The sequence below is a fragment of the Lynx rufus genome, unplaced genomic scaffold (genome assembly GCF_022079265.1).
Source record: "Lynx rufus isolate CCGP_SWC_20201006 ecotype Redwood Valley unplaced genomic scaffold, mLynRuf1.p SCAF_8, whole genome shotgun sequence".
NCBI classification, from domain to species: Eukaryota; Metazoa; Chordata; class Mammalia; order Carnivora; family Felidae; genus Lynx; species Lynx rufus.
In genome coordinates this window covers 43,327,811-43,399,180 of record NW_025814896.1, presented here as the reverse complement: position 1 = coordinate 43,399,180, position 71,370 = coordinate 43,327,811, and the positions used below count along the sequence as shown (strand labels likewise).

The following is a 71,370-nucleotide window of genomic DNA, read 5'->3' as shown; positions in this document are numbered from 1 at the left end:
GCTGATAGATGATATTTAAAGCTGAGATTTGGGGAGGAAAGAAGAAGAATGATCTGGAAGCAGCAATGAGGAGCAAGGAGAACACCTATCTTACCTCCTGCCTGGTGTGGGGAAAAAAAAAGCCACCCCTGGGAGGGACAGAGGGGATACACAGGTCCTCAGGGGAAAATCAGACTTCTGGTAGAGCAGAAGAGGGTTGCTGTTGAGAGAAGTTAAGGATACAGGGGGTTTTGTTGTGGCGCAGTAGAAGAGAGGTTTGATGAGTGGCAGTGATGGGGAAAAGGACAGAACAAAGAATGGGCAGTTTTTCTGGGACAGGTGTGTATGGGTGATGAGAGATGAGCTCGGCCTCCAGGGCTCCTTACACACGAGTGAAAGGTGTAATGATGTAAGTCCTAGATTCAAAGCAGGTTGTAAAAGCAGGGATGAGTGTTGGGTATAGATAGGAATGGGGGTCTGGGGATCTCTCCTGATCCTTATCCTTGGAGAAGAGGAGAGCTAAGGACTCTGGGTCCCCTCCTGATCCCAATGATGGGAATAAAAGGTCTGAGGAGGATTGTATCTCAAGACTTCTACCTGAAGGGTTCAGGGGAGATGCCACCAACCGCCTAACAACCCTTTCCTGCTGTTGCAACAGGAAGTTACTTGTTTTAGGGTCTTAGGACACAACACTTATTTTGGAAAAGTGTTCTAGGCTGATTATTTTCTAATCTCTGCAGTTGCAAATATCCTTTATCCATATTGTTTCTGCACTTTGGCTGCTCTGACTCCATATTTTGGCTTAAGGCTTCAGAACAGTCTAAGCTTTCCTGACAATGAGTTTGCATTTTTGTTTCTTGGTTTCCTTGTTGATTTTGAGTATTTCACATCAGAAAGAAGACATGTTGACTCCACTTCATCATTTTTGAACTGGAAGCTCCCTTTTTCATTTATAAGCAATCATTTTTTATAGTATCTCATTCTTTACTTCATTGGGGAACCCTGAATGTTTATATCTACAGGTCTTTTCTCTTAGATTGAGAATTTCTACAAAAAAGAATCTTCTAATGTCCCGACTCTGAGGTAATAGGTCTGGTAGTCAACATTCTAGGATCCTAGCAGGAGAAGGATGCCAGAAATCCCCCATTAGGAGGTAGACTTTTGTTCAATTCCACTGTTTCCACTAAAGTCTTATCTGTGCCTGGTGTCCCCAAGTGGAAAGGTTCTCTGGTTGAGGTTCTTTATTCAGGGACTGGGCAAAACAAGATGGTAGACAGCATGGGGCAGGAGAGAGGCCTACGGTTCTACTACTCCTTCCTTATATAGATATCCACGTAATATGCCCCACCTCTTATCCCTGTGGAAAATTATGTTTTCCCAAATGGGCCCACCAATCTCACTCCACAAACACTTTTTACAAACTAATGTTGACACACTTCCATTGAGAGGTGGGGGTTTATGTTCCCTCCACTTGAGTCTGGGTGGATCTTTGTAACTGCCTTGACCAACAACAGAATGCAGCAAAAGTAATATTCTATGGTTTCCAAGCTAGGTTATAGAAAGTAATATGAATTTACCCTGGACTTGCCTTCTCTCTCTCGGGATGCTTGCCACAGAACCCAGATTGAAGAAGCCCAGGCCCCATGGACAAGCCACTTGTGGGTATTCTGCCCAGCTACCCTAGCTAAGGTCCCAGCCAACAGCCAGCATTAACTACCTATGAATGAACCCTCAGGTGACTCCAGCCCTCACCTTTGAGTCTTTTGTCTAAGTCCCAGACACTGTGGAGCAGAGACAAGCTGTCCTTGTAGTGTGCTGTGTGGATTCCTGACCCAAGGGAACCATGAGAAATGATAAATTGTTCTATTTGTTTTAAGCCACTAAGCTTTTGGGGTAATTTGTTACTCAGCAGTGGATGACTAATACACCCCTATATTCAGCAATCTCTTGTGCCTCTAATTTGTGGGCTTTTCCAGTGTTCTGATGTTGCTTGCTTGTCTGTCTTTCAAAACTGTGTTGACATCTCTTGTCTGCATGTTATCACGTCTTCTGTTCTCTGTGTCCTAATAGGGTTTGCTTATTTTTATTTTGTTTTGTTTTGCTTTCATTTCATTTTAATCCTCATGTGGTTGTTTTAGTGGACTCAGGGATGAGTGGGGATAAAGACATGTGTTCAATTCACATGTATAATTTATGGTCTTTCCTCTCTGATTGGGTTAATCCTTTTCTGAATGCTTGCAACATCATATGATTTACTTTTGTGGCAAGAAATAGAAATGAACTCCAGCTAGTTTATACATATACATATATGAAGCATATGAGGTTTTCAAATTATTGAAGAGTTGAATGACCAAGACGTGAGAAGGGAAGATGGAAGAAATTTTTCACTGAATAAATAAAAAGAAAAAAGAAAAAAACTTTCACCAAATGTTCACAGATCTCTTTTTGTCTAGAGTGCTGTCTAGGAGATAGAACATAAGTCACAGATGTCATTTTACATTTTCTAGTACAAAAACAGATGAAATTAATTTTTATATATTTTATTTGACACAGTATATCCAAAATAGTATCCTTTCAGCATGCAATAATATAAAAATTTATTAATGAGATATTTTGCATTTTGCTTTGTACTAAGTCTTCAAAATCTGGTGTGTAATTTACACTTACAGTACATCTCAGTTCAGACTAACCACATTTTAAGTCCTTAATAGCCACATATGGCTAGTGGCTACCATACTGGACAGTCAGGTATGGAAAATAATTGTTATTGCCCTTGAAGAAACTCTGCTCCGGAAATCTTTTTGTCTGGTATTTTCAAGTATCTGAAATCTCTTCAGATTTCAGAAGAGAGAATCTTATTGGTCCATCTTGAGCCTACTCTAGACCAATCAGCCATGGCCGGACACCCTCGTGTCATCTTGAAGACCTGACCACTGGGGGGGCATCTTGGGTATCAGAGAAGGTGGAGCCATAAGTCAGACAGCTATCCCAGGAAGGAGCAAATACTCTCACATTCTTAATCATTTCTCCTATTATGCTTCTTGCCCACTCTGTTGATTTACCTAGTGCTTCCCTTGCACACTGTACTTCCTTTTTCTTTTTTAAAAATCCTTTTTAGTGTTTATTAATTTTTGAGAGAGAGAGAGAGAGAGAGAGAATGAGCGGGGGAGGGGCAGAGAGAGCTGGAAACACAGAATTCAAAGCAGCTCCAGGCTCTGAGCTGTCAGCCCGGCACGGGGCTCAAACTCACAAACTGTGAGATCATGACCTGAGCTGAAGTCAGATGCTTAACCGACTGAGCCACCCAGGTGCCCCTGTACTTCCTGTTTCTAGGGGACTACAAGTACAAATTTCTTCCTTTGTGAAAATCATTGCCATGTCCAGTGTCCTACCATAACTGATTAAAATAAATTCTGAGTACATTTTAAAACACATTTGTTCATTTCACAAGATTTCCAAGTATAAGATGGCCCTCAGTGAAAGCTTTTCTTCCCATTTGCTCAGTTCTCCTTCTGTCCCAAGATAACCTCCGTCTTAATTTTTTCATTAATCTTTCCAGAGTAAATATATGTAAGCAAATACAAATGTTTTCCCTCCTTTCTACCAAAAAAGGCAGGGTAATACACCTCCTGCAATCATTTTTAATCATCTTGTATCTACCAGTGTCACTTCTATTTTTGATGTTCTTGTAGGAGTCTTAAAAGATTCTTACATAGTTCTGTGTAGTTTGTCTAGTTCTTGTACTATTATTACTATTTAATTTACCACATCTATAGATGTCTTCACAGATGTCATCTTTTAAGTTCCTGGAGGCAGGGGCCCCTGGGTGGCTCAGTTGGTTGAGTGTCTGACTCTTGATTTCAGCTCAGGTCATCATCTCAGGGTTGTGGGATGGAGCCCTGTGTCAGGCTGCTTAAGATTCTCTCTCCCTCTGTCCCTTTCCTCTCTGCCTCTGCCTCTCTGCCCCTCTCCTCATCTTGCATGCCCTCTCTCTCTCTCTCTCTCTCTCTGAAAAAAAAAATTCCTGGAGGCAAAATCTGGGTCGTATTTATCTTTGACAGTGTTATCATTTATTACAGTGCAAAAGCAAAATAAATTGAAAAAGATGATGAACAGATCTTTGTGGAATAAATGAGTTAACATTTGGAAAATGCATGCAACATCTCTCCTTTTCCAATAATAACTGATCTCATAAATATTGTGCTTTTTAAATCATTTAGAAAATATAGTTGTCAAAAAATACAGTTGTCTCAGGTTATTTCTGTTTGAAATGACTTTTTGGATTTTAAGGATAGGCTGGATTTGGAAGTACTTGGGAGGTTGGGGGAAAATAAGTGTAAAAATCATATCAGAACATCGTTCAAACCTAACATATGTAAATAACCTCCTCAAATAAAGGAGTTGAGGTTTAGTATTTTTTTTACATTTTTTTATGTTATTATTTTTTTTAATTTACATCCAAGTAAGTTAGCATATAGTGCAACAATGATTTCAGGGGTAGATTCCTTAATGCCGCTTACCCATTTAGCCCATCCCCCTTCCTGCAACCCCTCAAGCCACCCTCTGTTTGTTCTCCATATTTAAGAGTCTCTAATAGGGGCGCCTGGGTGGCTCAGTGGGTTGGGTGGCCGACTTCAGCTCAGGTCATGATCTCGCGGTCTGTGAGTTCAAGCCCTGTGTCAGGCTCTGTGCTGACAGCTCAGAGCCTGGAGCCTGCTTCCGATTCTGTGTCTCCCTCTCTCGCTGACCCTTCCCTGCTTGTTCTCTCTGTCTCTCTCTCAAAAATAATAAACATTAAAAAAAGAGTCTCTTATGTATTGTCCCCCTCCCTGTTTTTATATTATTTTTGCTTCCCTTCCCTTGTGTTCATCTGTTTTGTATCTTAAAGTCCTCATATGAGTGAAGTCATATGATATTTGTCTTTCTCTGACTAATTTCACTTAACATAATACCCTCTAGTTCCATCCATGTAATTGCAAATGGCAAGATTTCATTCTTTTTGGTTGCCGAGTAATACTCCATTGTGTGTGTGTGTGTGTGTGTGTGTGTGTGTGTGTGTGTATACCACATCTTCTTTATCCATCGATGGACATTTGGGCTCTTTCCATACTTTGACTATTGTCAGTAGTGCTGCTATAAACATTGGGGTGCATGTGTCCCTTCGAAACAGCATACCTGTGTCCCTTGGATAAATACCTGGTAATGCAATTGTTGGGTCTTTTTTTTCTTTTTCACATTTTTATTTGGGAACTTTTTGTGAGGAACGTGAAGGCATAAGACAAAACAAGCATAAATCAAACTAACGTGAGGACAAAGAGAAAGAACAGTATGTTTCCAGGAAGCTCTATTAGAAGCTAAATGGCACACAAAAACCTCTCCTCCTGAGATCATTCTGGTATGAATTCTGATCTGTGCTTTATTACAGTCCATGGCAAGTTTTTCCTTTAGAAGTGGTCTGTAGTAAGCACAGTCTAATCCCCTCCCACCCCCAGGGTGCTATTATAGGTAGGTAAAAAACCTTTTTCGTCTTGTGGAAGATGGTCATTTGTTCTCATGCAGCTGTGTTTTCACCAAGCAGGGACAAAATGTAATCCTGAATTTGGGGGATTCCAAATATCATCATTCCCCACTTTGCTATCAACGGCAAATATTTATTGAGGGCAGGGACAGTGTTTTCACTCAGCTGTGTCCCTGTCCATATTTGTTAAGTGGAGATTAGAAGCCCATTCTCAGGGGTGCCTGGCTGGCTCAGTCGGTAGAGTGTGTAACTGTTGATCTTGGGGTCGTGAGTTTGAGCCCCATGTTGGGTGTTAGAGCTTACTTTAAAAAAAAAAAAAAAAGCTGGCAACCAGCAACCAACAGTGAAGCTTAGCACTTTGTATACCACCACCTACACACGGACAAATCAGATTAAAATAATCTAAACCTCTTAAGCATTTAAAAACACATATACTGGGCACCTGGGTGGCTCAGTCAGTTGAGCCTCCAACTCCTGATTTTGGCTCAGCTCGTGGTTGTGGGATTGGGCTCCGCACTGGGCATAGAGCCTGCTTAAGATTCTCTCTCTCTCCTTTTCCCTCTCCCCTTCCCCTACTCCCGTGAGCTCGCAAACACACGAACTCTCAATAAATAAATACATACATACATACATACATACATATATACAAGTAAAAGTACAAGTCTTAAGTATATAGCTTAATGACCTTTTACAAATGAGTAAGTTCGTGGAGTCACCCCCAGGTCAAGACGGAACACATTGCTAGCACCCCAGATCCCTCCCACATATCCCCTTCCAGTCACCATCCTGACTGGCATCAACTTAGGTTCATTTTGCTTGTTGGTGAGCATTATATAAATGGGATCATACGTTGTGTTCTCTTTTGTGTCTGTCCACTTTCACTTAATACTATGTGAGATTCATCCATGAGATTGCACGTACCACTAGTTTGTTCTTTTTCTGCCCTGGGTAGTATTTTGTCGTTGGAACATATCGCAATTTACATATCCATTGGGAGGCTCTCAGTTTAGCTGTCATAAATAAAGTGCTATGAACACTCTCATCCATGTGCTTTTTTTGGGAAAATTCAATCTATTTATTGAATTTAGGGGGTGTCATTTTATGGGTTTTAACATGTATATAGATATATACAGTCACCAATCAGGATACAGTCCCATCATCCCAAAGAACTCCCTATCCCCCTCACCCCTAATCTCTGACAACCACTAATCTACTCTCCATGACTATAGTTTTATCTTTTTGAGGATGTCATATAGATGGAATTATGTAGTATGTAACCATTGGAGGCTGGCTTCTTTCACTAGGATAATTCCTTTGATAGCCATCAACATTCCTTTTTATTGTTGACATGATTACATGCCTTTTGATGGGCATAAGCGCTCACTTCTATTGGATTTGTTTGTAGGAGAGCTGCTTGATTACAGTTTCCTCCTGTGTTTAAGGACGGCCACATATTGTCCCCAAAGTGATCGAGCCAGCAACATAAGAGAGTTCAAACGTTCCCTGTCTTCGCCAGCATTTGGGAAACATTCTGGTCAGTGCGCATGTCAGCTTTTAGCCCTTCTTATAGGTGTGTATGTAATTATATTTTAAAGTTTGTCATAAATCATGGGAAGAATTAGTCATCTTCTGGAGCAGATGCTGTTGGTACCTTGCTTGGATCCTCTGGGATCCCCTTTACTGTCCCATAGTTGCTGCAGGTGCTATTGCTAATGGCTCACACCTGCAACTTTATTTAACACTTGCCCTTGGGCCATTAGAGCTGCCTCATGGTTTTTACCCCCAGCCCCAAACACACACACACACACACACACACACACACACACACACACTGGGGTGGTCCCAGCCAATGGTTGGCTATTATGGGGTGCAAGAACCCAGTTCCCTTGCCTCAAGGGCAGACAGATTCACAGTGTTGCGATTTATACTTCAGAGCTCCCCATGGGATCAAGCTGAGGCTGGCTTCACCTGAAACTACATCCGTGTTTGGCTTTTCCTCCCGCCAGGTCCTGTACTCCTTACTTCCTTACAAGGTTTTCCTGTGAGCACCCCCTCCGCCCCCCCAGTAAAGCACCTTCACAGCTCTACTTTTTCAGCTCTACTTCTAGGGAACCTGCCCCAAGACAGCTTTGCAGCATCTATTTCTCTATCCTCTGCCCCCAAAGGCTCCACTTTCTGTGTTTCTGTTGAGTTTTGTTTTTTTTTTTAATTTTTTTTTTCAACGTTTATTTATTTTTGGGACAGAGAGAGACAGAGCATGAACGGGGGAGGGGCAGAGAGAGAGGGAGACACAGAATCGGAAACAGGCTGCAGGCTCCGAGCCATCAGCCCAGAGCCCGACGCGGGGCTCGAACTCATGGACCGCGAGATCGTGACCTGGCTGAAGTCAGACGCTTAACCGACTGCGCCACCCAGGCGCCCCTCTGTTGAGTTTAAAAAAAAAAAAAAAAAACTCGGGGCGCCTGGGTGGCGCAGTCGGTTGAGCGTCCGACTTCAGCCAGGTCACGATCTCGCCGTCCGTGGGTTTGAGCCCCGCGTCGGGCTCTGGGCTGATGGCTCGGAGCCTGCAGCCTGTTTCCGATTCTGTGTCTCCCTCTCTCTCTGCCCCTCCCCCGTTCATGCTCTGTCTCTCTCTGTCCCAAAAATAAATAAATGTTGAAAAAAAAAATGTGTCAACCAATGCTTTCAAAGAACATCATCTTATAAAAAAAAAAAAAAAAAAAAAAAAAAAAACAACTCAACACTTGACATTTGACCGAGAGGGACAAAACACCCGATAAGTGGTAGCTTAAACAAACAAGTGTTTGTTTCTTTGTTTTCTCAAGCAACGTTAGCCTCAATGTGACAAGTGCCAATTAAGTTACAGGTCTGCAGGCAGAACTAGGAGTTAAATGAAATTACCCTTGACTGTCTCACTTGCCCTTCTACCTGTGTAGGTCCCTCCTTCTACGTGCTTCCCCGACAGTGTGTCCCAGTGATCTTGGAATGCTCACTCCAGTCATTTCCAAACAGTACCTCCTGAGAATTTTCAGGTTCCTGGGGTGCTTCAACAATTCTGCAAACATAAATTAGTATTTTATGTGAAACAATGGGAAATTTTAAATCCTGAGATTTTTATCACTTGGCAAATTAATAATTGGACAGTTAATTTCATTAAACTTTTCAAGACATCCCTCTAGTTATTTCTCTTCATAGGAAGTGGTCAGATAAACTCATTTGTTGCTCAGGTGTTAATAACATTCATTAATTCTTTGGTTCAATTAGTGTTGAGGGAGGTTCTGATCCAGGCTCCTTAATTAGATGTGTCTCAAATATGAATAATATATTGGCTTCTCTTTTATTTATTTATTTTTTAAATCTTTGCTCCTTTTTTAAAAGTTTATTTATTTACTTATTTAAAATTTTTTTTAAATTTTTTAACGTTTATTTATTTTTGAGACAGAGAGAGAGAGACAGAGCATGAACGGGGGAGGGTCAGAGAGAGAGGGAGACACAGAATCCGAAGCAGGCTCCAGGCTCTGAGCTGTCAGCACAGAAGTCGGACGCTCAACCGACTGAGACACCCAGGCACCCCTATTTATTTATTTTTGAGAGACAGAGAAAGTGAATACAAGCTGGAGAGGGGCAGAGAGAGGGGGGAAGGAGAGAGAATCCCAAGCAGGCTCCACACTGTCAGTGTGGAGCCCAATGCAGTACTTGAACTCATGCACTGTGAGATTGTGACCTGAGCCAAAATCAAGAGTCGGACGCTTAACCAACTGGGCTACCCAGGCACCCCTAGCCTTTCTTTTAAAGACCATATACATACACATATCATTGTATTTTTCACTCTGTTAACATTATCGGTTTGTGGTTTATCTTGCTCATTAGACTGTAAGCTTCTTGAGGTCAGGGACTATGTGTTATCTCTGTGCTCCTATACCTGGCATTGTGACTGGAAGATCCCATATTTGTGTGTGTGTGTGTGTGTGTGTGTGTGTGGAAAGCAGCGTGGCAGAGAGGGATGAGGGAGGACGGAGAAGCAGAAGCAGGTAAGGGAAGTGGGGTACGTTAAAGGTGGCCACCGATTCTTTGTGATTTTCCCAACTGAGGGACAGAGTCTATTTCTGCTCCCCTTGAATCAGGACTGATCTTGGAACTTGCTTTGACCAACAGAACATGGCAGACATGACGTAATTCCAGGCCTAAGCTTGAAAAAGATCCAACAACTTCTACGTTTGCTCCCTAAGGGAAACCAGACCGTGATAAGAAGTCCAACTCTCTTGACACTACCATGCTGTAAGAAAAGCCAAGATAACCTCACAGAGAGGACACACAGTAGAGGATGGAGGGACCCAGTCAACAGCAAGACCTGAAGCCCCTAGACATACAACCCCAGTTGGATTGTGTCAACAAGAACTCAGCTATGAGCTAATCCAGCTGAGGCCCCAGATATCACAGAACAGAGATGGGCTCTTCCCACCGTGCTCTGATCAAGTACCGGCCCATGAAATCACGTTCACGTGAAATGTTGTTTTGAGCCACTAAGTTTTGGGGATGGTTTGTTACACAGCAAAAAAATACCTGAAACAGGAAGTATTCACCATCAAAAGGGCAATTTACAGTTTCATTGTTCCTGGTAATTTTTCTTCTATTTAACATATGCCTGTGGGAAGAGAACATTCTTAATACAAGGTAAAAGCTGTAATAGCGGAGATATTTGGGGTGCAGAGAAGATATTTCTGATACATATCCTACATATCCTACAAAGGGTATAACATGCTTTGGTCGGTCATGTGGGATGCCTTGATCAGAGCTAGGAGGGAAGCTGGGGAGTTCACTACATGTGTTGAAACTCAATTAGGGGCGCCTGGGTGGCTCAGTCGGTTAAGTGTCCAACTTCGGCTCAGGTCATGATCTCGTGGTCCCTGGGTTCGAGCCCCGCGTCGGGCTCTGTGTTGACAGCTCAGAGCCTGGAGCCTATTTCAGATCCTGTGTCTCCCTCTTTCTCTGACCCTCCCCTGTTCATGCTCTCTCTCTGTCTCAAAAATAAATAAATGTTAAAAAAATTTTTTTTAATTAAAAAAACCCAAAAAACAAAAAAGAAACTCAATTAATTACTGTGGTCAGGAAGCTAAGGTAAATGAATGAAAAGGGTCCGTCATGGCAGGCATAGGGAATGGTGGGCACTTTGCGTTGGAAGCCACCAGCATTCAACTGCAGTCAATTACAGTCATGAGAGAGCACGGACCTTGTATTGCTGGATCATCCATTTTTTTTCCAGAAGCAAAAAAGCCATATTTTTATATGAAATCTCCAGATTGCCTACTAGGCTGTAACATTTGTTGGGCTGCCAATTTGAGCGTCCTAGTCCCGGGAATGAGAACACTGGATGATGTGTCATACTTGTCATCTACTGCATGTGTGTCTCTCCTAGCATCCTGTGGCCTTTGAAAGTGAATGTGGGTCTGTCTGTGTACGTTCCAGCAAAGTCTAACTGGATCAGACTCAGTGCTTGAAGTTGTAAGTGTTGGTGTGGATATAGAGCAACCAGAATTCCCACACTGACAATGGGTGTGGGAACAGGCACAACTATATGAAGAAGTCCCTGGCAATAAGTATCAAGGCTGAGCATGCACCTACTCTGTCCCTAGGACTGAGCAATGCCAACGTAAACATTCAAGAGAAAGGCAATATATATTTGTCAAGAGACATGCATTAGAGTGTGCAGAGAAGCACAATTAGTAATAGTCAAATACTGGAACATAGTGTCCGTCAATGGTAGAATGGATAAAGCATTCATCAATGGAATATTACCCAGCAGTGCAAATAAATAAACAAGTAAATAAATAAACAAACCAACAACCACACAATAAACCTGTGTTGCTTGTTTGCTGTATGCGGTCACTGGATAAATCTCACAAACAAAATGTTAGCTGTCAGAATTGGACATGGAAGGGTCTCTACAATATGATATACAGTGTATGAGGGTCTTGGCTGTTCCACATCTCCAGCAACACTTGGTATATAAAGTTCAAACACAGGCAAAGGTAATCTAAGGCTTAGACATGATGGCAGTTACTCTTGACAGGGAGGCGGTAACTTGATGGAGCATGGCGGGGGAGGGGCTTCCAGTGCACTTTTTTGGACTTGCGCACTCTTCTTTATGCATGCTGTGTTTCAAAAATATTATTTTGAGGGTCACTAGGCTGGCCCAGTCAGTGGAGCATGTGGCTCTTGATCTCAGGCTTGTGAGTTTGAGCCCCACGTTGGTTGGAGATATTGCTTAAAAATAAAAATCTTAGGGGCTCCTGGGTGGCTCAGTCGGTTAAGCATCTGACTTCAGCTCAGGTCATGATGTCGCAGTCCGTGGGTTCAAGCTCCACATCAGGCTCTGTGATGACAGCTTGGAGCTTGGAGCCTGCTTTCGATTCTGTATCTCTCTCTCTGCCCCCAATCACGCTCTGTCTCTCAAAAATGAATAAACATTAAATTTTTTTAATCTTTATAAAATTATTTTTAAAAAACTAAATTTGCAAAACGTCATGCTTCTCCTTAAACCTGGATCCTAAAGCAAGGACACCATCAACCTGGACACACCTCTAGTGCCCAGCACATACATGTAGGCGAGTACTACGCCTTTGTTTTCTTGAGTCACCGGACAATAGGGCGGTGCCCTGGGGCAGCTCCTCGTCTCGGATCCCCTCCATCTCCCCAGATAGCCCTGCCCGACAAGGGGAGCATTGTCTGGCCTCCCATACTGGGCCAGTGGCAGGTAGGCAGAAGTGAATGATGTGAGCAACCTTCTGGTCTCTGACTAAGCAGAGAAGGATAACATCCTGGGGGATGGCAGAGCCACGAAGTGGAGAGAAAGCAGGTCTCTGAATGACCACGTGACCCAGAATCACCCCGTCATCCTGGGTCCGCGGGAATGTTGACATGAGACAAGCAGACCCCTTTCTTATTTAAGCTTCTATATTTGGGGGTCTCTTTATTACCACAGCGAAGCCTCTGTCTCTTACCGAATGTTTCATAGTGCAGCTGTCATCATGCACCCACAAGCAGCAGGGAATTGGGGTTGGTGGAAGGACCCAGTGGGCTGCAATCAGAATGGCTGTGTAGCCTGGGCCTTTGTGGGCATAACTGTAGAATGAGGCAGTGAAAGAAATGGCATTATATTAAGTGTCAAGGTAGGGAGGTTAGAGCAGTGGTTCTCAAAGAGGGGCGTAGAGCAGCAGCAGCACTGGGAGCTTGTTAGAAATGCAAATTCTTGGGGCGCCCGAGTGGCTCACTCAGTTAAGCTTCGACTCTTGGTTTCAGTTCAGGTCATGATCTCATGGTTGGTGAGTTCGGGCCCCCATCGGACTCTGAGCTGGCAGTTCAGAGCCTGCTTGGGACTCTCTCCCTCTCTCTGCCCCTCCCCTGCTCGTACTCTTCTCTCTCTCTATCTCTCAAAAGAAATAAACTTAAAAAAAAAAAGCAAATTCTTGGGCCCTCCCCCAGATGGAATGACTCAGAGACTCTGGCCTGTGGCTCCTCGCTGTGGGCTTGCTAGCAAATCCTGTGGGAGATTCTAACACACACTCAAGTTTGAGAACCTCTGGCTTAGAGGAGTCAGCGAACTTTATCTATAAAAGGCCAGATAGTAAATATTTTAAGTTCTGCAGGTCATACAGTCTCCAGTCTCCATGACAGTGATTCAGCTGTGCCATTGTAGCCCAAGCAGTCACAGGCCACCTGTAAATGAATGGGCGTGGCTTGATTTGACTCAAGGTGGGTCTTAGAGAATCAGGTAAATGCTTAGAGTATTAGGTGAATGCAGGGCAAAGTTATTATTATTATTTTTTTTTTTACTTTGGAGGAAGAGAATGTTCCCTGAGTCTCTGTCTTCCCTGTGGTCTGTCTAAAGTCTACACTAGGCACCCTCTGAGTCCTTTATCCTCTGTGACTGAGCCCTTCCCTCCAGGTTCCTCATCTTACCTCCTACCTGCCCTTTTACAAAATCTGTGAAATGCTATAATAAATCCCCCTTAAGTATTAAAATCTAATAATAGCTAATAGAGCTGACTGTCCCAAAGGCATCTGGATTTTGACTTGGCACAATATTTGGTGGTGGTGGTTGGGAGGTCAGGGGATGGGGGGAAGTACTGTGTCCCCATATTGACATGGGCCAGTCAGTGGATGGATGTTTTTGGAGTAAAAAAAGGCTTCCAGTTGCCCTGAAGTCACCCTTCAGGGTACAGACCGCTTTCATGTAAATCCTGATCTGTCTGTTTGGGCTCAGATATCCCTGGAAGGAAAGTAGAAATCTGCTGCCTTTAATGCTACCCGGGTTTAGGTTGTATGTAGTATTCATCAGGAGCTGCTGGCAGCTTGTTTTCTTCTGAGTTGGGGGAGTCTGGAGAGAGGAGCTCTAGCTGAACATACTGGCCATCCTCCTTCCTCTAGGCTGCCCTCTGGGCTGGGGGTGCCTGGCCCCTCAGGGACCAGAGCAGCCTGTTCGAGTTTTTCCTCCTATGTAAGCAGAGAACAATCCCCACCCATGTCTCTGTGTATGCAGGTACTAATGCCCTAGTATAGTCTTTCTGTTCTATTTGGGCTCCCCCTCCCCCCTGAGTTGGATGATGCTGCCTTCAGTGGTGAGGGCAGATCTCTCAGTCTGCTGAATCGAATGCTAATCTCGTCCAGAAACCCCCTCACAGACACATCCAAAAATAATATTTTACCAGCCCTTTGGGCACCCCTGGCCCAGTCAAATTAACACATTACATTGAACTTCACAATCCTCCCAGGCTCAAAGTCGGTGAAAAGAAAGTCTGGTTGCATCTCATTGGCTTGGAATGGGTCACATGCTGCCCTCTGTGGCTAGTGAAAGATCAAAGCTGATTGGCTAGATCTGACCCATCTGTGCCTTGCTGGAGCTGGAGTGGGGCCACTAGGGAAACGGAGAGAGACAGAGAGAGAGAGACAGAGAGAGACAAAGACAGAGAGCGAGTGGCGCGGGGGAGTGTTTCAAGGAAATCAAACCCCAGGTGGTGTCCCCGAGACAGTGAGATTGGATGTATCTTAGTTGGAGTTCCCCCGGAATCTGACCCTGAGCTGAGTATTCAAAGGCAAGTAGTTTATTTGGGAGATGATCCCAGAGGAGTAGGGAAGCATGAGAAGAACGAGAAGAGAGCCAATAAACAAGGGACATGCTATCAAGCAAGTTTCTTCTGCGGGCAGCTGAAGCCCAGTCCCACTGGGGGACTCTGGAATACAGTATAGAGCCTGCCTCAAAGTTATCCCAACAGAGGGGCAAGGAGACTGAATAGTTACCCACCAACTCCTCCTCTAGCATGTTTATTAAGCTGCTGCTAGGACATTAATTCTCCAGAACTTTCAGCTTGCCCTGCACACCAGCCAAGCTTGCTCTTACACACTCCTCCTCCCTCCACAAAAGCCCTCAGGCAGAGAATTTGGAGGCATTTGCAGCAAGCAGCCACAAAGTGTAGAGGTGAATGCCAAGGGGATGTCTGTGACCTGCCAGCAGCGTCTGCCGCAGGATGCCAGGATAACGAATGTCCTCCAACCTTCCCTCGCCCCATGCCAGGGATCCTTTCCCACAGCAGGTGTTGGGTCCGTCTCTGTACCCCCGGGGCAACACACATTCTTCCTTCTGATGAATGAAAGAGAACATCAAGCCCATACCGTAGAAATAAGAGAGTACATTAAACAGACCCTATGTCACAGGAACTGCCCTGTGAAAGAAAGAAAAGGTTTGCAGGCAGGCACTGCATTCTTGGCCACAAGCTAAAGCTCCCAAAATGGCGTGGCTGACTCAGTTGACGGGAGCAGATGAGCCAAGTTTGAGACATCTCCACCTAAAGCACATGGACCAGGATTGAGAAGTGTGGACATCCAAACAGAACTCAGAACTGCTCCTGGAACTGGAGTGGATGAATGCCAGACCCTCAGAAATCCCCCACAGATGCCGGCCACAATTCTCACCCTTCACTTGGTTGATGTTTCAAAATAGGCAACAGCTACCAGTTCCCCAACACAAATAAGACAATTCAGCATCTTTACAGTACCTGCTTGCCCCCCCTTGTTTCATGATCCTATTTTTAAGTTCTTCCAATCGATACTTTTGTAACTGTAAAAAGGACTTATACTTCTTTATCTCGATTTCTTAACTGTGGTGGGTTTTTTTCTTATTTTTCAAAAAATACTTCACTATGATCTGCTTACTTTGTCCATGGTGTCTGGCTCTTCCAATCTTTTGGGGAATGGGGGGCATTAGAAAAATGTCTTTTCTTCCCTTTTTCTTTCTTTGCTTTTCTTCTTTTTATACAGTAATTTGTTTTTCATGGGAATTAGTTGATTCTCATAACTTGGACACTTGGAGGATATCACTGGTAAATTGTTTGGCTCTAAGTCATTTCTTTTTTCTTTTTAATGTTTTATTTATTTTTGAGAGAGAGAGAGAGACAGAGAGACAGAGTGTGAGCAGGGGAGGGGCAGAGCGGGAGGGAGACACAGAATCCGAAGAAGACTCCAGGCTCTGAGCTGTCAGCACAGAGCTTGAGCGGGGCTTGAACCTACGAACTGTCAGATCATGACCTGAGCTGAAGTCAAACACTTAACTGACTGAGCCACCCATGCACCCGGCTCTAAGTCATTTCTAAGAGGTATTTTAAACTTTGAAAAATTTTATTTTAGGTGTGTTCTTTTATAAGGAGTTTATAATTGATTTGGAAGGAAACAGTATGTATCTTTAAAATGGGGGCTTAGGGATGCCTGGGTGATTCTGTTGGTTAAGCTTCTGACTTTGACTCAGGTCATGATCTCACAGTTCACGAAATTGAGCCCTGCATCGGGCTCTCTGCTTTCAGCTTTGGATCTTCTGTCCCCGTCTTTCTCTGCCCTTCCCTGGCTCATGCCCACAGGTGCTCTCTCTGTCTCAAAAAAAAAAAATTAATTAAAAAAATAAAAATAAAGTGGGGGCTTCAATTTTAATTATTTTTAAAAAATATTTATTTATTTTTGAGAGAGAGAGAGACAGAGCGCGAGCAGGGGAGGAGCAGAGACAGAAGGAGACACAGAATCTGAAGCAGGCTCCAGGCTCTGAACAGAAGCACAGAACCTGACGCGGGTCTCAAACTCATGAACTGTGAGATCATGACCTGAGCCAAAGTCGGACGCTTAACTGACTGAGCCACCCAGGTGCCCCTGACACATTATTATTAACTATAGTACCTGATTTATTTGGATCTCCTTGGTTTTTACCTAATGCTCTTTTTTTCTGTTCCAGGATCTATCCAGGACATCACATTACATTTCGTCTTCCTGTCTCCTTAAACTTCTCTTGAGGATGACAGTTTCTCAGACTTTCTTTGGGGTGTGTGTGTGTGTGTGTGTTTAAGTAGCCTCCATGCCCAGTGTGGAGCCCAACACAGGGCTTGAACTCACAACCCTGAGATCAACACCTGAGCTGAGATCACAAGTCAGACACTTGACTGACAGAGACATCCAGGTGCCCCATGACTTTCTTTGTTTTTGATGACGTTGTCAGTTTTGAGGGGTATAAACAGGTATTTTGTAGAATGTTCCTCATTGGAATTTACCTGAGACTTTTCTCATGAGTAGACAGGAGTTACAGGGTTTGGGGAGAAAGATAACAGAAGTAAAGTGCCATTCTCACCACATCTCATCAACAGTGCACATTACCCACATGACTTATCACTGTTGACGTTGATCTTGACCACCTGGTTGAGACAGTGTTTGTCAGATTTCTCCACTATAAACTTCCTCTTTTCTATCCTGTCCCCTTTGGAATGAAGTCGCACTTGAGGAGTGAAGAGTGATGCCTCACCTCCTAGAAAATGGTGTAGGAGTCAGAATAATCCTCTCCCCAAAGAGGCCCACGTCCTCCTCCCCAGAACTTATCAGTGTGTTACACAACACAGAGCACATAAGGATGTGGAGGTTGGGCACCTGGGTGGCTCAGTTGATTAAGGATGTGGAGGGGCAGTGAAAGAAAGGAAGAATCAAGGACAACTTGGAGATTTCTGGCTGGGGATGCTAAAGGAACGCCATTTATTGAGATGGGGAAGACTGGGGTGGGGACATGGGGAAGGAGAGATTGAGGGGGAACATCAAGATGTTTTTAAGACTTACTGGGAGGGGCGCCTGGGTGGCGCAGTCGGTTGAGCGTCCGACTTCAGCCAGGTCACGATCTCGCGTTCCGTGAGTTTGAGCCCCGCGTCGGGCTCTGGGCTGATGGCTCAGAGCCTGGAGCCTGTTTTCGATTCTGTGTCTCCCTCTCTCTCTGCTCCTCCCCCGTTCATGCTCTGTCTCTCTCTGTCCCAAAAATAAATAAAAACGTGGAAAGAAAAAAAAAATTAAAAAAAAAAAAAAGACTTACTGGGATATTTTGGAGACATTCACATGGAGTTACCAAATAATTGAATCCCGGGAAATGTGGAGCTCTAGGTTGCACTCATAACATTAAGGAATGAGTAAGATTTCCTTGGGAAAGAAAAGGTGAAAGAGGCCAGGACCAAGCTCTGAGGAAGAGTTGAGAACAGAAGCCAGGTTGGAGTGGGTTCCATGGGAGGAAGAGTGAACACCAAGTGAAAAAGTGTAGTTACTTATTATTGAACACATCTTGGGTTCTTGAAATCAGGCAAACACCCGTAAGGCTTATAAGACCAACATTTCTGGGCCCAGAGTTTCCAACTCAGTAGGTCTAGGACGGTACCTGGGAATCTGCATTCTAACAAATTTCCGGGTGATGTGGATGCCACTAGCCTGAGGACCACTGTCAGAATGAACTGTTCTTGGCTATAAATGGGCATGAGAGAACTGGCAGGGAGTGGGGATAAAGGAGGACTTCTAAAGATTAAAGATAACAGCATATTTGCTTGCTAGTGGGAGTGACCCAATAGAGTTGGGAAGACAGATGGTGTGGAATGGGAAGGGACAAATGAAGACAGAGTCCTTGGCAACTCAAAAGGGGGCTGGATTTGGAGCATCATGGGGGCTTTGGCCTCTGTTAGGAGACTGAACATTTACCCCAAGGAAGCAAGTGTGCATAGATTTTGAAGATTAGTAGTGGGAGATCGAGAAAGCTTGTTTATCATCAAGAAGGATGAAGACTTTATCTGGAAACTTCTAATATTCTGTATTCTCAGAGAAGAATGAAGGGACAGTACAAGTCAATGTTAGAGGAGATTTGAGACAAAGGGAGAAGGTATGAACCAGACACACCTTGGGGGAGGGAAGCCAACTTTCCTAGACTGGCCTAATAGAACTTTCTGTAATCAGGGAATGTCCTATAATCTACACTGCACAATATAGTAGCTGCTGGTCACATGAGACAATTTATATTTAAGTTAGGTGAAATTAAATAAAAATAGAAATGTAGTTCCTCAGACTCACTAGTCACATCTTAGGGGTCAATGATGTGTTCTCAGAGAGACATGGTTGGGTTGTAGGGGGGTGTGGAGGGTGCTCAAGGTTTGTGAAACCAGCGGCCCTGGTTTGTGATTTTTTTTTTTTTTTTTTTTTGGTCAGCAACACTCAACAGTTCAGCAACAGGCTCAGAGAGGGTGGGTGATACAGGCCTTTCAGGGTGGGCTTTTTCCAGATAGGTAGGACCAAAGGGGAGAGGCCCAAAACATCAAGGGGGTTGAGGCTGGAGTGATTATAGTGCAGGACTGTGGAATGTCTCGTGCAGGACCATGGACAAGAACAGCCGTGAAGCTTAAAGGACTCTCACATGTGTCCTTAAATGTAAAAATGACCCTCACAGAGTAAAACATTTATCTTAGTTTTCTACAAATTCCATCTCAGAGATAAATTGTTGACAAGGTCAGGTTTCTCTTTATAGAACACGCCAGCTTGTAAAGAAAAGAATGATACAGTTAGAGCATCAACAATCCCAACGTCACCAATGAAATAATGCTCATATAAGCAATGCTCGTTAATGGCTGCTAAAACCACACAAAAAAGGACAAGATGGGGCGCCTGGGTGGCGCAGTCGGTTAAGCGTCCGACTTCAGCCAGGTCACGATCTTGCGGTCCGTGAGTTCGAGCCCCGCGTTGGGCTCTGGGCTGATGACTCAGAGCCTGGAGCCTGTTTCCGATCCTGTGTCTCCCTCTCTCTCTGCCCCTCGCCCGTTCATGCTCTGTCTCTGTCCCAAAAATAAATAAACGTTGAAAAAAAAATTAAAAAAAAGGACAAGATATTTTGTGTCTCTTGCGGGAAGAACTCAGTCCCACCTGATATATCCTTGCCAAAAAATGAACCCTGAGTCTGATCAGGCTTCTAGATCCAACAACCAATCTACAGGACATGTCAGCACCAAGAAGATAGAATCAGTAAAATCTAGACTGCAGAAAATTCTACCAAGTAAACAACTTGCTTTCTTGAACAAATTAGGAAAAAAGAGATGGGAAGGAAATGTAAAAGGGATGTAAAAAACACATCAATAATGATACTTTGGTTTTCTGTGTTAGGTGTTTATATTTTAGGAGTACATACTGAAATATTAACAGGTGCAATTATATATTTGGGATGTATTTAAAATAATCTCACTACCATTTGTAGTGTCGCTGGTGATGGGTACTTGGGGCTTCGTTATACTATTCTTTCTGCTTTATGTACATTTAAAATTTTCCATAATTAAAAGTTTAGATAAAAACAATCCTCCCTAAGTTTGCCTGGCTGGCTCAATTCATAGAGCATGGGACTCTTGATCTCAGGGTCATGAGTTCGAGCCCCACATTGGGTGTAGAGATTACCTCCAAAATTAATAAGAATAATAACCCTTCCTATAGTCTTTCTAGATATACACCTGCATCTCTCCTTCCTTTCATAGCCAAGTATCTTGAAGGAATCATCTCTGCTGTTTTTTCACATCCTTACTTTCTGCTCATGCCTCTAGGCATGCATTCCTCCATCTGTCTGTGTTCCTTCCCCAGACCCGCTCAGGCCAAGGTCCGCAGGACCTGCACTCCCTTGACACTGTTGGCCACATCCTCCTTTTCCAACTCTCTCTAAACCAGGATGAATGGAGTCAGAAAACAAGGGCTCACATCCAGGCTGACCACATCTTGGCTTGATTTCTTCTGGAGAACCCCTTTTATTGTCCACCTCCCCACCTCTAAAATCATGATAATAATAATTATACACTTCCTAGGTTCCAAATGCTATGTAACAATCCACCCCAAAACAGAGGAATTTGAAACACTGTTTATTATCTCCTATAGTTCTGAGGATTGGTGGTCTCAGCTGGGTGGCTGTTTCTTGGGGTCCCTCAAGTGGTCTCAGTTAGGTGGTGCCCAAGGCTTGGGTTGCCTTCCTTTACATACTTGGCCCTAAAGTGGGGGTGCTGGAGCAGCTGGGGCTGGTCAGGTATTTATCCCTCTCTCCATGTGCTAGCTTGGGTTTTTTCTCAGGAAACTTGAACTTTTTATATGGCAGCCAGCTTGCCCCAGAGTGAGCATTCAACAAGACAGGAAGCAGAAACTTCTGCTCCCTTATAGCCTTGAAACTGGCCTATCACTTCTACCATATTCTATTGGTCAAAGCTCTCACAGAGCCTGCCAGGATTCCAAAGGAAGGCCTTAGTGAAGTGCCAGGGAGAAAAATCTCAGAGTCATTCAGATGTGAAATAAACCCTATTCTCTGTTGTAAAAGCACTCTCTCTGTCTTCCCCACTCTTTCTTCCTACCCCCTATCATTTTCTTTTTTTTTTTCAAGTCTATTTCCCTATTTTTGAGAGACAGAGAGAGAGTGAGCGGGGAGGGGCAGAGATAGAGAGAGAGAGAGAGAGAGAGAGAGAGAGAGAGAGAGAATCCCAACTAGGCTCTGTGCTGTCAGCACACAGCCAGACACGGGGCCCAGTCTCACAAACCATGAGATCATGATCTGAGCCGAAACCAATGGTCAGATGCTCAACCAACTGAGCCACCCAGGTGACTCCCTCTAACATTTTCTAAATCAGAATTTCTCAAAATATTAATGTGCTAGGTATTCCTTTGGCTGCAAGAAACGATAGTGGCTTAAACAATAGATATTTTTCTCTTGTTATAAAAGATATGAAAAGGAACAGTTGTAGATATTGCTTCAGCTGTTCAAGGTTGCCTTCAAAGGCCATGCCCTTTCTTCCTGCTCTGCCAACATCGGCATCTGGGCTTTCATCATCGTGCTGGTATCCTCATGGTCACAAGATGGCTGCCACACCTCCAGACATCAAATTGAAGCAGAGCTATGTTTAGGACTCTTTGGATGAAAGTATGTCACGTGCCCATAACTAGCTGAATGGGGGCTAGGAGAGAGAATGGAGCTCAGTACATTACTGTGCTGCATAATGTTAGAGGTCCGTTATCAAGGAAAAAGTACGGAATGGATATTTAGTAGGCAACAACTGTGACATATTATGTCACTCACATTTATGTGTGTGGGTCATTGTTCAGTATGTGGTGGGTAGTAGATATGAAACGATGTTTGATGGATGGTGGCCTTCATGGATTGGGAAGTCAGGACTCCAGGTCGCCTCCTCTACGGGAGGACTCTTACTCCTTGCCCCGCGACAGAATTAATAACCACATCCTCTGCCCAACAATACTATAAAAGTACAGACTTTTATCAAAGCACCTAAAAGATGTTAGGACTCTTAAATTGACATTTCTGGGGGCTCCTGGGTAGCTCAGTCAGTTAAGCTTCCGAGTCTTGACTGTGGCTCAGGTTATGATCTCACAGTTTGTGAGTTCAAGCCCCCTGTCTGGCTCTGTGCTGATAGTATGGAGCCTGCTTGGGATTCTCTCTCTCTTCCTCCCTCTGCCCCTCCCCTGCTCACGCGCTTTCTCTCTCTCTCAAAATAAATAAATAAATAAATAAATAAATAAACAAATAAAATTTTTAAAAATTTATATTTTTGTCTTCTTTTTCTAGGTTGTGACCCTCTGAGGTCAGGAACCACGATTTGTTCACCTTTGGGCCCTCATCACCTAACACAGGTTGGGGAAACAAATGTGATCTTGAGTTACAGGTTTGGGGAAAGTTTTAATGGCAGAAGGCCTACTTAGGACAAGTGAGGGGAATCAGAAGAGAAAACAAAGCGGAAGAAACATTCAGGACCAGAGTTTTCTGAAAAACAGGAATGTAAGGGACATTACTTAGCAAGTGCAAGTACTTTTGCTGATTCAGTAAAAAGAGTAGGAAAAAAAAGAAACACAGAAGGTGGTTAAAGAGAATCAACATGAAGAGGAAGCACAGAAGGAAGAGAGAAAAGAAGGAGGGAGGGGAAGGTGGATATATCCCTTTCCTCGGGCTGCTGTAGCAAGTTACCACACATTTGGTGGCTTTAAACAACAGAAATTTATTCTTTCACTGTTGTGGAGGCCAGAAGTCTGAAATCAGTCTCCTTGGGCTGAAATCAAACTGTTGGCAGGGCCACACCCCCATCCCCCACCCAGGAGACTTTAGCCCTCTTGCAGGGTCTGGTGGCCACTGGTATCCCTCAACTGTGGCCACATAACTCCCATCCCTGCCTCTTTGGTCCCATGACCTCCACCTCTGTCTGTGTGACATCCTTGTCTCTCTCTTATAGGGACGCTTGTGATGGCATTTAGGTCCCCACCCCAGATAAAACCCAGGATAATCATCTTATCTCAATGTCCTTAACTTAATTATATCTGCAAAGTCTCTTTTTCCCAATAACATCACATTCTGGCTTCCAGGGACTAGGGCATCAATTTCTTTAGGGTTAAAGGGCATTTTCCAGCCTGATACAGTGGGAGAGATAGAGGAGGAAGAGGAGGGAACATCACTGTGGCAGCCTCCCCCACTTGAAAGGCCACCTTCCTTCAGACCAGCATTGTCCCCAAGCCATAGGAATTTAGCTCTATGGATGCCACACCCGTGCCATCATATGGTGGCCACAAGAATGTGCCACTCACATCTCCAACCGCTGGGAAGTGGTCAGCCCTGGGTCTGAGTGCTGTGCTCTGAAATCCATCACCTCCCTGGTGGCAAGGCCACGCTTCCCGTGGCTTGCTCACAGCAGGGATACGGAGGCAGGCCCGCTCCCTGGAGACATGGAACTCCTCTGACAGATGACTTTGAGGAGTCCCCGAAGGCCTTGCTGAACCTTCCTTAGATCTGCCTGGCAGTCTCTGTACAACACTTCCACCCAATCTCCACCCCCCTTCTGTCTCTCCTTCACTGGGGCCAGACGTCCACCCAGTCTGACGCTTCCCCCTCCCCAGCCAAACTCCTCCCAGGCCCCTCTCCATCTTCTCTCATAGGCGTACCCCTTAATAGGAGTCTTGTGCTTTTAATCTCTTCTTGATATCTGATTCTTGGACAATCTAGATTAATACGTATTATCTACTTAGTACTCCTCCTTAGCTAAGTCATTTAATAAATGTATTTTATTTTTTTATGATTTTTTAAATGTTTAATGTTTATTTTTTGAGAAAGAGAGAAAGAGACACACACACAGAGTGCGAGCAGGGGAGGGGCAGAGAGAGAGGGAGACACAGAATCCAAAGCAGGCTCCAGGCTCCGTGCTGTCAGCACAGAGCTCGATATGGGGCTCAAATTCATGAACCATGAGACCATGACCCGAGCCGAAGTCAGACGCTTAACTGACTGAGCCACCCAGGCACCCCTCAATAAATGCATTTTAAAAGGAAAGTTTACATTCACTACTAGAAGTGAAAGCCGACGTCACTTGCCATAAACACAAGGAAAGCTGAAAATAGAGAGATAGATCAACAAAATGATGTTATTAAATTTTAGTCAGGTACCCTTTGCTTGCCCACTAGAGGATCCAAGTCTGGAGTCGGCTTGCATTAAAAGGAATCTGGCCAGTGTTACAGATGTGTGAAAAACCTATTAGCACCAAGCTAAGACTTTCTCCTGGACTTCGTCAGAGAGATCAAAAGTGAAAATAACTTTCTCACTTGGGACTTCCAAGTTAACGCTTACCATAGACCAGGGAGCCACCTCAAATGGTCCCAGAGTCTTGCACATGGTTGATAGGCAACAATGATGAATTCATTATTGGTAACGGGAAAATTCCTAAGATATTAATTTGTGTTTTCTTCTAGCAGTAACGTTTTCTCCATTCGTGCCAGTCAGGTAAATGTTCCTTCATGCTTTCTTGTCTTTGGGGAGGTCTGTGTTGCAAAAGTGAAGTCTTTTGAAGGCACCTCTCTTGGAGTCTTTAAAGAAAGCCTAAAGTCATGAGTGAGGAACAGAGAAGTGTGGAGCATGGAGGGAGAAAAGAGGTGTCTTAGGCCAGAGAGGTGGATAGAGGCCCAGGATCCAGAGAGCCGAAGAGATCCTTCCCGTAGGGACGGCATCTAGAGGGGTGGGGTGCCTCCATAGCTCTGAGGTTAGAGCACGGTTTTATAGAGCATTTGTGGCAAATCCGCTACATTGGGATGGGCCCTTGAGTCAAAATAAAGACAATACAATCATGGGACATTGTGTCCCACCCTGGTTTGTGGGTGGGTATGGATTCAGGTATTCCTGTACGTATCTTAAGAACATTAGATCGATAACTTTTATAAAGATAGCCAACTCACTCCCAAGCCATCTATCTATTTACCTTTATATTTTTGTGGTACCCCAAATGATAGAGATTTGTTGTTTCACAAGTATGCCCTTAATTCGCATAACCATGCCCTCTGTCTCACAGGAGTAAGCTGAAAAGTAACTGTGGTCTGGTGGCTTTTGGACAACCGGCTTGCAGTTCACCAGGAAAGGACACGTTGCCTTTTCCATGAGTCACGGGACAGCAGAGAAGTGAGCCAGTGTCATTTTAATAGGTGTTTGGTTGACACTCTTGGCAGTAAGTAAGAAAGCACAATTCCAATGGGCTTAACCACAAGAGAGAGAGGGAGGGACGCCTGGGTGGCTCAGTTGGTTAAGTGACTGACTTCAGCTCAGGTCAGGATCGTACAGTTTGTGAAATCGAGCCCTGTGTGGGGCTCAGATTCTGTGTCTGCCTTTCTCTCTCTCTCTCTCTCTGCCCCTCCCCTGCTTGTGCTCTCTCTCTCTCTCTCTCTCTCTCTCTCAAAAATAAAGAAACTTTAAAAAGAGAGCTGGGGCGGGGGGGGGGGGCGTCCAGCCAGGGATAGATCCAGGACTGTCATGAGCACTCAGTATTGCTCTCCCATTCTCCTTGCTTTGCTTTCTCTGTTGGCTTCAACTTCAGGCTGCTGCTGGTGGCGAAAAGTGGCAGGCTGTCCCAGGCTCGGTCCTATTCTCTCTCAACCTCAGGGGAACGGAATCTCAGTTTAGATCTCATACGCCTGCCCTTGAGGCAATCACTGTGGCCAAGGCAAAGGCTCTAATTAGCCAGGTTAGATGCCCGCCTCCTCCAGAGGGGGTGGAGTCCACCTGCTCAAAACTACACTGTTCAGTTACTGGAGGAAGGCAGCATAGATGCCAGGGGGGGGGGGCAGGTGAAAATGCCAGGTGTCCTCCGCAGGTACACCTTAGATATGCCCAGGAGCAGAGAGAGCTCTTTAGTGTGGAAGACACACTGAGGTCTTTTTTTTTTTTTTTTTTTTTTTTTTGTGGAAAGTTCTCAGTGTGTTTACAAACTGAGTAACCTGCAGGTGAGGGGGTCCCCCACATGGCACATGGCGCTGACTGAATGCCCTCTTGGACTCACTGCTGTTTTCTGTTTAGCTCAGGATGCACATTCTTGGCACCCGGGTGCATCCCTAATGACAGTCTTAAGAACAGGGGTTCCTGACTTTTCTAAACCTTTGCTTTCTCTCTTGTGAGAGATGGGTATAAAACGAGTCTTTCTCTCTCACAAAGGATTGCTTAGTGAAACAGTATGTCTGGGGCACATTACCCAGTGTCCAGATCAGAGAAGGCATTTAACTAACATTGGCCATTGTTATTTGAACAATAGAAAAATACTTTTACAAGCACATTCACAAATATGATTCCATTTGATTCTCATAGTAACCTTGTGAGGTTGGGTAAGAGACACATTATTATCCCATTTTAGGGATGAAGACACTGAGACTCAAAGAATTTAAATGATTTGCCATATGCTTAGAGATTGTCAGTGGCAGAGCCAGGTTTCGAAGCCAAGTTGTTGTTGACTTCTTGTCATCCTCCAAATCACAATACTGACCAAGAAAACGTGGGGATGACTAAGGACCACCTTTCAGAACAACACAGACTGTTTATGCCAGTCATTACAGTGTAGACCAGCCCTGTCCAACAGAAATAAAATGCGAACCACAGACGGTATGTTAAATTTTCTAGTAGCCACATAAAAAAGTAAAAACAAAACAAAAAACCCCAAATAAACAAGAAAACACACAGAAGCTGATATTATTACTATATTTTATTTAAGCCAATACATCCAAAATATTATCGTTTCAACATGTAAATCAGTATACAAAACTATTAATGAAATATATTAGTCTTTTTGTAGTAAGTTTGCAAAACCTGGTGTGTGTTTTACACGTATAGCACATCTCAGTTCACATCAGCTACCTTTTCAAGTGCTCAGTGGCCACATGTGACCAACCAGTGGTTCTTGCTTTGGACAGGGCGGGACTAGAGGTAGATGAGGCACATATTTAGGGCTCCAGAAAAGCAGGGGGTATGAAAGACAGGGGACTAAGGAAAGAGAGATAAGGATTTTTCTTCAGTGAGTTTACCCAAAACCTTGCAAATTATTCGAAAGAAGACATTTAATATAAGCACAGGTAAAAAAAAAATAAATAAATAAAATAAAATAAAATAAAATAAGCACACGTATTTTGTGGGTTAGCGTTGTTTTTATTCTGAATTACAGTAAAATGGGGATGATGAGGCACCATAATCTTGTCCTTGATAAAGACAACAACTGAAGATCTTAATGCTGTCTGCAGGACAACGCCAATTGCAGAATAGATGAGCCAAGATGTGGCAACAGAACCCACTGTAGCTAGTTGAATCAGAAAAGCAATTCATTAAAGGATGTTAGGCGGTTCGCGGAACCTCCGGGGGAACCATAGAGTCAGTCTCATAAGGAAGAAGCCGGAAATGGTGCTCAAACTGTAGTTCCTGGCTTCTCCAGTAGCTCTGTTGCTGCCATCTCTGGCCCAGGGCACCTCGGCCTACCACCCTCCCTGAGCACAGGACACGGCTACCAGGACCTGACCAGGGCCTCCTTCCTAAATGGAGTCTGTGCGTGTATCCTAGTTGTAGAACCTGGGTCACCTTCTTGCACTGTATATAGCAAGGGAGTCTGGGAAAACTATTTTCTGGCTCCCTTGTGAGGAAGAGAGACTCATAACATAAAACTACCCCAAAATTAAGATGAATAACGGGTTTCCTCATGCATGGTGCATGTCCACTCCACAAGTTAATTGGTTTTTTCTTTTATTTTTATTTATTTATTTTTAAAGTAGGCTCCACGCCCAACGTGGGGCTTGAACTCACGACCCTGAGATTGAGAGTTGCATGCTCTACTGACTGAGCCAGACAGGCGCCCCTGGTTTTCTCTTTTAAAAATTATTGTGAAATATATCACACAGACAAAAGTGATTATAATACGGGTACATGGTTAAATAATAACAATTATTCTTATCCTCCAGGTTAAGAAATACAGCATTATTAGTACCTTGGAATCCCTGCCCCCGTTTGTCCCTCCCTACCCATTCCAGGTGATTACAACTATTCTGACTTTTGTATCATTTTCTTGCTTTGCCTAGTGTTTAAGTTGAGATATAATTGACATGTGACAGTTATTAGTTTCAGGTATATAATGTAATGACTTGATACATGTACATATTGCAAAATGACCACCACAATAAGTTCAGTTAACATTCATCCCCACACATAATTATAATTTTTTCCCTTATGATAATTTTTAAGATCTACTCTCTTCGCAAATTTTTTAAAAAGTTTATTTTTGGGGCGCCTGGATGGCTCAATTGGATAAGCATCTGACTTCAGCTCAGGTCATGATATCACGGTTTGTGGGTTCGACCCCCACATCCGACTCTGTGCTGACAGCTCAGAACCTGGATCCTGCTTCGGATTCTGTGTATCCCTCTCTCTCTCTGCCCCTCCCCACCCATGCTCACTCGCTCGCGCGTGCTCTCTCTCTCTCAAAAATAAACACTAAAAAAATTTTTTTTAAAAAGTTTATTTATTTTTGAGACAGAGAGAGACAGAGCGTGAGCAGGGGAGGGGCAGAGAGAGAAGGAGACACAGAATCGGAAACAGGCTCCAGGCTCTGAGCCATCAGCCCAGAGCCGGACGCGGGGCTCGAACTCACGCACCGCGAGATCGTGACCTGGCTGAAGTCGGACGCTTAACCGACTGCGCCACCCAGGTGCCCCTCTCTTCATAACTTTTGATTGTTTTGAAATTGAACTTTTTACATTGAGATCATGTAGATTTACATGCAATTGTGTACCTTTCATTCAGTTTCCCCCAGGCATAAATTTTATAGAACTAGGGCACAGTATCACTAGCAGGATATTGAAATTGAGACAATCCACAGGTCTTTCTCAGATCCAGTTTTACTTGTAGTCGTGTGTGTGCGCCCGCGCGCGTGTGTGTGTTTAGTTCCATACAACTTTATCACATGTGTAAGCTTGGGTATCATCTACCACAGATCCTGAACACTTCCATCACTACAAGCGTCCTTCGTGTTGCCCTTTTAGAAATCAACTCCTGACGACCACTAATCTTATCCCCATTTTCATGATTTTCTCATTTCAAGAATGTTATATGAATGGAATCAGATAATACATTACCTTGGGATTGCTTTTTTTAATTTAGCGTAACTCTCTAGAGATTCTTCCAGATGGTTGGTTGGTGCTTAATGGTTTTAACATGTGGGTTTGTATTCAAGCAAGATATTGTTTACTTTGATTAATTTTTAATAATCATTTGAATCATATTACAATTCTTCTGTAACTTGCTTTTTTTCATTCAACAATATGTTTTTGAGATTTACCTTTGTTAATATGTGTGGCTGTGGGCCATTCATTTCCACTAGATGCATTTTATCACAAAACATCAGTTATCGATGTACATTCTAGTCGTGTTCAGGTTTTTATATTTTTGAATATGATGAATGACTTTACTATGAATATTCTTGTCTGTGATTCTTGGTGCAAAAGTGCAAGACTTTTTCTACATTTAAAACCTTGGTGGTGGGGGGGAGCAGAGGGCGGGGGGCACCTGGCTGGCTCAGTGCATAGAACATGTGTCTCTTGATCTTGGGGTTGGGAATTTTGAGGCCCACGATGAGTGTAGAGATTACTTAAAAAATTTTTTTAACAATTAAAAATAAATTTAAAATGAAAAAATAAAAATTGGAATGGAATTTCTGGTTCATTGAATATGTGTATGTTTAATTTTACCAGATAAAGTCAAACTCTTTCCCAAAATGTTTGAATGAATCTATATACCTATTAGCAATGCATAAACAGTCTTATTGTTCTATATCTAAAGCAACACTTAGTAGTATTGTCAAACCTTTTAATTTTGCCAGTCTGGTAAACATGAAGTAGTATTTCATTGTCATTTTAATTTGCATTTTCCTGTTTACTAATGAGACTGAGCATCTTTTTATATGTTGATGGGCCATTCACGTTTTCTCTTCTGGGAAATGCCTGTTCATGTCTTCTGTCGTTTTTAAAACTTATGGTACTTCTGACATTTGAGTTCTTTACATAGCCTAGATTCTAATCATTTATAAGATAAATATGTTCCAAAAGTTCTCACAATGTGTGATTTAGTTTATCATTCCCCTTACCGGGTCTTTTGATAAAGTCATTCTTAATTTTTCTGCAGTCGGGTTTATCAAATATGTTCTTGTATGGTTAATTTTTTGTCCCTTAAGAAATTCTGCTCCATTGTGTGTCAACTATACTTCAATAAGATAAATAAATAGCAAACACACAAACATAAATAAATAAATAAAATTCTGCCCTATCTTATGGTCATAAAGATATTCTCCATTATCTATCAATGCATATACATACACATACACTTTTAAAGGTTTAACCCACTGGAAATTGATGATATGTGTGTGCATTACTCAGTTTTCCTTATTTTTCCCCAAATGGATTACCAGTCGTTCCCATTCCATATTTGAATAGCACATCTTTCCCCACTGAGCTGTGATGCCCTCTGTCATAAATCAAAGTCCACATGCGTGTGGGTCTGTTTCAGGGCTCTCTCCTCTGTACTAGTGGTCTCCGTGTACCAGTGTCACACAATTACTAATGATATCTGATAGAGTGAATCCACACACCTTGCCTTCACAATAATGTTTTAGTTATTCTTTCATATAAACTTTAGAATAAATTTGTCAGATCTCACAAAAGGATATTTTTTTTCAGGTACATTTAAGAACTGTATTCAGTCTACAGATGAATTTAGGGATTTTTAACCTCTTTTTCATTCGGAGTCTCCTAGTCTATTACTGTGAAAAATCTTTCCATTGATTAATGTGTTCCAATCAAAATTTTTCTAATATTACCCACAAAGATCTTCCACAATATTAAAAAAATTTTATTTCAAGGCACTTTGTGTTTCAGTTGTAGGTCATTTTTTTCATTAGATTTTTAATTTTTCTAAATGCTATTGACATTTAGAAATGCAACTGACACACAAAGATTTCCTATAAAACAACCTTCCTAAACTCTTATTAATTCCAATCATTTATCTGTAGTTTCTTCCGTTCTCCACATAGATAATCATACTGACTATAAATGGTGATTGTTTTGCTTTTTCCTTTATAATTCTATAAAGGAATTATAGATTTCCTATCTTATATTTCTTTTTTTCTGTCTTGTGCCCACAAAAAAGCTGGTCTAGTGTGAAATGGAGTGATCAGAGCAGGCAGCTTGGTCTTGTCCTGGGGTGCTGGCTCCACAGGTGAATTCAGTTTGTAAAAATGTATCAAGCTGTGTACTTATGATTTGTGCATTTTTTTCTAACACTATGTTATTCTTCAACAAAAAGTTAAAAAAATTTTTTTTTTTTTTTAGGAATATTTCCCCAACATCCTAACCTCTCCTCATGCTCTCAGGATGCCACTGAACAGGTCTGTACCTGTCTATTTTCAACCTGACTACATATTACTGTAGAAAGGAAGTCTTAAGTGAGAACACTCATGCTTGTTTTCTTGCATTTGAAGAACTACCAGGGGGAGGGGGCACAGAACTAGTCTCCGCAGCTTTAGAGGGCAGAGTGCAGAGGGGAGGTGAAAGTACAAGGAAACAGACTTTCCATTAAGCAGAAGGAAAGCTTTCCAACAGCATCGTCGTCTAACCAGAGCATAGCCTGCTTTTTGAAAAAGTGAGCTCCCAGCACTGCTAAGTATTCAAGCAGGGCTGGATACAAACCTACTAAGGACACTCACTACGCACAGCCACCCCCCTCCCCCAGCCAGTGGAGCGGTGGGGGCGGGGAGTGGGCCGGATCCCTGCTTCTGTCTCTTTCAACGCCTAGCTTTGAGATTTTTAAAGAATTGAGTTTATTTCTTATCCTATGTTGGGGGGATGCTTGCTTTATCAGCTCCGTAGAAAGCTACTTAGAAAACTAACCTTAAAATAAAGAAGAGTCAACAAAAGCAAAACAGACTGCTCCAAAATGTTAGTACTATTGATAAACCCCTAAGTCCGATCAAGAAAAAGAGAAAGAGAACACATCAGAATCCCCCCCAAACCAGCCAGCAAGTGCGCCTCCAACAATCTTTGAATGCAAGTGTACTTTATTCTTATTTTTTATTCCGAATCCCCCAAACCTTGCACTGCTTCTCGAGGTTTCTAGCCTTATTAGTCTGTCATTCTACAGCCTTTTCAGATAAAGGACAAAGTGGTTCAGGCACTCATTGATTTGAAATCCAATAAGAAAAAAAAATCTGTTAATGGGGCTGGCTGACTTTTTCACGAAATCAGGAATTTTGAACGAAGGGAAGTTCTAAAGATTTTTATTGAGATGGGAGGTGATTCTGTGATTTCACAGTTTTACTTTATTTTACTTTCATTCCACCAAGCTCCTTCTTTCCGAAAATCTTCAGTTTGTTGGTAGGTAAAATACATCCTCAGAGTCTCCCAGAAGCTGCGCCATCAGCCTTAAAGACTAAAAAGAAGCCTCGTTTCCTTGTGCCGCTATAGAAATGTCTTCCTTCTCCACACCCGGCTTAACCGGATCAAAGTCTTTTTCATTCTTCGTTGATTGTTCTCAGAAAATCTGGAGTCCAGACAGGCTTGAGCCAAGACAGGGTGACCTCTTGAGGGCAGACCCCGAGGCATGGCGCTTCTCTCCCCTTCGCAGACCCAGGAGAGCTGCGCCCCCTCTCCGTGCGCGGAAAGAGTACTCCAGCCGAGCCGAGAAATCCGTTACCAGGCTGCTGTGTCCCCAAGGGCCATTCCAGGGCGGAAGAGGACGGGGAAAACCGCTGTGTCGATTCCTCGGCCCTGTGGGCCGGGCGCGCAGCGGGTCGGGTTACAGACAGGTGAGTCTGGCGGATGGGCGAGCTGCGGGCGCCAGGGAGCTCCTGGCGAGACGCGCCCCGGCAGCCCCCGAGCCCGCACGAGTCTGCTCACCCACAGGAGGGGTGCGCCCACCGCAGCGGTGGAGGCAGTGCTGCGCGTCCCCGGGCGCACCCGAGCAGGGGCCGTGAGAGGGACAGCGCGCGCCCCAAACGCCGGCACTGCTGGTCTTAGAAACTTGGCATCTTTCTCTTACCAACTCCTCTTCCTTCTCTCCCAACTCCCCCTCCGCGAATAAAGCCCGAGAGGAAAAACCAAAACCAAAAATAAATACAAAGCTCTCCAGCCACCTCCCCAGTAGCAGCCCGTCTTCATTTACTGGGAAAGGTATTTCCCAGCCTCTGATTTCGGGGAGCGGGCAGTTAGGCGAAGACTGTAATGGGAGTGGGCAAGGATAAGAGATTTGTTTCGGAGCTGCGTTTGCATAACAGGCGCTTGGCTTTTGTTTCCATTGTGTGTTTATTTGGGTTGATGAGGCTCTTGGGGTGGTAGGTCTTGGGATGGAAGCTGCTTTAGCAGAGCAAGCCGACTTGTTTTCCCCAGATTGTGTGGCACAGATCAGTAATAACGACGTGTTCTAAAGCTGCCGAGCTTTAAGTCATATTATTACTGTGCTTATTTGGGGGGGGGGCTGTTGTAAATGATGGGGATCTTGAGTCCCAAGTCGCCCTCTTTACCAGAACAGAGCCCTGGGTAATCTCCCTGCCGCCTCCCCCTTCCGCCCGCCGGGATTTCAACTAGCCGCGGAAACCATCCACAAAGTCCGGAGGAACTGAGCCATTTTCTTGCTTGCTTGTCGGAGACAAATCCACCCGGGGGCGGGGGATGGTGGTGGTGTGTGCAACTCGCAGGAAGCTCCAGCTCTTAGGATGGACGCCCCGGGAAGCGGACCTGGGGGTTAACCTCTAAGAGTTTGCCCTGAGGTGCTCGTGATGGGGAATGGGGCGAGAGGCTGATCAAAAAACGTTCTTCCCTTTTTAAAAAGGGGAGGGGGGGAAGAATCAGACGTTAAATTCTTTTGCAAACATTCATGCCTAAGGAAGGGCTGGAACAGGCAGCCCCGGCCGCCGGAACCGGTCGGACAGGTAGCGAGCTTGTTGACACCGTTATGTTGCAGGGCGCATGCTCACTCCCAAGTTTCCTGGTGTCTCTTCTATTCCACCTTATGAAACTTTTTCCCCGGCGTGGTCTCACCCGCGATTTAAGGCATAGGTGTCGCCGAGCCCGGAGGCTGGGAGTCGCCGGGCGTGCGGGGGAGAGGCCTGGGCCGCGGCGCGGCGGGGGGCGGAGGGAGAGGGCAGGCTAGGCGGGAAGGTGGGCTCTGGCCGCCGGGAACCGGGGACCGAGTCACTGCCGCAGCCCCTATCGGGGAGCAGCCGGCAGGAAGGGGGCCGCCGGCCGGGGAGGGGGCCACACCATGCCCAAAGTCTTCCTGGTGAAGAGGAGGAGCCCGGGGGTTTCTGTCCGCAGCTGGGATGAGCTCCCGGATGAGGAAAGGGCAGACACCTACATCCCAGGTGAGCGCCGCGCGGGGGCCGGGCCTGGGCGCGGGACTCCCGTGGTGGGGGCAGGGGTGTCCGGGTCCCCTCAGCTCACCGCGGGGGCCGGACTGCCCACCCTATGCCCCCTCTTTCGGGGCGGGGGGAGGTCCTTGAGGCGCGTGAAGACGGAGAGGGAGAGGCTGGGGAACCCGCGACGCCCTGCGCCCCCTTCCTCCTAATGGGCGCCTGTAATTGCCCGGCGGCGGGACCGTTGGCTGCAGCGCGGGACGAGGTGGCCCAGGAGGGGAGACTGAAGGCCAGTAGGGGCTCCTCTCGGTCCCATGCCCTCATAGAGTCGCCCCAGGATCCGTCAGCCACTCGGGCTAGGTAGGTTGAAGTCAGACCCCTATCCCCTCATCCCAGGGAGAGGCAACTTGGCGCGTAGTGTCCCCAGCCGCCCAAGGCCCTCGGTTCCTTGTGGGCGCGGGAATGGGACCGAGGAGCCGCCCCCCCCCTCCAACCCCGTGCTCGCTCGGGAGGCCGAGCCGGGGACTCTCTCGCCCACCCCCGCGTGTTGCCCACTTGGCCTGGTGCCCAGGTCTAGGGCGGGGCGGCGGCACCGCCCGCAGGTCAAACTGCCGCGGACTCCCGGGCCTGACGCCGCGTGTCTGTGTCGGGGCGCCGCCCCTCCCTCCGCAGTGGGCCTGGGCCGTCTGCTCCACGACCCCCCCGAGGACTGCCGCAGCGACGGCGGCAGTAGCAGCAGCGGCGGCAGCAGCAGCGCGGGGGAGCCTGGAGGCGCCGAGAGCAGCTCGTCCCCGCGCGCCCCCGAGCGCGAAATCCCGGAGCCTGGCGACGCAGAGGGCCCGGGTGGACACCTGGCGGCGATGCAGCGCCCAGTCGCTAGGTCGAAAATCAAGGTATGGTGTCGACTCTGCCCCCGCCGCCACCTGCACCACGCCCTGGCGTCGGGCTCCGGGAACCCGCGCCCCTCCCTGCAGCTCCCGCCCGCGCACCCGGGCACCGGTGCACCCCGGCACCGAGCGCGCCCGCCGCGCAGTTCCTGCACCTGCCTCTGGGTCTCGGCCAGGGCGGCTCAGCGCGTCCTCCCGCCTGCTGGGTAGCCAGCGGCCCGCGCCGCTGAGCCTTGGAGCCGGCACAGTCTGCCGGGGTGGCCTCTGGAACTGCTTAAAAGACCCAGGCCCAGCTTCCTCCCTCCAGCAGCCCAGTGTGTGTGCGGGGCCTGAAGAATCACCAGGCCGTCGGGGTTCCCGGGTTCAGAAAGGAGGGACCCAGGCTCTCAGCAATTGCGTTCTCTGGGGCGCATTTCCTAGCGCTATGTGAATTCTGAGTTCCACACACTTACTTGCGTTCTGGAGACCGAGGCGGCAGTTTGGCACACAGTGGCCAATAACAGCTATTCCCAGTGACAATTATGGAGTGCCCGTTAGACTCGAGGCCTGTGCTGGGCACTTTAAATTTGTCATACCTCTCCAATCTTCTTTAATTAAACTGATGGATAAAGGAGTTCACCTGAAAATTGCCTCAGTGCCCCGCCCCCAGTGGGTTGGAGTGTTTGTTACCCTCCCTTACCATCCTTCAGCAACCCCCTCCCCCTAGTCTTCTAGAATTGTAGGCGACATCTTATCAGGACACCCATCTGGCTTTTCTGGGTAGAACTTGCATGATCGCCTGCTCAAATGTATCCGCTACCCCCAAGATTAAGGAATCCCATTCCACTGACTCAGTCAGCTGGAGCCAGGGAGTGGTGTTTTAGGAATCACATGACCCCATTTCCGAGCTTGGTGGGACTCTGCGGGCTCCAGGCCCTCTTAGTGGGCGATAATTCTGGAGCGCTCCAGGGCGGTCCTGCAGCCCAGCTGCCGGGGGGGGGGGGGGGGGGGGGGGGGGGGGAGGGGTATGGGGGTATGGGGAGGAGGAACTCCAGTGTTCGCTGTGGATTGGGTGACACTAGGTTACTTTTCCTGGGCGAGGCCATCCCTCCCTATGCATGTTCCTGGTTCCTGGGGTTTAGCTTGGGGGCGGGCTAGGGTGCATTTGGTTATCAATTGAGGCTAGAGGCTGGAGCTGGAATCCTCGGGAAAAGACCTCTTTAAAGGTTACTGCGGTGCCGCGTGCTGCTCGCTGGTAAGTGGTGCTGCTGAGGTTCAAAGTCAGCTGGCCTGAGGCTTTTCTGGGCCAGATGGGGTTAAGTGGGAGGGGACAGTTTGCCTGAGGCTGGTAGCTCTGCCCTCCAGGAAATTCTACTAAGTGTCCCACTTGCATATTTATCACCGGGCTGGAAGGACAATTGCAACGTTGTTTTGGGATTGACTGTGGTCCGTTTGCCCCTCTGTCCCCCAATTTCCCAGATTATCCTGGGAAGAAAGTGGCAGGGGAGAAAGGTCTAGTCCCTTAACCAGCATTTTAGGAGCTCTCTCTTGTCTCAGGTAAACAGTGCCATCGTAGCCCTGGATTAAAGGAATAAATAAACCACAATCTTATTTCTGTGATCTTGCCTACAAACCGCCCCAAGGGCTGCGGGGTGGTGAGTTTGCTCCTCAACCTTAGCATAGCTTCCGGAGAAGTTTTATTTGTTTACTGAGGATACTTAGATTCCTTTTCCCTTTCAGCTTCCGTCTGAAAATAGGAGATATCTTGGTGTTAAGATGCTCCAAGCCTCCAGAATTATCATCTGTGGTATTGGCCGTTTTCAAATGACTGTCCAAATAGCCCGTGACTTAGCATATTGGGTAATTCTCTAGTTCTGTGAAAAATATGCTGGACTCTTAAGAATTAGGTTCTCCAAGCGTCTGGTGGCTCAGTTGTTGAGCATCCTCTTGATTTTGGTTCAGGTCATGATCCTAGGGTCATGGGATCGAGCCCCTCCTCGGGCTCCACGCTGAGGATGGAACCTGCTTAAGATTCTCTCTCTCTCTCTCTCTCTCTCTCTCTTTCTCTGCCCCTCTCCCCTGCTGGTGGGCTCTCTCTCTCTAAAATAAATTAAAAAAAAATTAGTTTCTTAACTAGAAGAAAAGAAATACCACTCAAGAATGAGGCCCATGCATGAAGCATAATGATTGAGTTTGAATAACTTCAAGACACTCACTAAGCAGCTGGCTCAGAGGAGGAGAGGAGGGGCAGGTTTGAGCCAGTGCCCTGTGGAGAGAGGCAACATCCCATGTAATTTTTTGGAGTGCCTGCTGTGTGCTAGGCAGCCAGGAGATAAAAATGTTCCCAGCCTGGTGTTCTAGAATCATTTGACCGAAACAGTTAAGCCCCCAGGCTCTGGTTTTGTCACTTCTTAGCTGTGTGACTTTAGGCAAGTTGCTAATCTTTCTGGGCCTCTGTTTCCTTGTCTGTGAAATGGGAATAATAATGAAACCTACCTCATAGAGTGGTGAAAATAAATGAGTAAAGAGGGGAATATGGTAGGTGCCCTTTAACTGTAGCTGGGATGTCTGGGTTGGTGGGGAGACACAAATACTAATTATTAACTCTGTTACAGCAAAGGGAATGCTAAAGCATGTGCAAAGATGTAATTCTGAGCAGGGAAGTTTTCTTGGTGTGGATTTGAGGGTGAGGAAGGGGGGGAGAGTCAGGCTTTAGGGGCGTATGGCTGACCCCAAAACTTGAGTCAGTAAAGGACTCAAAGCTATGGTGCCCGAAGATAGAAAATGGACCTGCTGGGTCAGAGAGCAAGTGGGAGGTGAGAAACTGGGACAGGATGAGGTGGTGAAGGGGCCAAGCCAAGAGGTGGGGGTGCGCTTGGGCAGGCGGAGGAGGGCTCTGGAAGGGTTTTGAGAAGGAAGACCTCAGTTGGGTCCATCTTACCAGCTGTCTTAGAGATATATTATCTGTCCCGAGTCTTTTTTTTTTTTTCTTTTGTATTAGAGAGAGAGGGTGCAAGTGAGCAAGGGGGAGAGGGAGAGAGAAAGAAGCAGGGCTCCCCGAAGCAGGGCTCTAACTCATGAGCCATGAGATCATGACCTGAGCTGAAGTCAGATGCTCAACTGACTGAACCACCCAGGGTCCCCTCTGTCCTGAGTCTTACTTCCCTCATCTGTAAAATGGAAGAGCAATGGAATCAGCCTCTCAGAAGTGACGGTTAGATGAAATAAGGGCTGCAGAATGTCTAGCACTTATGTGCATGTATAAATTGCCAGTAGGAAGTTAGTTTAATAGTGATGGATGGCAGATTTCGTTAACGTCCGGTATTTTGTTGTCTCCAGTGGGGACTAGGGATTTGCCAATCTGGTTGTGCTTGTGAGTAGATCTGGAAAGGAGTCCTAGGTGCTGGTTAGGAAAATGGCTCTTCCCAGCCTGTCTGCCTTCTGTGTGCCTCAGTGCTGTTTGCAAAATCGTCTCTTTACTGCTGAGGATTCAGTAATTTTCCAAACAGATTCGGGGGTGGGGGGGTGGGGGGTAGATCATGTGCATCTGAGAAGGCGGTCGTGACAGGTCTAGGTGGCTTTAAGTCTCTTTTGTCCTGGGCCCATTTGCAGGAATCTAGCTGTGGAGCAGAGACCCCCAGACACCCTGATCACCATTGCCCTTCCTTTGAAGGTTTATCAGAAACTAAGTAACTCTGAAGTGAAATCAGTCAATTGACTGATGTTTTTCCTTCCTGTCTCAGTGGGTGGTGGGACCCAGGTGCAAGTATAGAATAGCAAATGAATCTCCTCCTTTTCCCCTTCTGTTCCCTTCCTTTGGCCTCTTCCAAGGATACTTCAAAAGGAACTGAGTGTAGAATTCCTTCTAAAGTATTTTTGGTCTTTTACCTGGCTCTGTAGTCTGAGTCTTCAAGTAGTGCCAGATATGTGAAGGTGCAGTAGTCTTTTTCCTTTTTTTTTTCTCATCATTTTTCATTTGTGGAGACTTTCAGAGGCATAGGGCCCGTTACCCCACCCCAACAACCGTTCTTCTATGGCTGGTCCTGCCCATCCAGCCCCCATCTAACACCTGACATGTGATTTTGAAGCAAATCTCAGTTATCCTATTATTTCAACCATAAATAACTCAGAATGTGCCTGTGATAGATAAAGATCAAGGTACACGATCACACCCATGTTAACAATGGTGTTCACATTGCTAATTGTCTCATAAATTCATACTTTTTTTTTTTTTTTCCAGTTTGCTGAGTCCGGTCCACACAATGTCTATACATTGTAATTGACTGACATGTCTTTCAGGTCTCTTTTAATTTACACATTCCCCCCACCCCCCATCTCTTGTCCATTTCCTTACAAGTTAATTATTGAAGAGATGAGTAATTTGCTTGGAGAGTTTCTAACGATCTGGATTTTGAGGAATGCATCACCACAAAGGCTAATGCTCCTCGGTCTCCTAGATTTTCTCTAAATAGGTAATTGGGTAGAGTGCCTGGGTGGCTCAGTTGGTTAAGCGTCTGACTTCAGCTCAGGTCATGATCCTGCTGTTAGTGGGTTTGAGCCCCACGTCTGGCTCTGTGCTGACAGTTCAGAGCCTGGAGCTGCTTCAGATTCTGTGTCTTCCTCACTCTGCCACTCTCCACTCGTGCTCTGTCTCTCCGAAATGAATAAACGTTAAAAAATTATTTTATTTTATTTTTTTAATTAAAAATTCTTTTTAATGTTTCTTTATTTTTGAGAGAGAGAGAGAGAGAGAGCAGGGGAGGGGCAGAGAGGGAAACACAGAATCTGAAGGAGGCTTCAGGCTCTGAGCTGTCAGCACAGAGCCCGACACGGAGCTTGAACTCACGGACTGTGAGATCATGACCTGAGCCGAAAGTCGACCGCTTAACCAACTAAGCCACTCAGGCACCCCCAAAATTTTTTTTAAAAAAATGGGTAGTTGGTTCTGCAGCTGCACTGCCCAGTGTAGTAGCGAAAGTCACGTGTGACAATTTAAATTTAAACTAAGTAAAATTAAATATTAAGTTCCTCAGTTGCACAAGCCACATTTCAGGTGTGAGCGGTGTGAGCGGAGGCTACTGTATCGAACAGTACAGATTAGAACATTTCTTTCATTGCAGAAAGTTCTATCAACACTGCTTTAGGTGTCTGATCAGGTATATTTGTTTTAGCCAAATAGTCTGTCACAGTGGGGGGCACCTATTAACATCCAGAAAGCACATAATATTTGGTTGTCTCTCTGTGATGTCAGCAGTTGTTGATATTCAGGGTCTAAATATTGTAGGTTATTAGGGGTTGTGATATTCCGTCCTTTGTTTATTAGTTGATATTCTTGTACAGAGATACACTTCACCTCATCTGCTGTTTAGTTCCCAGTGAGACAGTTCATTCAGGAAAGGCCAGATAAGATTTATTTACCAGTTTTCAAGATAACCAGTTGGGTCACCAGAATTCCATAGCTATGGCCAACTTGTTTATTTTTAGATATGTTGTGAATCACGGATTTCAGTAGTTTTAAAAAACCCATCCATTTGATATTTGGAAGAGAACATAGCTCTGTCCCTAACTCCTTACCTATTGTCTGTTATAAGACAGAATTGGATGCCCCTCACCCCACCCCTATTGTAACTCACTGACCATGTCCCTTACATTTGGCTGACCAGGCTCCTCTTCTTGACTCTAGACCCACCAAAGGCAAGGGACATTCCTCCTGGGCTTCTTGAATCCCCAGCACCTGGTACAGTAATGCCTGACTCATAGGAGGACATAGGTCAACATAGGACAGAAGTACAGGCAGGGAAGAAGGAATCAACAGTCCCAAGATGTAAATGACAACATTTGGAGGAAAATAGGCGAGAAGAAAATGTAAATCTGGGGAAATATCTGGACTAGATGCTCGAAAAAGGCCAGATTAATTAAAAGGGGGAAAAGGAATGGGGGAACCATGTAAGTGTTAATTGCACCAGCTTTTAATTTGAACATAGGTGAAGTGGGTTTAGCTGCAGACAACAGAATCCACTGTAGTTAGCTTCAGCTGGGAATGGTTAATGATAGGGTAGTAAATGGGCTAAAATACCAGGATTGAACTCCCAGAGCCACACTGCAGAACTGGGCCACCAAGGGAGGTCCACCTTCTGCCTCTATGGCTACCGACTGATGTAGAGTATAGAGTGATTGCCATGTGCCTGCCTCTGTCCAGTTAACTCAGGCCCAAATTCAAACCTCTTGATAGTGTGGGTCATTGGCGGAACCCCAGTCACATCTAGAACCTGTAACTGTAAAGGTGTCTGGGAAATGCAGTTGGTAGCTTTTTAGCCTCTGCAGTATGGGAAGGCGCACCAGAAAAAGTAGAAATAGTTGCTGAGAAGAGTGTCCATCCGTAGGATCCACTACAGGGAACTTTAAAGCTTGTGTGGTCCAGTCCCCTCATTTGCAAGGAAAGAAAGGTAAAGCCCTGAGGGGAGGGGGGCGGGAGGTGTGTTCATTGAATTTATCACAGTTTTTAGTAGCAAAGCTCAACCCAAGGATCCTTGTTTTTTTAGGGTTGCTGTATTGCATTTTAGGAGGTATCTTTGACACCACAGCCATTAGCATTGATGGTCTGACAGGAAGCTGTGATAGGAGACAAACAATAGGATTCATCCCCTCCCTTTCCCCCACATCATGCCCAGACCCGTGGGCCTGTCCAGGGGAAGCGTAGGCACAAGTTTTGCAGACAACAGGCCACATCCAGAATCTCAGTGTGTGCACCGATAAGTCAGGTGACCAAGAGCAGGTTAGATCTCTTGGAACCTCAGTTTGTTCTGGATTCTAAGGATACTCTTCATTATCACCGCATTTGAGAAGGTTCTCCATTCTACCAATATAGCAGAGCGGTGAAGCCTAAAGAAATGGTACAGGGACCAGGAGGGAGTCTTTTGTCCCAAAGGAATTGGGCAATATGCTTAGCATGTTTTGTTTTGTTTCTTGAGTAATCTGTATGCCCAACATGGGGCTTGAACTCACCACCCCAAAATGAGGAGTCCCGTGCTCTACCAACTGAGGCAGCCAGGCGCTCTGTGCTTAGCATGTGTTAATGCTGAAGCATAGCAAATGTGTCAGTTGGAAGTCTTGTCCAAACGGCCCCCACAAGGTGGCCTGGACGCAGTACTCTCCCACAGGAAATAGGACCATTAATACTTTAATAGACTTGTCTGGTGGAAGCATCAACAGACAATAAAGGATTTTCATTTCATTTTTTTTTGGTTTAGAAGTTTGACAGGTAAATGACCTTAGCCAGCTTTCAAGTTGGTCGGGGGCCAGCCTAAGTCCTTACCTCCCCCAACACTCCTGAAGTTTTCCACAGCCCTGATACAATGATCAGTTTGTTTTTACTGCAAAGACTTTTTTTTTTTTTTTTTAAAGAAGAACTAGAGGGGAACCTTGTGTGTTTTTTAAAATGAAAGCCAAGGTCCTGCAGAAAACAGGACAGCAAGCAAGAAAGCGCCCAGCCATGGGGTTGGAGAACCACTCAGTCTCTCTTCATCTTTCTTGCCCTGAATTAATGTCCAGATTGATGTCCTCTCCCACTGTCCACGGTAGCTTCCCCATTTCATTAGTAAGCCTTTTGCAAAGTGTTGTTTTTTGATTAAGGGTGAGACTGTCAAGCTTTTCCAGAAGGTGGCATGCTGCATATGCCACCCTGGTAGGTCTGGAGCAGTAGCCTATAATTAAACATGTTAGTGATTTCCATATCAAAACACATGAATATTGACCCCCAACGGGATCAAGTCTGCACGGCTTCATGTCTGCTCAGGTCCAGTTTTACTGCTAACACGAGATATGTGAGAATGTTGGTTTTCAGAACTTTTTGGATTTCAGAGTCGTGGCGGAAGGACTGGGAGTTGGCAGCTCACATTGAAGGTCACTTCTCTTCTTTTTCCCAATCAGAGGGAAAATTCACAAGGCCAATGGAGAATCAAGGGATTTTGACCAATTACCTTTAACTTAGGATCCCAGAACTTTGGAACTGGTCTATAAGAGTGATAAGTTATTGACCATCAGGTCCTTTTTAAGTAGCTTTTCTTATTTGATTCCTTAATAATCCTGAGAGGCAAATATAGTTATTGTCCACATTTTACGGGTGATGAAATTAAGGCTTAGAGAGGGGGAGTTACCTGCCTACGTCCCACAGACTGTAAGTGGTGGATCAGGGCTTGAACTTAAGAAAAAGGAACAGAACTGTGCTGTCAGATCCTCATACTTCTGAAGATGGCTCATCTAATACCATTTTATCATTTTTAAAAATCTCTACACAAATGCGGGGCTTAAACTCACAGCCCCGAGATCAAGACTTGCACACTCTACCACCTGAGCCAGCCAGGTGCCCTGCCATTTTATCATTTTTACACGTGGGAAATTGTGGCTCAGGGATATTAAATGACATCCCGCAAATAGATGACAGCCGGTCTAGGTTTTTATTTGATACTCAGCATTTCTTGTCTGTTCACTGCACTCTCATTTTGTAACTAAGATAGCCAAGATGTAACTAGTTTGGGTCTACTTGCAGAGTAACAAGGTAAGACTGGTTAACCTTATTTTGAACTTTTAGGAGGTTCAGTGTTAGGTATAAACCTGTGTACGGGGCACCTGGGTGGCTCATTGGGTTAAGTGTCCGACTCCAGCTCGGGTCATGATCTCGAGGTTCATGAGCTCAAGACCTGCGTCGGGCTCTGTGCTGACATCCCAGAACCTGGAGCCTGCTTTGGATTCTGTGTATACCTCTCTGCCCTCCCCTCTCTGTCTCTCTCTGTCTCTCTCTTTCAAAAATGAATAAACATTAAAAAAAACAAAAACAAAAAACATGCGTAAACATTGTAAAGATGGCCCAGTGAGCTGACGTGTGACCTGGGGAGGGATTGCTGGCCCTCTAACCCATGAGATGTCATTCCAAGAATCAGATGTGTTGTCTGTACCCTGCAGCCCATCCTGGGAGAGAACATTAGGAAATGTGGCAGATCTGATGTTCTGGAGAGAATGTGCTACATCTCTTACAGTTCCAGTTACGCATTGCTCTTTCACAAATTACCCCAAATTTAGTAGTTTAATTTATTATTCTGAATTCGAGTTCTGAGGATTGACTGGGCTTAGCTGGGCCATGCTTGCCTGCGGTTTCTCTTGCGGTTGCAGTCAGATGGCAGCCGCCTGGAATCTTCTGGGGGCTTGACTGGGCTGGACATCAGAGGGCTCACTCATGTGTCTGGCAGCTGATACTCTTTCCTTTTTCTAGCTGTTTTGATTATATGGTTCTAGCATCTTTTAACAGTCCCTCTTGACGGACATATAGGTATTTCCTGGCCTTTTGCCGTTACAGACAGAATTTCAGGGTACCTGATGTGTGAAATACACTCTGTGGGATAAATTTCACATGTAGGAATTTATCCTACAAATATTCCTTCCTTTCTGAGAAGTGAAACAGTCTGGCAGAAGCTGGCTTCTTCAGCCATGATCTTTTGCCATTAGTTCATTCTTAGATCTTGCAACAAGGCTCTCTTAAGGCTTCAAATAGAATTTGTTAATGTCTGGGTGCTGGATTGGTCATAGGTATAGAGAGGTGGCAGACAGTGCTTCAGGGATTGGAGGGTGCACCTTAGGGAAATTCCCCGAAATGAACCCCTGGGTGCTGGCTCAGTTTTCCATCCTGTGGAATGGGGATGTGTATGATGGTGGAGAAGTGAAAAAATTGCCTTTGTTGAGGCACATTTGGAGAATTTCTATTTTGTTCCAAGAAAACCAGAAGGAAACTCCCCCTTGGACTGGGGGAGGGCGGTTAGTCCTCAGTCTCCTCCCCCGTTATCATGTTTTCTCCTGTGTTAAAAGGCATTCTGTAGCTTGCTCAGATGATCCATTGGCCCTGCACTCCCTCAAAATGTCACAAATCTCCTTTCTATCTTTCAAGATTTTATTCTTTTCAAGCAAAATAATGCCAGTGATTTGAGGTTTTCATCTGGGACTGTAATAGAAGGTAAACAGGAGTTTGGGTTTGGACTGTAAGTTGGCAAATCCTTAAGAACATTCTGCAGGAAGACAGTTCTAGCTTTCTGCACGTTCTCAATCAAATTACCTGGGCTAGTTGTCTATGTTCTGCTTTATTAGGCACTTGCTAGCTCTCAATGGCCTTTTTCCTGCGTAGACATGGCCTCGAGGAGCTCCAGGTATTCAGTTTGCGAAGGCTTGGGCCATATTTAGTCTTTTCACATCCCTGCAAGGGTTGAAATGACCAAAATGGGGACTTCTGGGCAAGGAGAAGACCTGACCTGTCCTGGTGACAGAAATAGGAAAGTCTTGGGCTCAGCTGGGTCTCCCTCAGGACAAATGCCAGGCCCAACCCTCTTTGGGGGATGCAGGGCAGAGGTGGGACATGAGAGTTGGAGGCCCAGGATGGTTACCCACTGGGTCAACAACCCAACCCCCGAGGCTGTCCTCCACTGTAGCTTCCAGGGGCCCCTCTGCCTTTTGAGGTAGAGCCCCAAGGAGGACACTGCCCTGCTCTGCTACCACGGCTCTATGGCTCAGGCTAGCCATGTGGAACCACACACAGTCTCTCTCTTTTCCACTGCCCTCTTCTGGAATATTCTTTGCCATTGCCCTCCTCTTCCTCCTTATCTTTGACTGGCTGAGGAGCTCATTTCCTCTGGAAGTGCCTTCCCTCACAGTTTATGTCTGGGGTAGGTGCCTCTCTGAGGTGTCCATTGTGCCCTCGGGCTTCCAAGATATCAGGGGCCTTTTGACTGATCTCCTTCCCTACTAGACTGGCAGCTTCTTGGGATGTCATCCTGGTGACGTATTGCTTCCAGCTCTGAGCACAGGGCCTGTTGCAGAGAGGGCACTCCAGTGTCAGCTGAGACAAATTAAGCTCCAAGCAGACAAGGAGGCTGACCGAAAAACCCTGTTCTGGGGTCTTGTGCCTTCCCCAAGTCTCTTTGTATTTTGCCACCTGTGAGCCATTGCCCATCAACACGCTGTGCACTGGCCTGAGTCTGAGCTTGGGGTGTGGGGGGCAGGAGTGTGCACAAACACTTCCTGGCTTCTGCAAAGGCATTTAGTCGAGGAAACCAGATGAACTATGACGAAACATCTGTGCATGATGGAACCTTCTGGAAATAGTGGAATCAAGTACTGAACTGTGTGAGGGCCAGTACCCTAGCCTCATGTCTCAAGGATGGTCTGTGCCACAGTGGCATCTCCTGGGAGCTGGTTAGAACTGCCGTGTCTAGACTCCACCACATCTCTTGAATCAGAATCTGTGTTTTAACAAGCCCCCCAGGGGATCCGTGTGCATGCTGGGGTTTAAGGGCCTTGGCCTTAGGGGTACAGGAAACCAGTTTGGGCAGAAGCTGCAGAGAAGCTAGCTACATCAGGGAGGCAACAGTTGAGCTAGGTCTTAGTGGAGGGCAATACCCTGGGTGGAGGGGAGGGGGGTGGTTGGTGTTGGAGGCTAGGGAGGTGTGTGGAGCCAGGCAAGGACCAAGTCTTCCTGCTAATGATGTTTGTATGAAAATAAGGTTATTAGGCCCTTTTATAAGTAGTAGAGCAATTGGATCAAGCTTCTAAATGATCTGGTTTGGTAACTAAGAAACCTTTGATGAATATATTAGATCTGGTGTTTTTCACCACTTAATTATAGATTCAATTTTCTTCCTTAGAGGCGGCCAGCATGGTTGAGGGACCATGGGAGACAAGACTGGGAGCCCAGGGCCTGGGGTTTGGTTATTGTTTTGCTGCTAATGCAGCTGTGGGATCCTGACCAAGTCCCTTCCCCAAATGATCATTTTAGTTGTTGATACTTTGGCGGATCAGGAGCTGGGGCACGGCCAGGCGGTTCTACTGTGGGTAGCACTAGCCAGAGTCACTTAGCTGGTGGCTGCCATGGGCTGGGCTGGGAGGTCCAGGGAGGCTTTATTCATATCTGGTACGTCAGTGCCTCTCCGAATGGCCTTGCTGTCCAACGCCACCGGACCACTGGCCACCGGTTGCTTGGGCTTCCTCACAGCATGGTGGCTTTGGACGTCTTACATGGCAGCTGGCTTCCACGAGGGAACATATAGAAGCTGCAAAGTCTCTTAAGACCTAGAACTTGCCTCCATCCCAGGGGAGAGGAAATGGTTTCCGTCTCTTGATGAGTAGAGCAGCATGCAGGCACAGGGAGGAAGGAGTGGATTGTGGCTGTCTTTGGGGACTCTATGGCGGGCTCCATGACGTCATCAGGACCTGGACTCCCTTCTTTCTGCTCTTCTATCCTCAGCACTGGCTTCCCTGTCATGGTCCAAAGGGGCAGTTGGAGGTGTAGCCAGCAGGAAGGAGAAAAGGAGGAAGAGGGCCCCATCTTCCCCCAGAGAGGAGTGTAGTTTTCACTGGCCTGCTCGTCCTGTGGCCATGACTTGCTATCAGGCTGGCAAGTATAGACACTTAGCTGGGGGCAGGGAACACAAGTCTGTTCTAAGGTGAAGGGAACTGTGTGTGGGGGGGGGCACCTGGGTGGCTCAGTCGGTGAAGTGTCCGGCTCTTGATTTTGGCTCAGGTCATGATCTCTCTTTTGTGAGGTCGAGCCCTACATCGGGCTCTGTGCTGACAGTGGGGAGCCTGCTTGGGGTTCTCTCTCTCCCTCTTTCTCTACCCCCTCCCCTGCTTGTGCTTTGTCTCTCAAAATAAAATTTTTAAAAAAAGAAGAAGTCTGCTCTCAGGAAGAAGGGGAGAATGAATGCTGGGAGGAGCAGCCAGTGATCTCTTTCACCTTCCCCAAAACCCGCTTGGAAGTTCTTAGGGGTCAGGAGCCGCAGCCTGGCCACACGGGGAGGTGGGCTCCAGGCTGAGCCCGCTGGGGGTGCCCGCCTGCGCCGGGACCCTCACCCCCCCTCTCTCTGTCCCAGTTCACCACAGGCACATGCAGCGACCCAGCGGTTCACAGCTGTGAGCTGTGTGGCAAGGGCTTCCGCCTGCAGCGCATGCTCAACCGCCACCTCAAGTGCCACAACCAGGTGAAGAGACACCTGTGCACCTTCTGTGGCAAGGGCTTCAACGACACCTTTGACCTGAAGAGGCACGTCCGCACGCATACAGGTGAGGAAGGGGCGTGTGCTTCGCGGTTGCTTTCGCTGTTCTGGCCGACAGAGCTCCTGCTCCCTCGCCACCAAAGAGCTAAATTGGGAGCTTGGAGCAGTGTCATATTTCTGGAAAGACTGCAGGATGGGGCATCTGGGGCCAGTGCATCTCGGTCCAGCTCCTGGTTGTGCCACCAGCCGGCTGAGTCGCGGTGGGCCAGGCAAGCCCCTTTTCTGAGGCTGTTTGCCTCTGGAAGAGATGTGATGATGGTCCAAGTTCTGGGGCCGTTTAAGACAGATCCCTGGCTGGAAGCATTCTGGGCTGTGACGTCTGGTGCAATGCGGGGGGGCATAGTTCATTCAGCCCTCGTCCGGCTGCCTGCTAGAATGGGTTCTTGTGGTCCCACTGGTGGTGTCTTTTCCTCCTTTGTTGGGGTGTGAGCTGTCTCAGAATCAGGTCCTGAGAGCTCAGAAAGAGGAGGAAACACTCAGCTCCTCTGTGAAGCGGGCAAGTGTTTTCCTTCCCTTGGACTTTACGGAGTTCCCCGACTTGAGCATGGATCTAGGTCCTCACCAGCTCAATTCACAGAGAATCCTGGGAGTGCCCATTCGCCTCTCCTCTGGCCCATCTGACTGGGTAAAATCTTGTTAGTTTAATTTAGAAACATCTGGCCTTTAGGCTTCTCCTTGAGGCCCATAGTTCCACACCGGCCAGAAGGATCCCTTGAGGACAATGCTAAGGGTGCCCCTGCCCTGCTAAAAATTCTCCAACTCTGGGCAAGATGAAATCCCAACTCCTCATCTTGATGAGTTTCATATAAAGCTCTTTATAATCCAGGTTCCATTTTCAAATTCCGGTCTGGTCCCATCCCATCCTGGCCCACCCCAGCCCACCCCACCCCTCCCCACCCCATCCTGTCCTGTCTCCATCCCCATTCCATCCCCATCCCATCCCACCCCCTCCCTGCCCCACCCCTTACCCCCCAACCCCTCCCCATCCCATCTCCATCCTCTTTAATTTCATCTCATTTCAACCCATCCCATCCTAACCATTCAACCCCAACCTGGTCATGACCCATTCTCCCTATAGCCTCATAGAATTTACTATATATAGTCTCCTGATCCTCAAGCCCTTTCAGAATTTGGGGTTTCCTCTGGCATCTTGGTGGGATGGGAAAATGTCTACTCCTCCCTCCTCAATCCTCACACAGGGCCCTTCTCCGATCCTGTGTATTCAGATTTCTTTTATAGCTCCTATCACACGGTTTTGTTCTTAGACTGCTGGCCGTGAGCTGTTTGCCCGGCCTGGGAAGAGTGTCCCCCACCTTAGAGAGTGGGTTGGGATACTCAAAAGTTTCTCTTTTCCTTTTAAAAAACCTTTAGTGAAGTGGATTTTTGCATCCAGGAGAGCACACATATCATAAGCATATAGTTTGACGAGTTTAGGAATTTTTACAGAGTGAACACACCCATATAAGTAGCACCCAGACCAAGAAACAGAATACAGCAGTACCCCCTTATCCGTGGGGACACGTTCCAAGACCTCAGTGGATGCCTGAAACCACACGTGGTACCAAACCCTATATATTCTATGCTTTTTCCTATATATACATACCTACGATAATATTTAATTTATATAGTAGGCACAATAAGAGATTAACAACAATAACAAACTGGTAATAAAATAGAACAGTTACAGCCATATACTGTAATAAAAGTTCAGTGAATGTCGTCTCTCTTTCTCAAAGTTTCTTATTGTACTGTACTCCCCCTTCTTGTGATGTGTGAGATGATAAGATGCCTACGTGATAAGATGAAGTGAGGTGAATGGCCTAGGCATTGTGATGTAGCGTTAGGATACTACTGACCTCCTGATGTTATGTCAGAAGGAGGACCGTCTACTTCCGGACCACAGTGGACCACGGGTAGCTGAAATCACTGAAAGTGAACCCCCGGATAAGGAGGGCTACCGTACGCCCTGTGCCCAGAATTCCTGCTTCTCCCTCTGTCACTATCGCCTTCCCTCCATGAGGCACCACTAGTGTGACTTGTAGCAGCATTGATTACCAGGCCTGGTTTTGGGCATGACAGAAATGGAATCCTATGGTGTGTACTCTTCCGGGTTGGATACAAGGCTTCTTTTTTTAGTTCCTAGCACCAGTGAATCAGTTCAAGTTTGATCTCTGTGTAGTCAGGTTGGCACCTTAGGTTGGGGTGGGCGGAGGGTTCTCCGGGGTGGCAGAGCATTCTGTAGGATGTGGGGAGTCCTGCAGGGGGTGGCGGACCCAAGGCTATAGGTGGACTCATCGGGTAGCTACCAATCTGGCTTTGTAGACAGCTGACCCGAGGGGCTGGAGGAGATTGGGGGCCACTCACTCAGTCCTCTGTCCCTGGTTGCTCTGGACTGTTTCTCGGCTTTCCATCTCTGTCTGAGGATGTCCTTGAGGACACGGTCTTGTTCTTCTGAAACTCCTTGCCTGGTGGGCGCTGTGGTCACTCCCTGACCCTGGCCTTTAAGACCGAGTAAAGAGTCTCAGGGAGCGTTGCTGGCTGTGAGTACCTTCAGCTGGAGTAAGCAGTGAGCCAGTGGGGTTGCCTCATCTGTGACCGAGTTGACTCTCCATTAATGGAAATATCAGAGACTGCTTCTCCGAGAAGAGTTTGCAAATTCACCCAGTCATGTACTGATTAAAAGCTACAGATCTGAGTTAGCTGACTATGCAACCGTATCTAAATTACTTATCTTTTTTTTTTTTTTGGCCTTAGTTTGTCCATCTCTAAAATGGGCATAATTTTGGGACCTGTAACCTAAAATAATAATTGTGAGGTGTCAGGGCAATAATTGTAAGCACATAGTAAATATTAAATATTATTAGTAGCAAAAGTTCAAATAATTGGCAGAGGTTTCCTGAGACCCTGCTGTGGGACAGGCCCTAGACTCTCCTCTGTGCTTATGGAGAGCTCAGCCAGCCTGGGGAGAAATCAGACATCTGACTGTCACATGAGAAAAACAAGAGGTGTCAAACAAAAGAAAAAGTAGCATAGGTATGCCAGTGGGGAGGCCTGGCACATGCATTGTTTCTGACAGGGCATCAGGGAGGCTTCTCAGAGGAGGTGTCTTTTGGCTGACCTTGAAGGATGAGCCAGATTTCCACAGCTGGACGGGGAGGAAGGGCCTTGCAGGTGCCGAGTGTCTTAGTTTGGGTTGCAGACCCTAACCTAAGGATTTGGGTGTAAGTGGTTTATTTTGGGGGTGATCTCAGGGGGCATAGTGAGGGGTTACGGAGGGGAGGTGGGGAGGGGAAGACAGCCAATAAGAGCAAGCTATTGAGCAGGGTGTCACCGTGCGCACGTGGGGCTCAACCCCACTGGGGGTCCTCTGAAGAACCACGTAGAATGTACCACAGAATTGTTCCAGGGGCAAGAAATCTGGGGGATTTATCCTGTCACTCCCACCCCTCCTTGATGGGGTCCATCCTGGGACCCTCAGGTCCTAGGCAGCTCCTCCCCTCCAGCCCCTTGAAGGTCTCCGGTGTCTCCTGGGGAATCTCCTCCAACAGAGAGATGCCGGAAGCCACTGACCTTACTGGAACTGAGATGACCTGGTGGTAGGCTGGGGGCTTGGGGTGGGGTGTTGACGATGTCCTCTAAGGGAGAAAAAGGGCTCGCAAGTAAGGAGGGTGACTCGGCAGAGACTGGGAGTCCCCACAGAGGGTGACTCAGCTTCCTCAGATGGCAGCGAGCTACAAGTAGCCACTTTCCTTCATGCTGGGCCCTCAGCATTTATCTATTACTTCATACAACCCCAAGGAGTCAGTTAGCCCCACTTAATAGATGAGGAGACCAGGTTCAGGGAGGTCAGATAACCATGGGTGGTGGAATTGGGAACCAGACCGGCTGGTGCCGAAGTTCATGGTCCTCTATTTCCTGTAAGTCCCCTTGTCTGTCCCCTTTGCCTCCTGCTGCCATCCCCAATTTTCTCCCCAAGACTGGGGCCTCACCGGCCTTGCCCTGTTTTGGTTTCTGGAAGCCTGCTTGCTCTGCAGGAAGGTGAGATAAAGGGACACCTGGGCCTGGCAGAAACTGCACACTGCAGCCTGGGGTTTAGCAGGTCGCAGAGGAGTCTGTGTGTGTGTGTTCAATGGTGCCAAGATGCCCACGGTGAGCAAGAAAGAAGATGGCCTGTGTCTCCGACTCTTGAGCTCCTCTGTCTCTTTATCCTCAAACGTGAAATTTCTAGTGACCCCGGGAGGGGCTGAAAATTGCTGACATTGGTGAATAATAATGCCTTCCACCCAGGGCCTTCCCAAAGAGCTTCACGGTTTCTTCTCTGGGAGGGGGGCATCTAGAAGGTAAAAAGCACAGCAGCCCCAGGCCACATGTAGCGGGTGAGACCCTCCCACATGTGGCTGGTCTGATTGAGACGTGTCGATAAGTGGAAAACTGACACCAGATTTTGAAGACTTGATGCAAAATAAGAATGCAAAACATCTCGGTCTTTAATGTTGATTCCCTGTTGGAATGGGAATATCTTGAATACGTTGGGTTAAGCGAAATGGATCGTTGGAATTAATTTCACCTGTTCTCTTTTTACTGCTTTTAATGAGGCTACTGGACATTTTAAGGCTACAAAGTGGCTTGCATTTTAATTTCTGTTGGACAGCCCTGACTATAAGGTCGAATCTACAGGTAATGACTTAAAAATTTTTAAATCCTAATTTTGACTCTTTTTTTTCCTTTTTTTAATTTTAATGTTTATTTATTTTTGAGAGAGAGGGAGAGAGACAGAGTGTGAGTGGGGGAGGGGCAGAGAGAGAGGGAGACACAGAATCCGAAGCAGACTTCAGGCTCTGAGCTATCAGCACAGCCCAACTCGGGGCTCGCACTGGTGAACCGCGAGATCATGACCTGAGCTGAAGGCAAACGCCAAACTGACTGAGCCACCCTGGCGCCCCTAATTTTGAGTCTTAAAGTGATCAACAGATAGAATTATGGAAATGTCTTGAACCTGTTTTTCCTGCCCTGGTTTATTTGCTGCTGGAGATGTGCCTCCAGGTAATAATGGACCAGAATGAGGAGGGAGGAAAGGGCTTACTGACAAATTAGGTGGTAGCAAACTGAAAAAGGAGTCTTGGCTGTGGGGACATCCCCATGCCAGGACCTGGAGGAGCAGACCAAGGTCCTGGTGTGACGGGCCACCCTGCCATCTCTTGAGCTCTTTACAAAAGGGTTAATCCATGAATCAGTAAAAAGAGCAAAAATTTGGGATTCTCAAACATTAAAAAAAATTTTTTTTTTAAATGACGTGGGGCTCGAACCCATGAACCACAAGATCATGCCCTGAGCCAAAGTCTGACGCTTGACTGACTGGGCCACCCGGGCACCCCTCAAACATTTTTAAGGTTCATGTGAACAACCTCTCTGGTTCCAAAAGATCTTAACAGAAGTCTGCAGATTCGGGTCTTGTTTGAGAGATGAAGGTTGGATTTTTGCTATTGACTGTTACAAGTAAATGTATTTAGACCAGAAGCAAAGATGTGGACAGTGTTAACACAGGTATAGCAGACAGCAGTTGAGTGAAGGGTATGTTTGCTTACAGGCTGATTAGACCAGTCATGACTAATTTTTTTAAACTTTTATTTTTAACATTTATTTTTGAGAGAGCACAAGGCCAGAGAGGGGCAGGGGGGTGGGGGTGGACATAAGATCCAAAGTGGGCTCCCCGCTGACAGCAGCCCGATGTGGGGCTTGAACTCACCTCGAGATCATAATCTGAGCCAAAGTCAGACGCTCAACCGACTGAGCCACCCCTGCACCCCCAGTCATGACTAAAGACGTGTCTGGGATCTCAGGACCCTTCTTTTGAGAATTGTAGCTACAGTATCGATGAGGTGGGCAAAGAGAGTGGCACAGAGAACCAGGATTAATCCATCCTCCCCCACATCTCCTGTCACATGCTAAGAGGGACAGGGCATCCAAGGAAAGACTCAGAACAGGAGACATTTCGGAAGAGACCCAGGGAAACCGGAGCCTGTAAATGTCTTACCTTAATATCCAAGTGGATGAAAGAAAAGATTAAGATGTCTTTTTTGGATGACTTCACCAAGAAAAAAGTAACTCAGGGTGTGTGTGTGTGTGTGTGTGTGTGTGTGTGTGTGTGTGTGTGTGAGATGGGGAGGGGGGATGTTAGTCAAATGACATCTGATTCAAGGTTGGGAGACAGAAACTGGTGCAAAAAACCTGTGTAACATTTCATGGAAATAGATCAGCAAACAAGGGGCTATTTTTCAATCCAAATTGTCTTGGGTCGGGTTCCCTAGAAGCAGATTCTGAGATGGTGATTCTTATGAAATGATTTATTGAGGGAGGGCTGTCAGACGAAACTGGAAGGGAGGGGGAATCAGAGAGGTGGTCTCACGGGGAGTCTGGCCTCAGCCCGGTCCCACGGGGGTTCTGGAGTGTGAATGGCACTATAGGCCAGTGGCGGGCACTTTTATGTCAACATTGGCTGAGAGCTGCCTTTCCCCTTGGCTCAGATGTCAATTGTCCAGTGCCCATTCCTTGGAGAAGGGGACAGCCGGGAGCTGGTAGCTACCCACACACATGATAGATGCAGAATGAAGCACTAGCTCAGAAAAGGGGGTCAGCGTAGGGGACCAGCAGCATCCACTATGCACATAGTGGAGGAAACCATGCTATTTAAGTGGGGTTGACAGGACCACTGAGGCCAGCATGGGAGATTATGGTCAGAATGGAGAGAGGGAGCCATGAGCTTTAAAGAAACGAACGCACATCTAGTTCACAGCCTGTGAAAAACATCATGGGCCTGTTTTTAGAGAAGATTCTTTTGGATTTGCTTAAGTGTTTAGGTTGAGCCAGCTGGGATGCCTCCTAAGAATGGCCATCCATGGAAGGAAATGGTTTGCTTTTGGTGGGGGAGATCTGTATTCTAGAATAAAACATAATAGCCGGTATTTGCATGTGCCAGACTCCGCACCAAGTGCCCACCCTCACTACTCCTGAACCGGCAGCACCAGCACCACCTGGGAGCCTGCTGGGAACGCAGAACCACATTGAGGGCTACGGCGAGTCAGGTGTGGTCTGGGCATTGTTTACTGCTCCCAACAGGTGCACCAGGCTCTTCCGACAAGTACAGCCTTTACTGAAAGTATTCTATTTTTCTTGTTTGGAAAATGGCTACTCATTCTGTAAAAGTCCCCAGCCAATGTAGACCAGAAAGTATGAGCCACTATAAGCAGCTTGAAAAGGACACAGGCATCCGTGGGGTCCAGCGCAGCCTTTGTGGAGGGGGGGGTGGTGCCATGGCATATAACCCATGTTGATTATAACTTTATGACTCGAATGAAGGAGTCCGTTCAAGGCACCTGTCGTTCCAGGGAGAGGAGCAAAGGAATTTAGATTCTTGAGGTCAGGGAAGTGGGGAGGGGGGCACTGGCCAAAGCTGCAGTATCTGCCCCACCCCTTGGGACGCCCTCTGGCCTTATCTTCCAATCAGACCACATTGAGAGGGACTGGAAGGCAAACAAATCCCATCTTGATTGAAGAAGAGGAAACAATGGTGTCTTTGTTTGGAGCCTACAGGGAAGGATTGACTAGTTGGGAAAAATGCAGATTGGGAGAAGTTTGGAGTGGGGCCGATGGCTGCCAAAGAATAAAGTCAACTCCACCCCTAGGGAGTTGAATGCTGTCCTGTGGGATCACCTCTTTCGTTCATCAGACTGTCTGCTTTATTTTATTTTGACTTACATTTTAGCTAAAAAAAAGTAATACGAAAGGGAACAAAAAATGAAAGGAAAAAAAGTCAGCCTTCCTCCCCCTTCCAAGCCCCAGTTCCACACCTGAAAGCAAACCACCATTTCACTTCCAAGTTTTTAACACACATAACTTTTTTCATGCCCTATATATCTTGGACACTGTTTCATATATCTGCACAGGTAGACATACCGTAACTGTCTTTAATAGTTATCAGAGCATTTTTTATTTTTATTTAAAGAAAATTTTTTTTTCAATGTTTATTTATTTTTGGGACAGAGAGACAGAGCATGAACGGGGGTGGGGCAGAGAGAGAGGGAGACACAGAATCGGAAACAGGCTCCAGGCTCCGAGCCATCAGCCCAGAGCCTGACGCGGGGCTCGAACTCACAGACCACAAGATCGTGACCTGGCTGAAGTCGGACGCTTAACCAACTGCGCCACCCAGGCGCCCCTATCAGAGCATTTTTAAATACAAGATGAAGGGACACCCAAGTGGCTCAGTCAGTTAAGCGTCTGATTCTTCATTTCAGCTCAGGTCATGAGCTCATGGTTTGTGTGTTTGAGCACCATGTCGGGCCCTGCACTGACAGTGCAGAGCCTGCTTGGGATTCTCTGTCCCTCCCCTCCCCCCGCCCCCCCCCCCCACTCGTGCTGTCTCTGTCTCTTTCAAAATAAATAAATAAAGTTAAAAAATAAATATGAGATTTTGACATAATTTCAAATACGGAGGCACCATCAACAAACACCATCTCAAAGTTTCCTTCCTTTCCTTTCTTCCTTCCCTTTTTCTCTTTCTCCCTTTCCTTTCCTTTCCTTTTTTCTTTTCTTTTCTTTTCTTTCCTCCCTCCCTGCCTTCCTTTTCTTCCTTTGTTTCTTTTCTCTCTTCCTTCATTTCTTTTCTTTCTTTCTTTCTCTTCCTTCCTTTCTTTTTTAAATGTCAGACTGCCATCGATATTCTTGTACATCCTTTGTCTACCTGTGTGAGTCTTTCTGTAGATAGTTTCCCTAATGTGGGCCAAAGGGTAGACGACGTTACAATATTTTGTGGTCATTACCACACTGCCTCCAGAGGAGGTTGCCCTAGATATCCACTCCCACAAGTTCGTGTTTATATAAACTTCAATAACGGAGCACTTAGCTACAGCAAGGACAGCAAGCAGAAAGCACCAGTAGCAAAGAATTTTCTTTGGAGATGTGTGATGCGAACCTTTATTTTAGCAATAGGAATAGAAAATTTGGGGCACCTGGATGGCTCAGTTGGTTAAGCATCTGACTCTTGATTTCAGCTCAGGTCATGATCTTATGATTTGTGGGTTCGAGCCCTGTGTCGAGCTCTGCACTGACAGTATGGCACCTGCTTGACCTTCTCTTTCTCTTCCTCTTTCTCTGCCCCTTACTCTTGCTCTCTTTCCCTCTCAAAAACAAACAAATAAATAAATAGGAAATTTGAAGAGAGGAAACCATTTTGGGTAACCCAATGAAGTAGTTTTTGGATGAGGTAGTAGAAGCCTTACAGCACAACCTTCAAAAAGGTGACAGTGAAGGAGGTCTCTCTGCATGCTTCTTCTGCACCAGACACCTAATGCCTACATTTAAAAAAAATTGTTCCTTTTTAAAAATTTTTCTTTCTTTTCTTTTCTTTTTATTTTTTAAGTATAATTTATTGACAAATTGGTTTCCATGCAACACCCAGTGCTCATCCCAACAAGTGCCCTCCTCAATGCCCATCACCCACTTTCCCCTCTCCCCCCACCCCATCCCCTTTTTTTCAAACCACTGTAAGATAAACAATACATTCCAAAGTGCTTGCAAATAGAAAAAGTGTATATACCTGTGTGTATATATATATATATATATATATATATGTATGGACAGTGTGTGTGTGTGTGTGTGTGTGTGTGTGTGTGTATATATATATATATATATATATATATACACAGCGTATAGACAAATACTACATATGTGCCCACCAGCCAGTTAATGAGTAGAGCATATTTGTGTTCTCTTGAGCTGTATTGTAAACTCTTGAAGCTGTATCCTACCGAGTACTTAATGTTAATATGTTAATACGCACCAGGCCCTTTGCATTTGATGTCTTGATTAATCCTCAGAGCAGCCTAACAAGGGGGTGTGAATGTTATCCCCATTTTATAGGTGGAGAAACTGAGGCTCGGTGGGATTCAGCCATCTCTCATGGGCTCACATAATGAGTAGTAGATGTGTGGCCTTGGACTCTTGCTGTGTGGGTGTTAGTGAGTTACTGATGTCTGGAGCAGGCATGGTGTTTTCTAGTTCTGATATCTCACTCCAGACATGAACAAGGTTGGCCTTTGCTCCAGAGCACTAAGGTGGGTGAGGCCCCAAAGTCAGGGGGGACTTAGCATCAGTCCCCCTTGCCCAGGGGTCCTCTCTGGCCACCTTCCTCGCTCAGCCACCCCCACCGCACCAAGTTCACGGGGGGTGGGGGCTCCAGGAGGAAGGGGTTTGTTCCCAAGCCTTAAAAGGGTCACCCAGGGGCTGCTGCATGACAATGTCAGTGAGTGAGGGATGAGTTTGGTGTTTGCACAGAGGGGAGGAGGAGCAGGTGTGCAAAAGTCAGAATTGCCCTAACTAGAGCTTTCGGCACCTGCTGTCTTCCATCCATCTCCGTGTCTGTGAGTCACCGGTCCTCCGATCTAGGCTCACGTCCCACCCTCCCTGGGAAAATTCCACCACAGCGGCCATCCCCATTTTCTCTGTCATCTGGGTGATGTAGGACTCTGCAGTCTGTAGCCTTTGCTGTCCAGACCTTGCTGGGTGTTCTGCCCGTGGAAGGTGCTCGGTGACCTGTTGGATGCAGGGCAAGGAGACCGGTTCCTGGCACTCTCACCTCTGCCAGGGGGCAGGGATCAGGCGAAACCCTGGTCGGCAGCCACTTCAGATCACCTTTTTGGGTCACCGCTGGGGCCAGGCCTCCTAGAGCAGGACTGGAAGAATCTGTCCTTTCCCCGGGGCCCAGGAGCTTGCCTGGGGTAAGTGTGCTCCCCTTTCCACGTATTTAGTTTGGATGTTTTAACACAGTAGTGGGTTGAGTAACTGGTCTCTGGGTGAATTTCTGTTGTGATGAGCTGTAGGTTTGAAATCAGGTTGGCTGCTTGATCTGCCAGCTGCTGTCCCGGCCCAGAAGGCCTGATGAAACACAAAGCCCTCTATGGCCAAGCATGAAACCCCAAACAGCCCTATTCCTTAAATTTGTAGAAGACTAGCTCCGAGGAAGTAACCTCTGTGACTCCTCCTTCACCATGATGGTAGGGGTTCGTTCATTCATTTGTTGAAAAATTATTTACTGAGCACCTATTATGTTCCAAATGCCAAGGATTATGAAGGAATTTCTTAACTTCTGGCAGTTTTTCTAGAATGTGTGGAATATAACATAGGCCTGCACTCTGCTTGAGGAGACTGGAGTAACAGCTCACCATTGCATTGACCCCACAGTTTTTTCACAGGAGTGTTCTAGGATATGCTCCATGAAAGGGATTTGGTTCATTCAAGTGCTTGGATGGGGGTGGGGGAGACTTTTTTTCCATTTCAACTTACTTTAATTTCCTTCAACTTCCATTTCAACTTCCTTTATCATCTGTGTACTTCATGAACAGGAAGGGGCTCTCTCAGCCCCCTCCACAAGCCACCATTAAAGAAGTGGGGACATTTAGCCTTGAAGAGAGAATACTGGGGGGAGGGCAGCTTTCAGACACCCAAAGTGCAGTCCTGACGCCTAATTTGGTAGAATTTGCCTAGGAAGCTGTCTGGTCTTGGACTTCGGTTTGTTGGGGGTTTTTGGATTATGTGTTCAGTCTCCTTGCAATTTTCTGTTTCTTCCTGCTTCTGTTTTGGTCATGCCTAATTTGGCGTGGCTTGGGAGCTGTGACTCCCTGAGAGATCCCAGTGCAGGCAGCTTCAGCATCACTTGGGAACGCGTTAGAAGTGCGTTCCTACCCCAGAACCAGAAACACCAGCAGTGGGGCCAGGAATCTGTGTTGTGACAAGCCCCCTAGGTTTGAGGACCACTGCTCCACGTTCAATTCAGTCTGGGGTGGGTCCTGGGACTCTGCATTTCCAGCAAGCTCTCAGGTAATGTGATTTGACTGTCGGTCCGGGAAGCGCACGTTGGAACCCTGTTGTACAAGGCAGTCTGTCTCTGGCTTGGGAAAGATAGCATTTGGGTATAGCTGTCCAACAGCACACCATGGTGCTGTTGAAAAGGAGTGAAGCTGAACAGTAAGCACCAGCATGGGAAAATCCTCATGATGATTGGGAAGCTAAGAAAGTGGATTTTGAAAATATCTCTGGGTAAGTTTGCTTCCATTAAAGCCAGGGTAGTAAAATCATCATAAATTTCATTTTTGTCTAAAAAAAATAGTTAAACATTTTAAAACGTGAGTTTTAATACAGCTACTTTTCAATTTTTTAGTATTTTTCTTCAACAATTAGGACATTATGGGGAAAAGAATAACCAGTTAAAAAATACACAAAAACACCTACATAGGGCTCACATCTTCCTTTTGCCTCCGGGTCCTGTACAGCATTGTTGGGTCTTGTCCCTGTTTAGGATTTTGATAACTTGTTCATATGAATTTTTTTTAATGTGTTTTGGTTTTTGAAATATTACCTTTTTTAAATCTTTATTTGTTTTGAGAGAGAGAGCGCATGCAAGCACCTGTGTGAGCAGGAGAAGGGCGGAGGGGCTGGGGGGCGGGGGGGGGGGGTGGGGAGAGAATCCCAAGCAGGCTCTTGCTCAGCATGAGCCTCACACAAGGCTCAGTCTCACAAATGAGACATCGTGACCTGAGCTGAAATCAAGAGTCAGACGCTTAATGGACTGAGCCACCCAGGTGCCCCGAAATATTATTTTATCTTGACTGATGAGTTTTTAGCATACTCTTAAATTTGGCATCTGAGGCTTTGGGGGTTCCTGTAGGAGATAGCTCTGCTAACCTCTGGGCTCTAAGATTGTCTGACTGTAGTGGCCGCCCTCTTTGTTCCACGTACCCCTAGCACGATGCGCGCCCTCTCCCGGGCTTCCAGGTTATGTTACACTGTGTTTCCTTTACAACCAGGATCTCCTCCTTTAGAGCCTAAGTTGGGCCCGCCCTTACCGCTGCTTGTGTGACATTCCAACCTCACATTCAGGATGAGTGCTCTTGGTGGAAATAGGAAGGCCTGTGCTTTGATGAGGCTGAGCTCCCTGGTGTATATGGCACCTGTGAACTCTCCATCTAGAAGGCGAGCCCCACTAAGATTAGCCCGGTTCTAAGGCCAGCATGAGATCCAATTTGGAAATGCTTTCATACCTATAGCAGATGCCACCCATGTCCAGCCCACGCCCCTGGCTCCTGCCTTTTCTGGGCACACCTATCCACGTAGCAACTGCTCACACCTGCAACTCTGCCTGAGGGTGTTCCTGCTGGCACAGGACAGGGAGGGACAATCAGTGCCACCCAGAGGCGGCCCTAGACAGTGCTGCTGGAGGAGGGCTGGGGGGGGGGTGGTGACTCAGAGGTGAGGGTTCTGCATTGTCCCCTGAGCTTGCCTGGTGCACTTGGACTCTGGCTGCCTACAGCAGTGACTGCCTTGCTATCCCCACCTTGTAGGGCTCCTTCCTGTCCCTCGCTTCTTCACTCACCTACAGGTGCTACTGGAATCTTTGTCACAGGGTCTGTTTCCAGGAAAACTGCAACTAGAATAAAAACAAGGTTTACTTTGCCCACTATAAAATCAAAACATTGAAGCATACAAGTGGGAAGACTAAAGCTCTTCCTCCCAAAGCCACGTGGTGTTTCTTTGCCAAGTTTGCATCCCTTTTTATGTTTGCTCATGTGGATGTTGTGAACCTTTGTGGACACACTTTGTGTCTTGCCTTAATCGTTTTCCTCATGTTGAATCCCTCCCCATGCTGATTTCCTTTTTCTCCTATTTCTCCTACCCCTCAGCTCCTGGCAACCATTTTTCTACTCTGTTCCTATGCGTTTGACTTTTCCATATAAAAGTGATACCATGCAGTATTTGTCTTTCTCTATGTGGTTTATTTCACATAATGCCCTCATGGTTCATCCACGATGTTGCAAACATCTATCTCCTTCTTTCTCGTGGCTGTGTAATATTCCATTGTATAAATATACCACATTTGTTTTTATCCGTTCATTCGTTAATGGACACCTAGGTTGTTTGCATATCTTGGCCATTGTGAATAATGCTGCAGTGAACCACGGGTGTGCAGGTGTCTCTTTGAGATCCTGTTTTCATTTCCTTTGGATATATATCCTAGAAGTGGGATTGTTGGGTCATAGGGTAGTGCTATTTTTAATTTTTGAGAAACCTCCATACTGGTTTCCATAGTGGCTGTACCCGTTTACATTTCCATCAACAGTGCACGAATGTTCCCTTTTCTCCACATCCTCAAGGACACTTGTTATCTCTTGTCTTTGATGATAATCATTCTAACAGGCGTGAGGTGATCATTTCAGTGCAGTCGTGATTCACATTTTCCTGCCGATCAATGGCGTCGAGCACCTTGTCATGTCCCTGTTGGGACGCCTTCTTTGGCAAAGGTCTATTCAGTTTCTCTGCCTGTTTTTGAATCAGGTGGTTTGGTTTTCCACTATCGGGTTGTGCATCACGATTTTAAATGGTTTCGCGGTTGGGAGGCTGTGGCTTGGCCGTGACCAACTGGTGATGTGTCTGCCCATCGACCTTGCAGGCATTCGCCCCTACAAATGTGACATCTGCAACAAAGCCTTCACCCAGCGCTGCTCCTTGGAGTCCCACCTGAAGAAAATCCACGGGGTGCAGCAACAGTACGCCTACAAGCAACGCCGGGACAAGCTCTACGTCTGTGAGGATTGTGGCTACACGGGCCCCACCCAGGAGGACCTGTACCTGCATGTGAACAGTGCCCACCCGGGCAGCGCCTTTCTCAAAAAGACATCCAAAAAACTAGCGGCTCTTTTGCAAGCCAAGCTGACGTCCACACTCCAGGGGAATGTCACCCTGAGCGAGGAAGAGGAGAAGTGAGGAGGTGCAGGAGGAGGAGCAGGGAGAGACGCTCGAGCTGCCACGCTTACGGGGATTTTTGGTTTTGGAGGGGTCCCCCGCCCCACTGGGCTCAGTTCATCCCTCTGCCCTCCCGGGGCCACGGCAGGGGATCTGTTCCAAGGTTGTCAATGATGATAGTGGTGTCCAGTCCCCTGTAACCCACGTCCTGTTGAACAGTCACATTAACAAAAGTTCGTGGATGGTCACGATCGCCGTGCGGTATTTTTCTTTTTTCCTGTTTTTTTTTTTTTAAACGATTTTCACATGTGGAGGCAGAGGTGTTCTTAGACTATCATTTTATGGTGCCTTGAAATAAAAGTCCTTCCACCTGAAATGCTACTCAAGCAAGGAAAAGGAATTTTATTTTTCTGAAAGAGTTTACAGGAATTATTTTAATGAATGAAACGTTCTTGTGAAACTTCCCTTATAAAAACAAGGCAGGAGAGCATGGAGTTCTAGCTCCCTGTTTAGGGCTTATTGTGGGACATTTGACTTCAGGTTACTTTGGGTGGGTGATTTTGTATTGGTGGGTGGGCTTGAAGAAGTATATCTTGAGCGCTGGGTAGGAGAGCAGATAAATGGGGGCCTCAGGGCTGATGGGCAGAGACTCCTGGGGTGGACGGGGCAGGGCACTTACGGATGCTTTGGTCACTCTTTGTGGCCGTGGTGTTACTGTGGAGATGCCTCTGGCTTTCTGGGGCTGGGACTTGCTGGCTGCAGGCACTTGTCCCTCCCTTGAGTCTGGCACTGGGGGAGAAGTGGAAAACGCTGGACCGTGAGGAATGCTCGCTGGCCTGGCCCACGTCCTGCTCATTTGGGAGGCATAGCAGTCTCTTTTGAGGCATGTGACTGCTGAGTGCTGTGACCTTTGGCTACCTGCACCTCCGCACCTGGGAGGCCTGGCCCCAGAGGCCCAGGAGGTTAACAATAAAGCCGACCTGAGACCTAGGTAGGGCAGAAGAGAGGCAACAGCCCATGGGGGTGAGGGGGCTGGCAAGGTGGTTTCCAGGGTCCTTCTGTGACTGGAGGGCTAGCAGGAAGGGCCTGAACCCTCAGGGCACCATGGTGGCCAAGAGAGAGATTCTCCCCAGTCCTGGAGCTGCCAACACTGAGGGTTCAACCTTGGCTCCAGGACCGATTGCTGGCATCACGTTGTGTTTCCTAATGCTTGACACAGAGGAGAGAGTCTAGAAAGCTTTTGATTTGCTTTTATCTGGGTAATTTTGACAACAAAAATGAGTATTTGCATAAGGGAATCTCTAAATGAGTAGTTATTTAGGGGCAGCTGGCCTGTGGCACGAATTGTGAACTAGCTGACACGACATTCTCTTTTAGGGATAGATTTTTATTTATTTTTAAACTTTTAAGAAATTTTTTAAAATTTTCAAATAAGCCAACATGGGGCTTGAACTCATGACCCCGAGATCAAGATCTGCAGGCTCTACTGATTGAGTCAGCCAGGCGCCTGGGGCAGATTTTTATTAAACAGAATTCTCTGGGTTGCAAGTGACAGAAACTCAGTTTAAAATGACTTGAACAGGAGCGCCTGGGTGGCTCAGTCGGTTAAGTGTCCGACTTTGGCTCAGGTACAGTCTCACAGTTTGTGAGTTGGAGCCCCGTGTCAGGCTCTGTGCTGACAGCTCGGAGCCTGCAGCCTGCTTCGGATTCTGTGTCTCCTTCTCTCTCTGCCCCTCCGCCACTTGTGCTCTCTCTCTGTCAAAAATAAATAAAATAGAAAAAATTTTTTCTTAATGACCTGAACAGAAAAGAGAATGTATTGGCTGATAAGTCTAGGGTTGTCCAGCTTCAGGGGTGGCTGGATCCAGGTGCTTAAATCATGTTATCTTCACTCATCTTTTTCTCTTTTATTTGGTTTTCCCACAGGTGAATTTTTCTCAGGCAGCTTCAAGTGGGGGCCCCATGGCCACCCTGTGCTCTGGATTTCTGTCCCATAGTGCAGCAGCCCGGAAGAGGGGTTTGTCTTTCAGCCAAAGATCTTGGGCTGGTGCTTCTTGTCTGTGATTGGTCCGATTTGGCTTTCGGGTCCACCCTGAGCGGGTCAGCTATACCTCTGGTCTGGGAATAGGAAAGTGGTTCCCCAGCAGCAGAGCGGGTGCCATGACCAGAGAGGAAATGGATGTTGGGCAGGTTGTTGCCCTAGCTAAGACAGGCACAGCTGCTGTAACAAAGATTCCCTACAAATTCTGGGGCTTAGGGAAGAAGGCAGATCATTTCTCACTTAGCAGCCCTGGGTTGGCGGATGGTTTTCCTCTTGCCGTCACTCAGAGACCTGACTTCTTTCCTTTGTTGCTCTGCTGTGCCCTAGGACGTTTTTAACATATGCCTGGGTGAAACTGGGTCTCTGTGGGTTTGGGCTGTTAGGAGGGTTGTCTTGGTTTGCTTTCTCCGCAGATTCTGAGGCAAGGGTTCAGATTCAAGTCAATGGGTTGAGAGGCGATCCCAGGAAGCATCTGTAGTGGGAGTGGGGAAGTGTGACAGGAAAGAGCAGACAGCCAATAAAGGGAGTTACTGCGGTGGCGCCTGGAGCTTAATCCTAGTGGGGATCTCTAGGAAACAAACAGGACAGATACGTCTCCGTGCTGCCTCCCTCGAGAACATAGGAAACCGTTTGTCCACGAACTCCCCATCCCTCTGGATTTAGTTGAGGGTGCTGGCATCGGGGGCATTCATTTCTGGGCCCTTGCAATTTGCCCTGTGCACTGGCCAGGCGTGTTTCCCACGTCAGGAAGAGCCCTCAGGTTACAGGGGTTGGCCGTAAGCAGTCTCCAGCACGTGGAGCTGAATGCTGAGGAGACCTGAGGTGGGTGGTGCCGGGTCTGGAACAGGCGTGGGAGGGTCACACCTACTATGTGAAGCTGCTGGCCCAGACACGGCACAGAGCCCTTCCACTCCTGTTCCGGGGTGCGGATTTTGCCATATTACCTTCTTGGCCATATGCCCTCATATGCTGGGACCCGGGAATGGAACGAGGTGGACGTCTCACAGTCTCTGCTATGGCAGGCAAAGCCAGCTGACATCCACCTTGGCCTTTGGCCCCCTCCCCGTCCTGTCTGCGTGTCCTGCTCTCAGCCAGTTGTCAGGGAATCCAGCTAATGTGTCCAGGATCACGATTTAGGGGGCACTAGTTCTCAGGCTGGGGGCCTCGGGACCTTAGGTCCATGGACAGTGGGATAGCAGGACATGCGTTATGGTCAATATTTTATATCCCTCACTGGAAACCACATATGCACTTGTACAAAGTCTCCCCAACAGTCCTTGCTTTGGGTTGGTACTAGGTCAGTACAGTGTGGAAACTCATGCATCTGCTGGTCAGAAGTGCCTATTGGTGGTTCCTTTTGGAGAAAGGCATCTGTTATCAATTAATGGGCGTGGTTTGGATAAGTTTCTAGAAGTAGACCCTGAGACAGGGATTCTGGGCTAAATGATTTCCCTGGGGGAGGCTCTCACGAGAAACCAGTAAGGAGGAGATGGAAGCAAGTTACAACAGAAGAAACCAGGCGAAGATGTGGGCTCGGCTGGAGTCTAGCCTCAACCTGATCCCAGGGGAACTCTGGAGGGTGAATGCCACCATAGACGCCATCCCACCTTGAGGCGGGGCGCCAGTCATTGGCTTTGGGTTATCTCTGGTGGGGAGGGGGAAAAGGACATGACCACTGGGCTGTGTAGCTGCCAATGCTCTCAGCAGCTGGGGGCTTAATCACAGGAATGGATTATTAGGGGTGAAAAACTTTGAGGTCCGTAGGTTCTGGCTATTTCTCCATGGATGATTTACTTTTAAAAAAAATGGTTTTTAAAATTTTTTTTTAATGTTTTTATTTATTTTTGAGACAGAGCATGAGCAGGGGAGGGGCAGAGAGAGAGGGAGACACAGAATCCGAAGCATGCTCCAGGCTCTGAGCTGTCAGCACAGAGGCCGACTTGGGGCTCGAACTCACGAACTGTGAGATCATGACCTGAGCTGAAGTCGATCGCCCAACCAACTGAGCCACCCAGGTGCCCCCTGCAAAAATTGTTTTTTTGATGTTTATTATCTAGTTTTGAGAGAGAGAGAGAGAGAGAGAGAGAGAGTGCAAGTGGGGGAAGGTTAGAGAAAGGAGACACAGGATCCGAAGCAGACTTCAGGCTCTGAGATGTCAGCACAGAGAGTCTGATGCAGGGCCCAAAATCATGAACCGTGAGATCATGACCCAAGCTGAAGTTGGATGCTTAACTGATTGAGCCACCCAGGCACCCCTATTTACTTTTTGATAAGGGAACTCTTCTGGAGCTAAAGGAGCGAATCACTCATTGCAAATTATGTCATGTTTTGGGGAGAAATACAAAACATACTAAAACGCACACAAAGGGGCGCTTAGTGGCTCAGTCGGTTAAGCATCCAGCTTTGGTTTCGGCTCAGGTCATGATCTCATGGTTTTGTAAGCTCAAGCCCCACATTGGGCTCTGCGGGCACCAGGCAGTGCAGAGCCTGCTTGGGATTTTCTCTCTCTCTCTCTTCTGCCCCTTCCCTGCTCACGCTGTATCTGTCTCTCTTAAAAATAAACAAACTCGAAAAAAATGTATACAGTCTTCCCTCCGGACCTCTGCCTCATCTGCCAAGCCTCTCTACCATCATTTTTTAAAACACATTTTTGTAATGTTTATTTATTTTTGAGAGAGAGAGCAGCAGAGGAGGAGCAGAGAGAGAGGGAGACACAGAATCCGAAGCAGGCTCCAGGCTCTGAGCTGTCAGCACAGAGCCCGACACGGGGCTCAAACTCACAAACTGTGAGATCGTGACCTGAGCCGAAGTCAGATGCTTAACCAGCTGAGCCACCCAGGCACCCCACCTCTCTACTGTCATCATCAACCACTGTTAGCTTCTTGTGTAACTTTTTAAAAATGTTTTTATTGATTTAAATACTCTCTACACCCAACACGGGGCCCAAACTCACAGCCCTAAGATCAAGAATTGCACACTCTTCTGACTAAACCAGCCAGGCTCCCCTTCTGTAAATGTCTTGAGTTTCTTCACTCACATATAAGCAAACAAGAATACTAGTAGTATTCTCCAGGTGTTTTAGAATTAGTAGATAGCATCATGCATCCTGTTCAGAACCTTGCATTTTCCTTTCAATAATGCATCTGGTAGGTCCTCCCATACTAGTACAACAAAGTTCTCATTCTCCGTTACGGCCATCCAGTCTTGTGTTGTATGCACGTGTCATAATGTAGGTCATCCCGTCTCCTACTGATGGGCATTTTTGTTGTTTCCAGTGGTTTGCTACTTTGAAGGGTGCTACAGAGAGTGATTTCATATGTATGTTATTTCACATGTGTGCCAACCTATCCATGGGATAAATTCCCACAAAGGTACTTGTCGGGGCTAAGTCATATCCACCATAACACTGATTGACACGAAAAAATCTGCAGTCCCACCGGTGACATGTGAGAGCAGCCCTCTCCTCATCGGCCTGCCAGTCCTGGGTCCCCATGGTTCAGGATTTGGGCCAATGTGATGGGTCTTACTTTACATGAGTAAAGTTACGCGTGAGAGAAAGAGGTTGAATGTTTTTGCACATGGTTAAGGGCCGTTTGTGGTTCCTTCTTCTGTGAACTGCCTTGAATGGCCATGTTTCTACTGAGCTGTTGGCCCCCTTTTCTGTCTAATTTCTGTCTAATTTCTAGGCGTTTGCTTGTTTGTTTATATCAGGAGGTTTAGCTCTTTGTGATGGAAGTTGCTGGCTTTCCTCCCAGGTTGTCATTTATCTTTTGATTTTGCTCATGCTGCTTTTTCTTGGCCAAACAAAAGTTTTGTGATTTTTATGCAGTTTGCATCGGTCCATCTTTTTCTTTTATGGCTGCTAGAGATTGAGTCGTCGTTAGAAAGGCCTTCCCCCTCCAAGGTTCCATCGGAATTCTGTCGTGCCTTTTTCTAGGACTTTAATGGTTTCATTTTATCACGTATAAATCTTTGATCCGTTTGGACTGTTTCCTGGCGCATAGTGGGAGGTATAGATCCAACTTTATCATTTTCCAGATGGCTGACAAGAGATATTTTTTAACAGGGAGCTGGTCCAAAACACACCAGAGACGCTTTCTTCAGGAAAAGGTCGCGTGCCTCAGCAGAAGGTGTTGCAATTATAGTACGGAGCAGTTTTCTTTAATTAGCAAAGATTCGTTTGTTCAACAAGTATTTACCGAGTGCCCGCTGTGTGCCAGGTACTTTTCTAGATACTGAGGCTGGGGAAGAACGGACACAAATCCCTGCCCTCTAGGAGCTCCTGTTTTCTTATGGGGAGACACAAGAAGTAAGCAAGTACATATACACAGTCTTAGCTAATATACAGAAAAATCAAGTTTGATGTTTTAGCTGCTCTGACCATGTAACAGACTGTGCCAAACCTTAGGGGTTCTTGGGCCAGGGATTTGGGCAGGTCACAGAGCAGGGCAAGGGGGTGGCTTTGCTCTGCTCTGTGATGGCCAGGGCCAGAGCTGGAAAACTCGAAGCCTGAGGCCTATGAACCACCCGAAGGCTTGTTCACTCATGCAGCTGGTGGTGAATGGTGGCTGGGGCCTTGATTCCTCCTCACATGGGCCTCCCCTTACGGTCTCTCCATGTGGGCTAGTTTGGGCTTCCTTTGACGTGATGGGCTACCAGGGAGAATGCCCTAAGAGAGACAGAGAGAGAGAGAGAGAAAGAGAGAGAGAGAAGGCTGTATTGCCTATGAAGAGCCCACCCTGGAGTCCTGCAGTGTCCCTTTTGCCACATTTTATCTGGTAGAAGTGAGTTCCTAAGGTTGGTATTGAACGAATGGGAGGGGAGTAAGACTCCCTTTGGAGGGGAGGAGTGCTTCTAGAAGAGTCTGTGGGAGCATACACATTGCTATGGCCATTTTTAAAAAATGTGGACTGTCACACGTGGCAAGGAGGGCTGGGATGAGGATGCATAGGTGACGGTGGAGATTTTTGGCGTTTTAAATAGGGGGCAGGGGCGCGGGGCGCGGCACGCGGCTGGCGGGAGTGAGCATGCCCAGTGGTTACCTGGCAGAAGCCTTCCAGGCAGAGGGACCGGCAAGGGCACAGCCAGGAAGCAGGAGCCAACCTGACTAGTTTGAAGAGCGAGGATGAGTGTAGCTTAAGCGGGAGTGAGAAGAGATGGGGAGATAAACCAGGTCAGAAGCTGGGGGAGCAGCCCCAGTTGCAAGCGTGTTGTAAAGGCTTAGGCTTTTCCTCTCAATGAATTGGGAGACCGGTGAGAATTTTCAGCAGAGGAGTAACACCATCTCACTTACGTTTTAATGGGCTTGCTGTGGCCGCTGTGAGAACAGATTTGGAGGTGGGAGGCACGGGTGAAGTGGGGAGACCAGTCAGGAGGCCACTGCAAAAATCAAGGCAGGGCAGGATGAATGCTGGGCCAGGGTGATAGTGCAGGGTCGGGGGAGGCTGGCCGGATGCCGGATGGGTACTTAAAAATAGAGCTAACTGGGTTTGCTGATGAATTGCATGTGGGTTGATGGACAGACCACACATCCAGGTTTGTCTGGGACAGTTCTAGCCTATACAATGAATGACACGGCACCCTAGTTATGAGAAGCAAGAGAGCAGGCAGGACCGGCTTTAAAGTTTCTGGCCTGGGCCACGGGGAGCATCGTGGTGCCATTCACCGAGATGGAGTGACCGAGAGTCGCTGGTCAGGGAGGAGCGGAGTCAGGAGGAATCCGAGACGTCCAAGTGCCTCGGGAGCACAAGGACAAGTTGAACAGGTGGAGGGGTGTCGTGGGCGGGTCTGGGGTGGAGGCGGAACGTGAGTGTTGCTGGACCAGAGAGAGAGGAATAAAGAGGAATCCAGGAGGCTGGCCGCGGTCACACTCCAGCGATGACGACAGCCCTGGGCACGCCAGGGCAGAAGGTGAGGTGTGCGGGAGCCCCGTGGAGAATAAGGAGCTGCCTGGGAGAAGAGGGGTCGCGGTGAGAGGCGGTGGGGGCGCTGTGAATGAACGTCTTTCTCAGGTAGGTGTGCCTCTTCGTCTCAGGAGACAGCGCAATCTGATCTTTTC

The 71,370-nt window shown here is 46.7% G+C and overlaps 1 protein-coding gene across 1 annotated transcript; it reads left to right on the top strand.

Annotated features, from left to right (window-relative positions):
• The first annotated feature begins 34,430 nt into the window (after positions 1-34,430).
• OVOL2 (ovo like zinc finger 2) lies at positions 34,431-63,292 on the top strand. The gene is made up of 4 exons (XM_047067717.1): positions 34,431-34,530; positions 35,194-35,414; positions 48,296-48,485; positions 62,979-63,292. Exons 1-4 carry the CDS (start codon positions 34,431-34,433, stop codon positions 63,290-63,292), a joined length of 825 nt encoding a protein of 274 aa, XP_046923673.1.
• The last annotated feature ends 8,078 nt before the right edge of the window (positions 63,293-71,370 follow it).

Excerpts from the sequence above, each read along its gene's own strand:
- OVOL2 (XM_047067717.1), top strand. The coding sequence starts at position 34,431 with ATGCCCAAAGTCTTCCTGGTGAAGAGGAGGAGCCCGGGGGTTTCTGTC. Across the intron at positions 35,415-48,295 it reads TCGCTAGGTCGAAAATCAAG|TTCACCACAGGCACATGCAG; the intron begins GTATGGTGTCGA and ends TCTCTGTCCCAG. Across the intron at positions 48,486-62,978 it reads GCACGTCCGCACGCATACAG|GCATTCGCCCCTACAAATGT; the intron begins GTGAGGAAGGGG and ends TCGACCTTGCAG.